This window comes from Myotis yumanensis, unplaced genomic scaffold (assembly GCF_028538775.1).
Source record: "Myotis yumanensis isolate MYYU_CA2020_CCGP unplaced genomic scaffold, mMyoYum1.0.hap1 SCAF_6, whole genome shotgun sequence".
Lineage (NCBI taxonomy): Eukaryota > Metazoa > Chordata > Mammalia > Chiroptera > Vespertilionidae > Myotis > Myotis yumanensis.
Window position 1 is genome coordinate 4191259 of NW_027223757.1, and position 61571 is coordinate 4252829.

The 61571-nt window shown below is 48.8% G+C and overlaps 2 long non-coding RNA genes across 2 annotated transcripts in view; one reads left to right on the forward strand and one right to left on the reverse strand.

Moving 5' to 3' along the window:
- The window catches only part of LOC139012998 (uncharacterized), a 14867-nt gene extending 13624 nt beyond the window's left edge, over positions 1-1243 (reverse strand). Inside the window, exon 1 of the long non-coding RNA XR_011471914.1 lies at positions 1155-1243. This is a non-coding gene — a long non-coding RNA (uncharacterized lncRNA). The remainder of the gene's footprint in view (positions 1-1154) is intronic.
- A 22411-nt stretch (positions 1244-23654) lies between these two features.
- Positions 23655-49757, forward strand: LOC139012999 (uncharacterized). Its single transcript, XR_011471915.1, has 3 exons — positions 23655-23716; positions 25447-25555; positions 48621-49757. It is a non-coding gene; the product is annotated as an uncharacterized lncRNA (long non-coding RNA).
- The last annotated feature ends 11814 nt before the right edge of the window (positions 49758-61571 follow it).

Genomic DNA, 61571 nt, shown 5'->3' on the forward strand with positions numbered 1-61571 from the left:
TCTTCGGGCTGAAGGGAAATGACACCAGCTAGAAAGTTGGATCCCCCAAAAGTAATAAAGAGAATGAGGAAGGTAAATATCTGCAGACATGCAAAAGATGGCTTTTTAAAAATATATATATATTTTATTAATTTTTTACAGAGAGGAAGGGAGAGGGATAGTTAGAAACATCGATGAGAGAGAAACATCGATCAGCTGCCTCCTGCACACTCCCTACTGGGGATGTGCCCACAACCAAGGTACATGCCCTTGGCCGGAATCGAACCTGGGACTCTTTAGTCCACAGGCCGACACCCTATCCACTGAGCCAAACCGGTTAGGGCTGGCTTTCTTCTCTCTACTTTTTCTCCTTTTAAATTCTTCCCAAGTCATAAAGCTGTTTAAAGCCAAAAATTATAAAACTTGTTCTTGATAATCAAAAGTTAAATGTTTTATTTACCCAGCAAATGTTTGAGGACAAAGTTGCATACCTACACGAGCCAGGCACCATATCAGCCTTTTGTATGTACCCATGTAAACGTTCCGCTGGTCCTGTAAGGTGAGACTCTCCGTCTACATTAGAGGAAATTGAGACTGCGGACTCAGGGGACTTGCCCTGTCTGCTTGGTCATTCATAGCAGAGCCGGTGCCTGGTTCCAGTCCTGTCTGCTCCTCAAGCCCAGGCTCACAGCCACTCATACTACACTGCCTCAGGAAGAGCCAGTCTGTTTGGACTGTAAGAGTTGAGGCACAGCTGGGAAACCTTAAAAAGTGCCAGGAAAGAGAGATGGACAGTAGGAGCCTCACTGTTAGCTGGAGGAGAGGCATGTGGCCCGCAGGGAAACCCCGACTGCAGAAAGAGCAGCTTCAGCAGGGTGGTTGGGGTTCGTCTGGGCATTAAGTGGGAATAAGCAAGAGGTTTTGGAGAAGAAGTATGGAGCTCATAAATATATTAGACGCATACTAGTACTTCATGATGGAAACTGGTGTGAAATTGGTTTAGAAAAGTAAATTGTCCGATTGGAAAACCTTAGAGACAAGGGTGAGATATAGCTGTGTGTGCGCGCGTGATTCTAGAACCACTTTCCAAAACCCTAGACCCCTCGCTAATTACAACCCTCTCTCCTTTCCACCCACTTCTTGAAACATGGATTGCACTGTCCTCCCAGTCTCACCTCCTCCGGGGTTTTTAGTCCATGGCACTCTGAACTTTGTCTTCATTCCCTGGAAGCTAGTCACACTAAGGTCTCCAGTGATTCTCAAGTTTCAAATCCAGCCTGCTTATCTCGTTGAAGTCCAAGTAATTAACATTCCTAACCACTCCTGTTTGAAGCTCAAATTCTTATTTCTCAGATCTCTGTCTTGGTCGGCTCCATATGCTCTTCTCTCTTTTCCCCTTTTCTCTCTCTCTCTCTCTCTCTCTCTCTCTCTCTCTCTCTCTCTCTCTCACACACACACACACACACACACACACACACACACACACATACACACACACACACCAGTGTTCTTCAAGGTTCTCTACTTCCTCATCTCTCACCTAGCATGGCTACTTTACCAACCCTATGGCTTCAACCCACCTGTACTCTGATGGGACCTCAGTCCTGGGCCCCAAATCTGTGTCTCTAACCATCTCTGGACAGCTCTGTCCAGACTGTAAAGAATATGAGGTTTTCTCTGCGTCCAAGTTATCAAGTCAGCCTGCCAGAGCTTCAAGGATGCTGGTAAAAGACAAGCCTTCTAAGTCGGAGATAAAAGGCAGTGGATTACTCAGCAATAACAGCTCCCAGAGTATCAGTAGTTTCACGCTGGTTCCCTGAACCCTAGTTCCCACAAGGTCAAATGAAGGTCAGGTGAAACATGCCCGTGCAGTGGGGTGCCCCATGGAAGAGGGACCCTGAGCTTAGCAAACTGAAATCTCACGGCGGGCAGAAGCCTGCTCTTCTCTCCAGAGGGAGACACGGTCTTTTTTTTCAAACGTTGTGTGGATTTCCTTCAAAGGTTGTTGGCTAAACAAACATCCCTGAAAAAACCGTCTCAAATGAAGGGCAGTCAGTGCCTTGCTCTCAAGATGTGCAGAAACTCAAGAGAATTGCTTCTCAACAAGTTGCGTTTTGCTATCGCATTGGCCTCTTAAGTTCGGTATATAGCTGAACCAAATGCGTCATCACCTGCTGAATCGATTCCTTTCTGTCCTTGATATATTGGACAAATAGTACCACCATTGACTCCTTTACACCTATTCCACAGCATAGGCTAAAAGCTGGGGAAAATACAAGACAAATCAAAAGATCTCAGTGGTTTAAATACAGTAGAACTCTATTCCTCTTATGCAAAACGCAGTTCTGATGCCCCTGAGAGGGTGACTCCTGAGCAGCTCCCTCCCAAATGCTAAGTTGAGGACCCAGGCTCTTCTGCCTGTGGCTCCCCGTCCTGCGGCTTCGGGGTCTCTGACATAATCCCACGTGCAGTCATCAGCTCAACAGGGTCCCCTCATCCTTCTGCTCTCGGTCACTGCCGCTGTCTGCCTTGCTTCTGCCTTAGCAGCCCATCAAAACTTACATCTGGCCGCGTCACACCCCGAGAGCCCCCTGGAAAACGCTGTCCTACCATTACGTACGAAGTAGAAAGTCCAAACTCCTTAATAGAACAGAGGGGCCCTCCCTGACCGGGTCCCTTCCTGTCTGTCCAGGCTCATGCCCGGGACTCTCACACACACACCCTTTGATCTTACCAAATCAATTGCCAACAGTGTCCTGGCCTTTACTTCCTCCTCTGATTCCCTGCTTTTGCACCTGTTGTCCTGCTGCCCTGTCACCACCCCCACCACATACACACCATTTGCCTACTTAACACACTTCTCAGTTTCTCCTTAAATACTCGGCTTAAGTGTCTGCACTTGGGGGGCGGGGGGGGGGGGGGGGGCCACTTACCATCATGCTGCCTGACTGTGTCGCTGAGAACAAAGAAATTAACCAAGTAGCAGTTCCTAAATTTACCTGTAGAGCACTGAGTCACTTAGCTCTACCCAACAAGGTAATTCACAAAAGCAAGGTACTGGTTAACTTCACTGATAAAAATGCTTTTGAAAGGAATATTTTTTAGTAACATCTGAAATGTGCATCTTAACGAAAACAAATGACAGTAGCAGAAAATGAGGAAAAACCAAAGTCGTGGGAAGGCGTGAAAACGAGGTCGCTATGGGAAAAGCGAACAAGGAGCTGGTCATTGGGCAACCATGGTTCATAACGTGTAAAATGTGCCTGCGTATCAAGGGGTCAGAAGAATGTAGAAAACAATGATGTGAGTGGGCTTGATACAATAGATCTGTTAAAGCTTAAGCCAAACTGCGGTGGGCATTCTCTGGCCAGTCCTGCGGGTGTCCTCACGCAGTGGGCACTGGCTGATGCCCGCCATGTGGATACTGGGAATTCAGGTCCAAAGCACATCTCGGTCCTCCAGGAGCTCACGGGATAGAGACTGGCCGGTGACCCCTGTGGCAGGGGCTCAAATTAAGGTGAGACTGGCGCCAGCAATGACCCGAGGCCTGGAGCCAAGCAGGCCACGCTCGGCCTGCTGGATGCCATCAGAGGATGCCCGAGAGCAATGCTGCCGACGCGGTGGCCTCGCAGCAGCACTGCCCCCCACGCCCCACTCTGGAGAGCGGCCAGTGACCAGTGATCCCTGTGGTTGTACATGGCCCTGTCCAGACAGCCCTCTCTGCCCCCAGTGTCTGTGAGCAACCTCCCTGTGATGGTGGAATGTTCTGGTGGAACATCAGAGACACTATAATTTTGACAACAAATTTTTTTAAATATGTTTTTATTGATTTCAGAGAGGAAGCAGGAGAGAGAGAGAAACATCAATGATGAGAGAGAATCATTGACTGGCTGCCTCCTGCACACACCTACTGGGGATTGAGCCCACAACCGGGCATGTGCCCTTGACCAGACTCGAACCCGGGACTTTTCAGTCCACAGGCCGACGCTCTATCCACTGAGCCAAACCAGCTAGGCATACAGGAAAAATGTTTATAATGGCACACCTATAATAAAATCATAAAATAATTTATCTCTAGAGATTTCAGTGTTTTAATGGCTTCAGTGTCGTTCATGTATAAAGTATTAGTCATTATCTGAGTAATGTTCCTATGAACTCTTAAAGAAAGGCGTGCATTCCTGTCGGGGGTGTCAGCCCGCAGACTTCCAGGGACTCCCTTGCTGGTCACCCTTCCTGTTCCTGAAAAGTGGGTCCATAGAAGAGCCACTGTGTGGTCTGTATTCTAGACTTTTTCACTGAGAGAACGGCCTGATAGTAAATGTGATTTTTATATGGTGCATATATGTATCTTCACAGGGCACCTCCTTTATTTATCTAAGACCATGCTTGACCTTTTACATCAATAAGATTTTGACCACAACGTTTTGAATCATCTGTGCTTTGCTTGGAGGGGGAAAGAAGGGATAAATGAAAATGTGAAGATTTCTATTTTGAGGTTGATTTACCTATTCCATTTATAGATGACTCATAAAACCCATTTTTTAACACTGTCGTTTTCATTTGAGTCAGAAAAATCATAAACCACTATCTACTCCAAAGAGAAAGCAACATAACAAGATGGCATTTAGAAGAAAAGGCTTACGATACCGCCGGTCAGACATGACCGTTAGTTGATAGGATGGTCAGGGAAGGGTCTGTGCACATGGGAGAGCACGTCTGTGCCTTCGGGAGAGAACATGGCCTGTTCCTTACCGTCTGTCGCTGATTGATTCAGCCAGCATTTACGCAGCGCCTGCCGTGTGTCCGCTGTGCTTGTGACGAGGACGCGATGGTGAACGAACAAATGGAGTGACTGCCCTGCTCTCTGGAAATGACCACGTACAGCCCTGCCCACCCTCACTTAGCGGCTCCGCCCGCCCGTGTGGTCGTTGTGAGATACACCTAAAGGGACTTTTTGAAACGTTCTTTTCATACCTGGTGAGCCGGCTGCGGGGCGGGCCTGGGATCAGGGTTTAAAGCTGCCCTCGTCAGTGGGCTGGGCAGCTGCACACCCGCAGTTGGAAGTTGGGAACCTCAGCATTGCTGCCTCTCGGGTTGTCTCCTAGATGGCGGTTTCTTGGTCGTCATCTGACCCAGAATACGCTTCCCAGTGTTGACATCGGACCCAGAGAATTCACAGCTGCTTACCAGACCCTAGGAATTCCCGCCAGTCTCTCAGCCCCCAAAGAACAGAGGCTGCAGGGATGATGGGCCAGGTACACGGTCCTCGAGGGACAGGGGCTATGGCCCACCACCCGCCTACCCCAGCCAAGTGCCACCTCGTGTCCGGTCAGAAGCGTGGGTGACAGTCCATGCCCGTTGGGGGAAAATGTCCCAAATGTGTCTCATTTTATTATTATAAATGTGTCTTACTTATCATTTTATCATTGTGACTGTAACCAAGTCATATCTTATTTACACTGGTGAATGGTAAGCACAAATTCATAAATTAATATGAACACAACATTCCCTGTTTGTTCAGAAATTTGGAAGAAATGTAGATTCTAATGTAGGGTTGGATTTACTTTAGATAATATTGGCCAAAGCAATATTAAACATTGCAATATTAAAATGGTATTATAAAAATTAATGAAGTAGTAAAACATCAAGTGAAAGAAAGTTATGTTTTGCCTGGCTGGTGCGGCTCAGTGGTTGAGCATCGACCCATGCACCAAGAGGCCACCTGTTGATTCCTGGTCAGGAGGCAGCCGATCGAGGTTGATGTTTCTCTCTCATTGATGTTTTTCTCTCTCTCTTCCTTTTCCTTCTTCTCTCTCTAAAAAAAATCAAAAACATTTTTAAAAGTTATGTTTTAATTGAGCAGCTTGGTCAGCTGCTCCTGGAACCCATGCCTCCCAGCCCGCACTGACTTGTTTAATCATTTACAGTTGTCATGAGGGTGGCCCAGCTCTAAAGGCCATTCTGTTAAACTATATCATAATCACGTGCTGAACACAGTGTCACATGTGCGTACGGAGTGCTCTAGAGGTACCCGGAGAGCAGGACAGCTCACTGAGTTTGTCCACAACAAGACTATCTTCAAGCAATAAGCCCGGCCCATTCCCACCATCCAGGCCACTAGCTATGGGAGGAGGCCAGCACCCAGGGGGAGGGAAAGTGTCTGGAGGCGAGAGCATCTTCAGAAACATCCCTAGAGCAGATGATACTCCTTTTTTAATCTTGTATCCCTACTAGTGGGTTTCCTAAAGTGATATTTTATTTTTATTTGTTAATGGTACCAAAGATGTCTGTCTTCATTAAGAATTATAAATTAGAATTAATATTATATATTATTATATAATCGGCCCACTCACCTCACACCCGGCCCACTCAGCTCGAAGGCCCACTAGCGTGGTACGCTTAAATACTCGTGGGGTGATTGATTACTCGTGGGGTGTGATTAAGTAATTAAGGTGAGGAGGCTCTGAGAGCTGCCAGTTGCCTGCCCTAGGGTTGTTTGCAGAACCAGCTGGGCCAGAGCCTCCACACCTGCCCAGGGATGAAGCTGCCAGCCTGTGCTCCTTGCAGCCCCCCTCCTGCCGCCAGGCTGCTGTGGCTGCCATGACACGGGCACGGCGCCCGCCCCGCCTCGCCTGAGCTCAATCCCCGATGGCCGAGACCCCATTGCCCCATTTTGCTTTCATTAAAAATGTTTGTGTATTTCCAACCCTCAAGCCACCGGCTTCTGCCAGCGGAGGCAGCCTGCACCCTGGGCAAGGTCACCTCTGAGGAGACCAGGGGCCTGTGGCTGCGACAAAGGTGGTTGTGAGCACAGGGGCTGAGGTTGGGGCCACTGGAAGGCTCCTGATGCTACATGACCTCTCAGTGGGCCCCACACGGTGAGCCCGGGATCCGTTCATGGTTCACCTGGGTCATCGGCTACAGCTGTTTAATGGTCTACCACCATAAACGAGTCATCCTAACAGCTCGAAAGCTATTTCTGGCCCTGATCCTTACCCAGCAGTCCCAGCAGATCCGAACCCTCCGCACCCTCAGCACACGCCCACATGCTTCCGAAGGGAAAAGCAGAATTAGAAGAGAGACTCCCCTTGTTTTAACCTTTCCCAGCTAAGATGAACAGCACATTGGGAGGCAGGAAAAGAAGACTGCTAGGACCTAATGAAAACGCAGGCCTGGCTGGCATGGCTCAGTGATTGAGTGTCGACCTAGGAGGCAGGAGGTCATGGTTCGATTCCCAGTCAGGCCTTATGCCTGGGTTGTGGGCTTGATCCCCGGTGTGGGGCATGTAGGAGGCAGCTAATCAATGATTCTCATCATTGATGTGTCTGTCTATCCTTCTCCCTTCCTCTCTGAAATCAATAAAAAATACGTATTTTTTTAGTCAAAGAGAGTTTGGCAGAGGGACTGAGGTGCAACTTCTCCTGGCGGAGGTCTGCCCTGGGTAGGCCCCCCTGAAGCTCTCGGTTTCTGACGGTGGCCTTGTACCTGTTACTGTAAGTGGTCTCCTCTGTGCCGCCTCTTTCAGCGCCAGGGGAATGGCCTGCAGGAGGAACTCTCCAGCAGGGCAGGCGTCTTTGTATTGAGTAGCTACTCTCTCTTGTCTGTATTTCTATTGTAAAAGTCAATGCAGTTCAAGTGCCTTGAACAGTGTCTGGCATGTAATTGACACCAGTGGATATTTCTTGAATAAGTAAATAAATTCAGGATGAGAAAGTTCACTCTGCATCTGAGCTGAGAGCATTCCTTTCTGACCCACCCAGTACTTTTTCTAGGCAGGGTGATTGCACATTTTGAAAAGACGAGGCTCTAGTGCGGTGGTTCTCAACCTCTGGCCCTTTAAATATAGTTCCTCATGTTGTGACCCAACCATAAAATTATTTTTGTTGCTACTTCATAACTGTGATGTTGCTACTGTTATGAATCGTCATGTAAATATCTGATATGCAGGATGGTCTTAGGCGACCCCTGTGAAAGGGTCGTTCGACCGCCAAAGGGGTCGCGACCCACAAGTTGAGAACCGCTGCTCTAGTGTGACACATGAATCAATGACTGCAAACAGCTCTACAAAGACACACAGCTGAGCGCCAAGACCGGCTGCCCGGGCACCGGCCAGCTCTGCCCCTGGGGGCCTGGCTCGCGGGCCTCTGGGTGCCTCTGCGCCCCCAGCACGCGGCCTTAATGACAGACCTTCCTATCAGGCCTGGCGCATGCTCCTAAGTGCTGGATGCCGCGTGCTGTGTCAGCATCGGCACTTTTCTGAATCCCTTGAATTTGCTGAAATCGGGTGTGATGATTCGGTAAAAGAAGAGCGTTGACTTCTCCCAGCAGGGCCCGGCAGGCCCCCCGACACCCTAAGCCTCCGAAAGTCTTCTCCCGCGGGCCCAGGGTGGCCGGGCAGCTCTAACCACTTGCACAAACGCCTGCAGTTGCTGCTCCACAGAGCCCAGCGCCGGGGAGATGAGTCACACGTCCAAGTGTATCCCGATGCCCAAGGCTAACATGTGGCCGAAGAGGCGAGCGTGGGTGCTCTCCAGCAGGTAAGCTGTTTCTCCTGCTCCTTCCAGGCCCTCCCGGCCCCAGGCGGCGGCTCCCATCGGTCTGGGCTGGGTCCCTGTTGGAGGAACCCAGGTTTTGTGTATCTGGTTAAATTCCATGTTTATTCTATGGCCACTTCTCAAGCAATGGTCCCAGGAGGGAGGACTGTGTCCTCCAGAACCATCTGTCCTCCGCTGCCCTGTGCAGTCACTGCAGGGCTCCTGTCCCACCCAGGCCGCATTCCTACACACGGACAGCCTCGAACCCAGAGCTGCGGTCAAAAGGAAAGGGAGAGACAGACGCAAAAACCCAACAGGTGCAGCCACTTGGGGGTGGAGGGTGGGGCACAGGTACAGTGGGGCCTTGACTTACGAGTGTCCCGACTAACGAGTTTTTCGAGATACGAGCCCTCTCTCGCCGATTTTTTGCATTGAGTTGCGAGCTAAAATTCGGGTTATGAGCCAGCTTCAGATACCCCACCGCTAGTTGGCGCAGTGAACGTCACAGTGAATGCCACAACATCAGCCCAGCATCACGTGTCTCACTCGTTCACTTTAAGATTTGACATACGAGTAATTTGAGTTATGAGCTCCATTACGGAACGAATTGAACTCGTAAGACAAGGCCCCACTGTACTAATCCCATGGAGGGGAGCAGGGGCTGGTTTTAGCCCCAGTAGCCATCGGTGCTCACCAGACCTCCGAGTCCATGGTTTGGTGTCCACCTCTCCCAGAATGCTCAGCATCTTCAACAGCAAAAATGAAGGTGGTAGGAGAAGATTCTTATGTCTACACCTTATGACACTGACAAGGCCATATGAAAAGATGTTCCCCAAACACAAAGCTGGAAACTCTCTAAGCAACTTCTTTATTTTTTTAAATAGGTTTTTATTGATTTCAGAGCAGAAGGGAGAGGGGGGGAGAGAGAAACATCAATGATGAGAGAGAATCATTGATTGGCTGCCTCCGGCACGTCCCCTACTAGGGATCAAGCCCACAACCCAGGCATGTGCCCTGACCTGGAATCAAACTGTGACCTCCTGGTTCATAGGTCAACACTCAACCACTGAGCCACATTGAGCAACTTCTTTATTTAAATGCATTTTGACAGACTGTGTAATGATGACATAAATTAATATTTGTTGAAAAGGAAAAGTGATCAGTACATGATACATTTTTAAGAGTAGTAGACGTGTGTGTATTGTATGATACCATTATTAAAAAATGAATAAAAGAATAAATGGCATTGGTATATGTATACAGTTGGTATATGTAAAAGTAGGTATACAGTTGTAATGCAAATAAATAATACAATAATTAATAAAATAATAATAATACTATAACAAACTCTGCTTCACATACTCACAACTGTAAACCTATTTTGTCCACCCCTGTATATGTAGAGAGACCTCAGGTATAAATATGTAGATATTAAGTCTATGTATGTAGTACTTTATTATTTTAGTGGTTTGTCGCCTCTATGAATTTTTCTTTATTTTTTTGCAATGAACATATAACACTATTAAAGAAAAATATATATTAGACACACACACACACACACATACACTACACACAACTGCCAAAGGCAGAAAGTTCAACCAAAGGCATCTGCTTCCAATAGAGAAGTTTCAAAACAGAACCTCTTTATTTAGAGTCCCTGTGTCTCCTCAGACTCCCTCCCATTCCCACTCACATGGTCAGTCAGGCCCCCGGGGGCATCTTGGTGAGACATGTGGCTGCCATGTCCCAGCCTGGAGCCCTCGGGCCGTCCCTGTGGTCCGTGCCAGAGGCTGCGACATTAGCCCATCGGTCACCTCTGCGTGCAGCAGCCAGCCTGATGCCTGGACTGGGAAGAGGTGACACCCTATCTATAATAATAAAAGTGTAACATGCTAATTAAACCAGACAGCCGAACGACCTTCCAGGTGACCTTCCAGACGAAGCTGGGGCTGCGAGGGCTAAACCCCTTGCACAAATTTTATGCATCGGGCTCTAGGAAAAGATAAACACGGAGGAGAAAGAAGTGATTCACTTAGACCACACTCCGTGGAGAGGTGAGAAGAGGCCAGGCTGCTCCCAAGGCAGGTGGGGATGCCCGGAAGAGCCGCCCCCGCGTGGGGATGCCCGACAGCCGCCTCCGCTGGGTGGGGAGCTGGCCTGGATTGCAAGCCTCATTGCAAATAGGACTCCGAGCCACGCGCCAGCTTTAATTACAGCTAACCTTCCGCATCGAGGCGGGTTGGCCTCCTCGAGTGGAATTTTCCATTCGACTCGCTGACAATGTTTTATGTCAAATAAGCTATAAAATGAGCTGAAAAGTCAAGGCTGCAACCAGGTGGCCCAAAAGGAAGACCAAGTGGAAGGTGGAGGGCACCGTTTAATAGAACCTCACATCCCTGGCATCACCCGTCACGAAGACGCAGCAGCAAACACAAGGACACGGGGAATCTATGAAACGCAGGACTCGAGGCCAGTTGGCCATCCTGGCCCTTGTCTAACCGCGACACCTGCGAGGAAACCCGCCCACGAATTCCCTTTCAGTGACCCGCTCCCTGCTTTAAATTCAAACAGCTGGAAGGAGCTTTCCAGAACTACCCGCGAGCCTTCGGAAATGAGAGGTGGCCTCCAGGTGGGGAAGGTAAGCATCTGTCCCCGACGGGACATGGTGTGCTGGGCCCTGTGCGCTCCATGCAAACAGCCGTTTGGTGAGCCGGGTGTTAGCATGTACTAGTGACGCCGCTTCCAGCAAATCCGTTTCCAAGTGTGCCAGGTGCCTAAGAAGGAAATCCTTAGAGCAGTGATTCTCAACCTGTGGGTCGAGACCCCTTTGGCGGTCGAACAACCCTTTCACAGGGGTCGCCTAAGACCATCCTGCGTATCAGATATTTACATGACAATTCATAACAGTAGCAACATTACAGTTATGAAGTAGCAATGAAAATAATTTTATGGTTGGGTCACAACATGAGGAACTGTATTTAAAGGGCCAGAAGGTTGAGAACCACTGCCTTAGAGCAAGACAGCCTCAGCACCCACAGTTCCCAGCTGCAAGCCACGCAGGAGGCGTGTGAATACACCGTGACATTCCACGGTCAGCACCCGGGGCCCATAGGAGGGACTCGGGCAAGGGGAGAGGAAGCGTTAAAATCAATGACGGAGCCATCAAACCGAGGGAGAGTCAGGCGGCCAGTGTGTGTGCTGGGAATGAGCCTCGGCCGGGTTCCCCAGGTTCTGCTCACGTGGAGAGGGTGACACGGAATTCAGATCCTAGAACTTACAACTACAGGTGGTTCAGGGGCAGGACCCCCAGTCACCACTGTTGCCTGTGTCCATGAGTTAGCTTTTCTTTCTTTTTTGCTCAATCCCTCCCCCCCTCGCCCACACTGTCAGACTCCATCTGGGAGTCTGTCTCTTTGCTTGCTAGTCCGGATGGCCCTCGCGGGTTGGCCTGAGCCCTGCCGTGGGATTTCCCTCTCGGGCGCCCGGCCTAAGCAGGGAACTGAGGCAGGGCCTGTGGGTCGGCCCACGTGGTCCTTGTGAAGTGGGGGCAGCTGCCTCCTGGCTGAGCCTCAGGGTGAAGATTCAGCCAAGGGTCCCCACCTGGTGGCTCTTCCGAGAGGGCGCACACCCCAGGGCCATCCACGCACTGCAGGTGCCCAGGGCACAGCTCTGGCCCAGCTGCCACCACTCAGCAGTGGGAGCCCCCAAGTCCCGTCTCAGCCGCAGCCTCCATCCTCCCCTCAGGTGGTGGACAGCCGTGGGGGCTGTTTCAGCCTCAGAACCGCCCTCCCCCAGCAGGCAGGGGGACAAGACTGTGGCTCAGATATCACAAACCGGGAGCCTGAAAGCTAAATTCTAAGTTGTTTCGGACCCCACTCAGTTTGTTTGCTTTCACTACCTGCCGACACTTTAAAACATCTCGAATTTTCACACGAAAACCTCACTTTCTATTTTCTAGTTTAAAAGCAGGTGCTCCGCCCGGCAGGTGTGGCTCAGTGGTGGAGCATCAACCTATGACCCAGGAGGTCATGGCACGATTTGAAGTCAGGGCACAGGCCTGGGTTTCGGCCGGGGTTCCCGGTGGGGAGCCTGCAGGAGACGGCTGCTGGAAGTTTCTCTCTCTCCCTCTCCCTTCCTTTCTGAACAGAGTGCCCTCTCTGGAACATTCCTGGTGCTGAGGCCGGGGTGGGAGTCAGGAGGAGGCTCAGGCACCTGTTGTGGACGGAGGAGCAGATACGGTGAGAAAAACCTCACAATGGCATTAGCGAGCACTCGTGCAAAACTTCGTAAGAGAGACTCTGTGAGGCACTTAGAAGTATTTCACCTTCTCCCATAGGAGGGAGGTGCGAGATTAGCCCATTTCACAGGGAGGCACCCGCGGGGGAGCCAGCTCTGCGACTCTCCCGGGTTCCTCGAAGGGGGCGCTGAGATCTGAGCCCAGGTCATGTGACTTCGAAGCCAGGAGTCAGGGAATGCCAACCGACGAGAAAAGGACAGAGACGGAGGAACTGGAAGCCAGAGAGATGCAAGGGAAAGAGCGGAGTTTAACGAAGGGAGCGAGCCCAGCAGAGCAGCGGAGCCGGAGCCATCGGGAGCCCTGGCTGGAGAGGCCCTGGGATCAGCCAGGAGGGCGAGCACCAGGCAGAAGGAGGCGAACAGGTGGTGAGGGGTAGCAGGCAGCAAACACCTTCTCCAAGGAGCTGAGCCGGACAGTGAAGATCAGCATTCACAACTCCTACCACGTGCAGTGGCTGTTCGGCCACCGTCAGAAGAGAGCGGAAGGCCTGGGAGCCTCGTGCAAAGGCCACCTGCCGCCGTGAGCAGCGGCTTCCTGAGGCCGCACCATGCCCCCACCTTGCCCCAGTCTCCTGGGCAGCACCTGTGGCTACGCCAACACCTGCCTGATCCACCGTCGAAGTCCCTTTCCTGCCGGCCAGTTGCTGGAAGTCGCTCCCCGAGTGTGATCTGGTCGCAGGCGGCAGCTCTCCACCGTGTCCTGCCATCCATCGCTCAGCTGCGCCAAGGTGCAGGCACCGACCTGAATGGCGAAGGGTAGAGACAGGCTGAGGTTTTCCCGAGGGGTTAAAGATGCAAGAAACTCAACCATCAGAAGCCACGATGAGGATGAGTTACTGTCTTCCATCCTTACGGTCTCTTCTCAGGGAACCCACAGAGCCGGAGAGATAGAGGAGACAAGGGAGTGAAGAAAAATCTAGGGCAACAAGGAGTGGGGAACCTCACGAGCTCCTGCATGCAAACGAGGCCCCTTCCTTCCTCCAACACTTTGAACGGGATCCTAAAGCCAATCTTTTCTTTTTCATTCAAAGCAAATGTCCACAGTCTCTCGTTTTGTAGAACAATTATGAATAGAATTGAAAATGCACCTCCGAAAATATTTTACCAACCGAAGTCATCAAAAATCTAGAGACGTAACAGTGACTCAAATGGGCTTCCCTCCTTCTTTTTCTAAACATTTGTCGATGTCTGCTTCGAACTGAGCCAGAGAAGGGATTAAACACAAGGAGGAGGGAGGGGTTGCTCAGAACAGTCAGTGAGAACTGGGAAGTGGGTGGTGGAGAGGGGACAGCCCCTTCTCCCCTCCCTCTCCCCCTCCCCTGCCTGGGGACCCCCACATCTCAGCAGCTACCCTTTTCCCGCCTGCAAAGGCCCCTGCCAAGTCCAAGGTTGCTCTGGAAGGTCAGCTACCATGCGGGTGGGTCAAACTCCCCCAAGGTCCCTGGGTTCAATGGCTGCTAAGTCTTTTTAGATGTTAATTTTATGATTCACCCACAGGCTTTCAAAAGAAAGAGGCTTTCAAGAAATGAAAGAATTAAATGGTTTTAAAGCCTGGCCGGCCGATTCGGATCAGTCTCTGGAAAGGTACAGAAGCACGCTGCCGAACTGGTTTGGCCTGGAACTGAAACCCGCGGAGAAAGTGTTTGCAATTCAGGGAGGCGTCCCTTCCGGAGGGGACTCAGCCGGGGCCTGGCCCGGGGCCCAGGGAGGGTCATGCGTCTCCCGAGATTGCGTCCCTGCCCTCGGGCCAGCGTCGCAGGCGACTGGAAGGAATCACCACACGAAAACCCCTGCTTTCAAACATTGGAGATTCACATCAAAGCAGTAAAAGTTTCCTACGAAGGGATTTACAGGATTGAGTTTCAACGCAGAACTATTTTTAACCAGTCTTGTCCCAGCCTCGGAGTTTTGGACGACACTCACACTTAACTTTACTGTGGAATTTTCTTTCCATTCCCAAGATTTCCGTGTTTGCTTGGTGAAGGGACTAACAGAAGCACAGAGGAGTCCCACAGGAATCTCTAAACTGCTGAGATGGAGGGAAAGTGCAGAGGAGGGAGGTCTCAGGGGACAAGGGAAAGGTTAGGGTGTCAACTCCATCTCGGCAACAATGTGTGCCCCCCCCCCCCCCCCCCTGAAGCTGGCCAATCCACAAAGGCTGAAAGGAACTCAAGTAGCTTCTCTTTTTTCTTTCTTTTAATTTTATTTATTTATTTATCCTACTGGGGATCCAGCCCGCAACCCAGGCATGTGGCCCTAACCAGAATCAAACCTGGGACAGAAACTATCCACTGAGCCAAACCAGCTAGGGCTCTCTTTTTTTAATTATTTTTTTTTATTTTAAACACATACAAAGGCATAAAAAGTAATACGATCCACAGTTTAAGAACTCCCAGTTTAAGAACTAAAACATTACAAAAATAGTTCCCCGTGTAACCCTAACCCTAATCTCCCTCTTTCTTCAAGAAGCCACTCCTATCTGGGATTTCCATAGACTTCTTGTACGAACTGTGTATATATTTCTAAACACTAGGTATTATTTTCTACATTTCGAAGCTTTATATGAATGTTGTTAGAAAACAAAATTCAACTGAGAACATTTGACGATCTCATCGGCTTTATTAAGAGGTTCGCGGAAAGGGTAGCATCCTACCCAGCAACTAGAAGGGCCCTGGAGGGGTTGTACAAACTGGGAGGGTTTACGAGAAGGGGGGGGGCGGGGGGCGGGGCACGGGCGCTGTTAGCAAAAGAAAGGAAAGGATCATTTCTGGGCCGATTGGGGGAAGCCAAGGGGACAGGCTTTTATGATGCAGATTGCCTCTTGTTTACAGCGGGGAGGGAGAAGGCCTCTGTGACAGGTTACCTTACTGGTGCTGGACCAGAAAATCCCAGACGGGTTGATTGTGTTTCTGGGGGAGGTTGAAACTGCCATCAGACCAGGTATTCAATCTAGGTTTGTTATCGTGGGCTTTTAGCAGGAATGACGGCCATTTTGGGCCTGTGGTTATGTGTGTGTGTTTTTCCCCATAATTCCTGCCTCTTGATCAGATGCTCCCAGTTTAGCTGAGAGATGTGATAAAAACCCAAGGCATTAGTGTCACTCTCAGCCGCTCTGCAGTTTGTGGGTCCTCGGTGTGGCATGGCAGTTTTACTCAATCTGTTGTTAACGAAAAAAAAAAAAACACATTGAAACCTGTAAAGAATTTTTGTGAGTTTATTTGAGCCGAATTGTGGACATATGCCGGGAAGCAGAAGCTCAAGGAATTGAGATAGTGCTCAGGAGAATGGCGGGTTACATTTGTATTTATACATTTGCTGTCAAAGGAGGGACGTAGGTGGGTTACATTAAATTCATTGGTGATAGATTAAGGAGGAGGGATAAGCAAAGCAGGGAAACCCCTGGGATTGGATAAAAAGTAAAATGATGGACACATGCTTAGGTGGGGGCAGGGACAATTAACATGATGATGAAGGAATTTGTGGTCTCTGTCCTGGTGCCCAGCACTTTTGGTTGTGCCCCAGGGGCTCCAGAGAAAGGGAAGTTACACGTTACCCAGACATTTCAAGGGTCTGTTATCATAGATGCAAAAAGACAGCTAGGCTCAGTTCAGGTAAAGGTTGACCTTGTCAATGAAGATACTGGCCTAGGACGTAATTGCCCACCATAACTGCTTTTAAAGTTTAATTTCAGACCATCCTTTGTGGTGACTTTAGGTCTCTGAGTTTGCAAGACCACCGTGCATGCCTCCCCTGAGCCTGTCAGGTCAGCATGTGGCCCCTTTCGTCCACACTGTGATATTTATTGGTCACAGTTCTCTTATCAGTGGGGAGCTGACCATGTCCCCACCAGTTGCCGGTTGCAGGGGGAAGTGGGCTTCTTGCAGTGTCACGAGGAAAGGAATTTTCTGAGACTTGCACGGGAGAAGGAATGGCATTTATTTGCGTGAAATCAAACCCCTAAGTTTCCAAGCCTCCGTGTCCCTCCATCCCGCCAAAGAAAAGGTCCAGCTGTGCCTTCAGCAGAGCGGGGTGTAAAGCCACTGCCCAGAGTTCTGCTCTGCGTTTGCACAGCCCCGTCCAACAGCAGGCCGCTTGGCTCGTGTTCCCAGGAGCAGTCCACTGTGTGCGGCTTCTAGGGCCACATGGCTGTGCAGGAAGCATGGGCGAGTGCAAGGAAGCAGAGCCCACGGAACGAAGAGAACGGCCAATTCAGGGTTATGAACCTGGAACGGTTACTGTTGTTAACTAGCTAGTTAATATTAATACTAGGAAGGGAGCAGAAGGGAGGACAAACATTATAGGCATGATCATCTGGGCAGCTTCACCAGGAAGCTGTAACTGTACACTCCCCAGGGAGCCACCGGCCCATTCCCCGCAAATCACTGGGGGAAGAGGGCCAACGAAGGGGGAAATGGGCACATGCGCAGGAAGTCAGGGTGATGTAGGGAAGGTGCTTGTCAGTCTGACCTGGGGACAAAGATCATTGGCTAGAGGGGTGGAGCCAGCTCAAGCCTCCAAAAAAAATCAATCTCTCTCTCTCTCTCTCTCTCTCTCTCTCTCTCTCGTTCCTTTTGCTTCACTCCTGCTTCCTTGCACTTCCCTGTGCTCCCCCTATAGCCATGCGGCCCTAGCAGCCACATGGCCCATGGCCATGCAGGCCCCACACGCAAAGGACTGCAGCTGGGAACACAGCCCAGCTAGCCAGGTGCTGGACTGGTCTGAGTTTCAATATGGGAGAGAGGCTCTGAACAGCAGCTTAAACCCTAGCTCTGCTGACAGCAAAATGGGACTTTCTCCTGGCAGAACGGAGGGAGATGGTTAATTCCACAGACATAAAGCTTTCCATGATGCCTCCTTCTCCATGGGAGCCTCAGGAAATCCTTTTCCTCCTGGCACCCCAAGGAGCCCACTTCTACCAGCAACAGGTGGGGACCCAAGAGTTCCCTACCATTAACAGAAGAGACCACAAGGGATGAACAAATGGTTATAGACCAATAGACACTGGTCTACCAGTGACAATCCTGTGATCTCGTGTGGAGTGAAAACACATTTTCTAAGTTTTTTTGCCTTGGTGAGGGGATCAGCCTGATGGTAGGGGAGGCTTTAATCTATCTGGAGCACAAGCATACTGCTGCAGGAACATACTGATAACTCACACTAAGGGCCAGTTGAATGAGTCCAGCTTAAATGCACGCTGGTGGATGAAGGCATACAAAAAGGAAAACGTGGAATTTGCCAGAGAACCTTAAAGAACAAACCGGCCATCTTGGGTTTCCTACACCCCAACTGTTCGTTCAAATGACAGCCATTGTTCACCCATCTTAGAGTCTCTGATTAAGAGCGGACTGCTGCCGTGTTATAAGCACAAACCAAAGGATGGCAATGAGGGGCCATTTTTTGCAGAATGGACTTTGTCCACATGCCACAACCTGATACTCAGCATCAGTCCTGATAGTGTGTGCCTCAATTTTGATGACAGACATCTTATGCCAGGACATCTCAGACTTCCAGGAATTTCACATAAAAAAATGTATGGAACATTTATAACACACAAATATAACATAAAGAAGGCGCGGTGTTACTTCTCAACTGACTATGCTTCCCATGTCATTTAACGTATCCAACAACCTACTTCGTTCAACATCTCCCTTTTTACAAGAAGAGACAGCAATTCTTGGATATTTTCCAGGTGTCCTCTCGGAATTCTAAGAAGGACGCAGGGGCAATGGCTCTTGACTGGAAAGAAACTGTAGGGAAGCTTCTATGGTGCTGGGAGTGTTTTTTATCTTGAGCTGTGATGTACTCATATAAGTTCCCACAAACGTGAAACTTTATTGAGTTGTGCATGTAAGACAAATTTTCTTTATGCACTTTATTATATGTATGTTAAACCTCAAAAAGTAAAATCTTCCCCCCAATGTGTTCCATTTCCTGTCCCCAAATGCCACTGCCCATGCAAACCAGGTTCCTCATTCCAAACCTTGAGATGTAATCAATACCTTTGTGATTTTTTGCCTATATAACCCTGGAGCTGTGACCATCTTGTTACTATGAGATTTGGGGAATGGCCCCTCATAGTCCCAGATTGCAATAAATGTGACTCTTTAATTCGACTTCTTGAGGCGTCCTTCTGTGATTCGCGGGATACATTACAACAAAGGCAGAGAGAAGAAGGATGTGCCCTAGGAGAGGAGTGGGAAGGGAGAGAGGTCTGGAGCACAGACACTGGAAAGATCTAGTTCAAGGTAGAAAGGAGGGGAGTGAAGGAGGGTGGGGCCGAGGGGGGAGGAAGGGTAAATCATAAATGCTGTATGCTAAAATATGATAGGGTTATGGGTGATTTTTATTTTTTGCTTGTCTGTATTTTCTACATTTTTCAACAAATGTGTATTATTTTTGCAATAAGAAAAAGGATGTTTTTTGTGCTTTACGTCAACGACATGCCATAGGAGGACGTGCCCAGTGTGAACAGTCCCAACAGATCCTGTTCAATTGTCATCATAAGTCAATGCGCCATGTCAAGGTGATCTTGGTTCAACCCACCCTGGTCTATGCTCATCTCGGGTAATTTGTCACCTTTAGGATTGAGCAAGAAACATGATTTTGTTGGGAGTTTCTTTTCTTGATAACAAATTACTAAAGCCCTGGCACACAGAGCTTCAAGATACCTGCAGCAAAATTCAATAAAACCGAGAGGAGACATGGATAAATCCATAGTTACAGGCACAAAGTTCAGCACTCCTCTCTCAGCAATCAACAGAACAAAAAGCAAATCAGCCAGGAGACAGAACTGAAAACACCACCGACCAACCAACTCAACTGATTTTCTACTACATTCTTCCCGAGGAACATTCACCAAAGTGGAACGTATCCAGGATCCTAAAACAAACCTTGATACATTTTTTAAAAATTGAAATGATTCAAAATACGTTCTATGACCACAATGGAGATCAGGAATCAATAAGAAAAAGGTAACTGGAAAATCTTCACACTTAAAAATTAATCAACAGACCTTCTGGTTTCAGCTCTTCTGGGGGCCCCGCACTTCTATGGGTTTATCTCCAGGAGCCCCACCGTGGTTTCAGGCCGGGAAGGGAAAATTAACCATTTCTACAACACCCAGTGTGGTTGCCGTAACAAAGGCTCACTCTCTTTACAGAGTCTTATCTGATTTGGAGGAACGGCATTTAGTCAACTCCAGCCCCATGAACCTTCATGTCTCTTGTAAGGAGATTAAAAAAAGAAAAGAAAAGAAAAGGCTAAGAACTGCTTCTGAAGGTCACAGCACAAGGACTCAGGTCTACTAAAAAAAAAAAAAAAAAGTGATTTCATTATATGATCAGAGAACACCTCCCTTTCCCTACACCTTACCCCCACATCAACAGGGCTCCAGTATATAACAACAGGGATTCTGACTGAGAGAGCTAGCTGCAAAGCAGACTCTATGTAAAGAGTCTTTAGGAAAACCCAAAGACAACAGGGATGCATCAAAAAACAAGGAAACTAGAAGAAGCCTCCAGCTATAGCAAACAATAATCACAGGCCAACTCCTGGTCCAATTACCATAAAACTTCACCCTAAAAGCCTAATCACCCCAGTTCCTATTGCCTGACCCATCATGTCTGGCGTTCAACAAAAAATTATGATGTATGTTTAAAGGCAAGAAGAAAATACAGTCTGAAGAGACAAAGCAAGCATCAGAACCTGACAGGTATGATACAGAGTTTGGAATAATCAGGGAATTCACAATAACTATGATATATTAATGAAAAAGTAGACATGCAAGATGCACAGTAAAACTATGATGAAATACCGCCACCAGCTATTAGAACCCTAAAATAGAAACAGTGATAATAACGTGTCGGTGAGGGTACAGAGCACCCGGAACTCCCACACATTGCTGATGGGAACACAAACAGACTGGCATATTTGTATAAAGTTAAACATACATACACAAATGATCTAGTAACCCTCTCCTGGGTACTTAATCCGGAGAAATGAAAACATATGTTTACACAAAAACCTGTACACAGATGTTTATAGCAGCGCAAGTGATGGTTGTCAAAAAGTGTCAACAACCCAAATTTCCTTCAACAAGTGAATAAACAGTGGTGCATCCATATGATAGACGAGCACAGAGTGATAAAAAGGAATGGCTATTGATACATGCAACAACATGGATGAATCTCACACTCAGAAGACTACCCACACTATATGATTCCATTTATATGACATGTTGGTAAAGGCAACACTGTAGCAACAAAGAACAGATTCGTGATTCTCCAGACGTGACAGATGGGGAAAGGCTATGACTACAAAGGTCAGCACAAGGCAATTTGGGGAAGGGACAGAACTGTTCTGGATCCTGATTACGGTGGTGGTTACATTATTTATACATGCGTCAAATCTCATAGACTGTACTTTTAAAAAACTCACTGTTCTTGTATGTTTATTTTTAAAACAAAATGAAATGAAGACATCATAAGAAACTGAAGAGGCAAGGCACAGACTAGGTTACCGTGGTCAGCAAACTGCGGCTCGCGAGCCACATGCGGCTCTTTGGCCCCTTGAGTGTGGCTCTTCCTAAGCCTTAGGAGTACCCTAATTAAGTTAATAGCAATGTACCTACCTATATAGTTTAAGTTTAAAAAACATGGCTCTCAAAAGAAATTTCAATCGTTGTACTGTTGATATTTGGCTCTGTTGACTAATGAGTTTGCCGACCACTGGACTAAGAGGATATATTCATGATGCCCAACAAAGATTCATATCCAGAAAATATAAAGCATTCCTAGAAATCATAGAAAATAGATAGATGAGCCCATTAAAAAACCAGATTACTTGAATAATCATTTCACAAAAAGTTAACCAAATGGCTAATTAGTTATTAAAGGAGTCAACATTATTATTCATTAGGGGAATACAAACGAAAAGCACTTGGAAATATTGCTACACTTACCAAGAATTGAAGACTGCTAATGCCAACTATTGGCAAGGAAGGATGTGAAGAAACTTACTTTCATAAATTGATTCAACCTTTTGGGGGAGCTGATATACAGTGTCTATTAAAATAAAACATGCATCTATTCTTTGGCACAGCAATTCTGCTCGTAGGTATATATCCAACAGAATTGAGTACATTTATTCACCAAAAGACTATATTAATGTTCATAGCCAAAAACTAAAAAACAACCAAAATGCTCATCAATGGTAGAACGGACAAATGAACTGTAGTATATTCATACAACAGAATACTACCCATCAATAAACAAACTACTGACATAAGCAATGCCATGGATGAACCTTACAGACATGTTGGGTGAAAGAATCCACAGAAAATAGCAACCACTTGATAGCGAACAGGCAACCTTGCTATACAGTAGGAGTCAGACAGTGGTTACCTCTGGGGGCCAAGTTTGAAGGGGGAAGGAGCAGGTGGAACCCTGGGGTTAGAGAAATGTCTTATATCTTGATCTGGGAGCTGATTACCAGTACATGTGTATATATACATAAAAGTTCACCCAGCTACCCTCTTTTAAAAAAAAAATATATTTTTTATTGATTTCAGAGAGGAAGGGAGAGGGAGAGAAACATCAATGATGAGAGAATCATGGATCAGCTGCCTCCTGCACGCCCCCTACTGGGGATCCAGCTCACAACCCGGGCATGTGCCCTTGACCAGAATAGAACCCGGGACCCTTCAGTCCACAGGCCTAAGCTCTATTCACTGAGCCACACCGGCGAGGGCCCACAGCTACCCTCTTAAAACCTGTGCAGTTTAATTATGTGTAAGTTATACCTCAATTAGAAAAAAGGCAAGGGAGATGAAGGAATGAAGAAAAGAAAGAAAATGGAGAAGAGAGGAAGTAAGGAAAGAAGAGAGGGAGGGACATAAAAGAAATGAACATGAACAGGGGGTGGGGGCGCCTCAGGAAGGTATTGGGCCTGAGCTGCTCTCTGCATCTTAAAGATGGGAACACTCCAAGGCTGGCCTCTGTGCTCAGGGTCACAGAGCAGAGTGTGGCCCGAGCAGAGGCTGGAACCCACGTGTGTTCGATGCCACAGCCTTAGCTTTTCCACCGATTCGCTCAAAAGTCACCTCTTCCTGGAAAGGTGACCCGAGAACCGCCTCCCGCCCCGAACTGGTTCTTCCTCCGGGGAAGGATGCCCATCTCATCACCAGCCCTCCGCTGGGCCGGACCCCGCCTCCCACCCACAGCTGGGAGCCTCCGAAGAGGGTAGAGATGCGTCCGTTCGTTACCAGTGGTTCTCAACCTTCTGGCCCTTTAAATACACTTCCTCATGTTGTGACCCAACCATAAAATGATTTTCGTTGCCACTTCATAACTGTAATGTTGCTACTGTTATGAATCGTCATGTAAATATCTGATATGCAGGATGGTCTTAGGCGACCTCTGTGAAAGGGTCGTTCCACCGCCAAAGGGGTCGCGACCCACAGGTTGAGAACCGCTGACAGACTTTCCTCCGGGGCTTAGCGGAGGCGGCACTACCATTTGCCCCGTAGGACCAGGAGCCACCACCGGAAGCTTGGTTCAAGTCGGTCCTTGAACTTGCCCTACGATCACGCAGGCCGCGGGGGGCGCTGCTCCCGAGGGGGGAATGTTAGGAGGGGAGCGATGACGCCGCCAACAACCTGCCCCGCCTACGTCGGGCGAAAACAGGTGCGCAGGGCCCGCCTCTTCCGACCCCACCCGGCCCCGCCCGCCACCTGCGCGCGCAGCCCCACCCCAGCGTGCAGCAAGGCGCTGGCAGCCAGGGCCCGCAAGGATTTATAAGGGGCTATTTTGGTCGCGCGCCCTGATTGGCCGACCGCAAGTGACGACACGCTCGCGCGCCGCGGGGCGGGGCGACATCCGGGGCGAGGAACGCTTCCGGCGGCCGCGCGGGTGAGTGGGACTGCGGCCTTTGGAGGCCGTAGACCCGAGGCCCCCACCGGTCCTAGGGGTGCCGTGCGCCCTCCATGCCCATCCTTCTGTCGGTTGGGTTATGTGTTACTGAAAGAGCCTGTGTGGGTCGGAAAGGGTTCTAAGAACCCAACACTCGTGATTCTGGGAGGCGGTTGCTGGGTGGTGTGACGCCTCACAAGCCTCGGGGCGGAAACGCGGCCTCACAGATGCCAGCCCGGAGCTGCGTTTCCTGTCTGGGAGCTGTCAGCTCCGTCTGCGGACCTGTCTTCCTGCCACCCTTACCTCGCCCGTAGCTCAGCGAGAATCTGTAGCCTCCTTATTTCTTGTGCAGACAGTTACCAGGCCTCCCTCTCTTCCTGCAGCGCTGCTGTCCACCCTTCTCGGAAGCCAGAGGAACAAAACACTCTTAAGACATCACAAAAGGATCCCATTTCCACCGCAGTCCCGTGCGGCGCGGTGCCAGGCCTGGCCTTCCCTGGATTCCGGCTGCCCATCACGGGCATTACTTCCGGGTCTCAGGGTTCTTCAATTTCTTTTGGTGGCAAACTGGTTTTGAGCTTCTTTGGGGGAAGTTACTGAATAAATACCAAGTGTGATTTTGAAATATCGAAAATCTTGGTCAGACTTAAACAGATAAGCAAAAAGGACCCTTACAGCCATCACTCCCTATTAAATGGGAATTTAGCTCTAAAGGAATTCTGTTAATGAGTTCTGTTTCCTCCTTAGAATCACAAATCTTGCCTTTGGTTGCAGAGCCCTTCATGATGGCCGCCTAGGTTTTCTGAGCTCACAGCCTTGAAGATCATTTGCAGTTGCATGTAGAAAGGACATAACTTAGTCACTATTCAACATGAACATCAATAAGAATTGCCACGTATTAAGTTTTTTATTTTTATTTTATTGATTTTTACAGAGAGGAAGGGGGAGGGGGGGATAGAGAGTTAGAAACATTGATGAGAGAGAAACATTGATCAGCTGCCTCCTGCACACTCCCTACTGGGGATGTGCCCACAACCAAGGTACATGCCCTTGACCGGAATCGAACCTGGGACCCTTGGGTCTGCAGGCCAATGCTCTATCCACTGAGCCAAACCAGTTAGGGCTTATTAAGTATTTTTAATGTGCCAAGCATTGTAAATGCTTAAGAGGTGCTTCATTTAATCCTTACAAAATCTCTGTGATTGAGATACTATTATTATACCCAGTTTTACAGAAAAGGAAATGAAGGCCCAGAGAGATGGAATAACTTTATGTTTGTATGAGGCAGTGCCAGGATTCATAATCCAAGGTTGTCTGACTCTGACACTTGTGCCCTTAACTACTAAGCTTTGTAGAGTTTCTTTTCTCCTGACTTATGTAATCGGAAATTCGGCCTTAGGCTGGAACAAAAGGAGGTGAGATCAGTCAATAAGTGTTACATATCTTCAGGAAGATGTTTGACCAGCAGCTGGCTTGAAAAGAAGGATTGCTACTCAGGGAAAATAATGGTGCCAGGGTCCTAACAGTCTCCACTTCCCCTGAGCAGCAGGCCATAGTAAGCCTGCAGGACAAAGTCTTTGGAAAGATTTTTGATTCTGCTGTGCACGTTGATATGGAGACTGGACTGTGTACAAAGGGGCCTCACATAATCCCCTTGGTTGGTTAGGAACCAGGAAGCAAACTGGCCATAAGAATGACTTTCGAACATTTTTCTACCCTTTCCCGCCCAGAGCTACCAGAACTATTTGATGATGCTTCCAAATCCATGTACAGGAGACACTGCAGCGGGGACTGCCGTGGAACCAGGCAGGCCCGGGTGCAATCCGCATTGAACGCTGTGTGAGTTTCCAAACTTCTTTGAACCTCATTTTCTTTATATGTAACCTACTTTGCTGTAAGGATTAAGTGAGATTAGTGAAGTTCCTGGATTAGTTTGTGGTGTATATTTATATACAAAAATGTTAGTTCTCTTTTTTGCCCCTTCTCCTGAACGTTTAAGGAAAGCATGTAGCTGTGATGACTATACCTTTATTGTTCCCTTTATAAAGCTACATACTGTACTGAATTTCAGTAAGATAGTAATTTATATTAAGGTTGTTTATCACCATTTATAACTTTAAATGTCCTTATTGACACTTCAACAACATCATTTCCAAATAACAGCTTCAGCTTTAGTTGTGTCTGTCATGCATTTAACAAATAGTTACTGAAAATATATTAGGTATAATACATAGGCTACTCTTTAATAGAACTTTCTGAAGACATTTCAGCAAAATAGCGTGGTTCACAAGCAGGCATTAGAGAAATAGACTGTACTTTTAAGGTATAATAACCTGTTGTTTCTCACTGGTCCCAAGCTCTAACTCTGGCCATAATTCTTTTTTTTAAAAATATGTTTTATTGATTTTTTACAGAGAGGAAGGGAGAGGGAGAAGGATAGAGAATTAGAAACATTGATGAGAGAGAAACATTGATTCAGCTGCCTCTTGCACGCCCCCCACTGGGGATGTGCCTGCAAACCAGGTACATGCCTTTGACCGGAATCGAACCTGGGACCCTTCAGTCTGCTGGTTGACACTGTATCCATTGAGTCAAACCGGTTAGGGCTGGCCATAATTCTTTTTTAAAAATATATGTTTTTATTGATTTCAGAGAGAGGAAGGGAGAGGGTGAGAGAGATAGAAACATCAATGATGAGAATCATTGATCGGCTGCCTCCTGTACACCCCTCACTGGGGATCGAGCCTGAAATCCGGGCATGTGCCCTGACAGAGAATCGAATCGTGACCTCCTGGTTCATAGGTCAATGCTCAGCAATTGAGCCACACCGGCTGGGCTGGCCATAATTCTTAATGAAAATAATTTAGTCTAGCAAGACACACATTCACAAATAAGGAAAACAAACACAAAATACCAAGTATGGAAGTAACAGTAGCAAAAATTAAACACATTTCTTTTAAAATATAATTTAGGGGATATTTTACCCTTTAAAAGTCTCTAATTTTATTAATTAATCTTGTATAATCAGTTAAACAGTTTGTTTTCATCACTGCTAATCAATCAAAGGGAGACTTTTAAGTCCTCTTTTCCAGTATAAAGTTATAAAATGTGCCGTGTGTGTATTGCACAGTGTAGCAGCTATTCAGTGAATATTATTACAAAAATGAAAACTTTGGGGGAGAAATGAATCTTTCTTTCCACTGGCCTCGGAATTGGGAAGGTATCAGCCTGGGCTGCCTCCATTTGGAAATGGTCTGTTTCAGAGTGAGGCCACCACAGGGAGACGCAGAGAGATGGGAGACCAAGTGGCATCATTGAGCTCCTAGATCCAGCTTTACCTGAAGCCGATAAACTGAATTTTTCAGTTTTTTGAGTCAGTAGATTTTCTGTCCATTTAAGCCTCTTGGGATTGTGTCTTTTGTCTCTTGCAACCCAAGAGATCTGACCAAAACAGAGGCCCTGCTACTCTGGCCTTGAACCACCTCTGCAGCCCTGTCTGCCTTGCTCTGGACACAGAGAACTGCCATTCCCCCAAAGACCCCCTGTGCCCTGCGACTCCTGCTGGGCTTTCTGCCGGGGAGGGACTCACTTTTTCCCTTTTGCACTTGCTCTCGACTCTTGAAGGTTCAGTTCGAACGCCAGTTCTTCCATAAAACCTTCCCCAGCTCCTCCCAGGGAGAAAAAAGAAAAAATGAAAACTTTGCAAGTCACCTCACATCCAGATATATTTTAAGTAAAATGAGTTTCCAGAAACTTGCAAAATAATAAGTTTACCTAAATGGTTACAATTTAAGTGGAGCTATATTTTCCTAATCCAAAAGTGAAATAGTAAATAGATGAGGCTCTGTGCTGGCAACTGCTTGGGAGTTTATAATGGCTGGTTCAAGACCCTAGCCAGTGAGTCTGCCATTCAGAATGCCACAGTCACTAAAGAGGTGCATCTATATATATAAAAGGCTAATATGCTAAATGTCCCTCCACCTGCCCAAACGGTTGCTATGATGCACACTGACCACCAGGGGGCAGATGTTCAATGCAGGAGCTGCTGCACTGCAGTGACTTGGCAGTGGCGGTTCTCGGGTGATGCACCCCAAAACCAAAGAGGAGGGAGCAGTGTGATTCCACCTTTGGCCGTGGGTTATGTTTTTACTGGGGCACTGTCAACCCTGAATCTGGTTTACTGCGCACTTGTGTTTGTTTTCCACACCCTGTATGACAGCAACTTTGCAGAGTGCCCTCTCACACTCTGGGACCCCTCGGGGGATGTCAGAGAGCCGGTTTCAGCCCGATCCCCACAGGCCAGGTTGAGGGACCACCACCTGCCAGAGGGACCCCACTCACTCAGCAAATGCCTTTTGAGCCACGTGTGGCCAGCCAGGGAGGGACCACAGGAGGTTGGCTCCAGAGCATGTCCAGCCCGTCCCGCCCAGTCCCACCGCACTGGCCACCTTCTAATTAATTTCCTTTTAATGTGCACGAATCCGTGCACTGGGCCACTAGTTCTATCATAACCTCCCTTGGCAAGATGAAAGCTGGGTGTTCCTGCAAAAGAAATGCACATTGTGGAATGAACACCTGACAGTCATTTCAGAGGTGCGTCTGAGCTGGGGAAGGCACTGGATACGGATTCCTCAAGAATGGCTGCATCCAAAGACTGTGCAACTCCAAATCCTTCGGAATGGAATACAAACATGTTCTCTGCCATTAGCTGTGCCTTGCAATATGGAATCTTAGTTATTTCCTTGACGGTAAAACTAAGGAATTATATCACATTGGGTGGATCTGGGCAGTATGGTTCATGATAGTAGAATCTTTAGCTGGAATCCTAAAAATGCCGGAAATGTAAGATAACCTCTTCTGGCTAAAGTCAGCAATTGTTATGGACATACATATAGTTTTTGGTTCCAAGCCCCTCTCCAAGGCTCACTTCAAATGACAGAGATCAGTGGCTGACATATTGTGGTGATTGTTGTGGGACTCTTGGCTAACAGGAGATAGCTAGATATACAGTATACATACAAAAATGCATGAATATATGACAGGGCAGCTTCACCGGGTGTATGAAAAGCCTGTTAGGCCCTGGCCGGTGTGGCTCAGTTGGTTGGGTGCCGTTCTGTGCACTGAAAGGTTGCCGGTTCGATTCCCAGTCAGGGCACATGCCCAGGTTGCTGGCTCCATCTCAGGTAGGGGGCATCAGGAGGCAACCAATGATCTTTCATTCTTTCCCATCAGTGTGTCCCTCTTTTCTTCCTCTGTCTCTTAAAAAAGAAGAAAAGCCTGTCAGGAAGGAACTGGTTCACACAACTAGGAATAGGTGGTCAAGATGGGCTGTTGTCAAGAGGTTTCCCAGGCATTGTCCAACAACTAGAAGTTTCCCGGGGGAGCCAGTGGCATTCATCCTAGACCTGGCCACGTTACAACTCACTGGCCAGTAGAAGTGTTCCTATCAGAGTAATTATTCAATTAAGGTATTTCAAACTAGGTATTCAGAACTGAAATTTCTGGTGATAAGGTGAACAATCTAAATTGAAAATAATCTCACTACAAAACACCTAAAAATGCTGGATAAAATATATCAAACTTAACTTTAAAAGCATATAGAAACTCAGTAACCTCGCATGGGGGAATATAGATTATTGGCATTTGTGATTTTAGGAAGTCCTACTTTATTTCTGTAAATAAGGTTTGTCAGTGAAAAGTGAAAGACATAAATCAGATTTTTTCTAAAAACATACATATATATATATTTAAATATATTTTATTAATTTTTTTTTTTTTTTTTTTACAGAGAGGAAGGGAGAGGGACAGAGAGTTAGAAACATCTATGAGAGAGAAAAATCGATCAGCTGCCTCCTGCACACCCCCCACTGGGGATGTATCTGCAACCAAGGCACATGCCCTTGACTGGAATCGAACCTGGGACTCTTCAGTCCACAGGCCAACACTCTATCTACTGAACCAACCCGGTTAGGACCATACATATATTTTTATTACAATGAATATTCCAGAAGTGTCAGTCTGCTCTAGGAAAGTACATGCAAAGATCAAAGCCAACTTCGAACAGGAAATTCTCGGGAGTAACAGTTATCTTGTCAGTGAAACCGGACGAGCCTAGAGTAATAGTTCCCTATGGGAGGCATCTGGCAGCAGTTCTCCAGAGGTTTGTAATCCCCTCTTCTCTCTCTGGCAAACTTCTACTCAGCCCTGGAGAAACAGCCCGTCAAACTGCTCTAACAAAATACCACAGCCTGGGGACTGTAAACAACAGAAATTTACTTCTCTTGGTTCTGGAGGCTGGAATCCAAGGTCAAGGCCAGGTCTGGTTCCAAGCTGGAGCCTTCCCACTGTGTCCTCACATGGTAGATGGGGCGAATTGTATGTCCCCCTCCTTCCTGGCACACCTGGAGAGCTGCACACCTATGGCCTGCTCATCATCTGGGGGGGTGGGGGGGGGGGTGTTATTTCAACATAAGAATCTTGGTGAGGGGGCTGAGGGGGGACACATTCAGACCATAGCACAGCCCGGATGTCACCTTCATGAGGTCTTCACTCTCGGAGGTAGTCAGCCATTCCTCACATGCTTCTGGGGCACGGAGCGCACTGTTCCTGCTCTGCCTCCATCACCTTCAGTTTAACAGCACGTTCCTTGTCAGTCGCCTTCAATGGCCCGGAAACAGCCAGAGGCAGGGACACATCTTGCTCATCTCCCAACACCCTTGAACTGTACCTGGCATATGGTTGACACTCAGTTGTTAATAACAACAGGATTCTATTTACTGACTGCTTATCCTCTGCCAGGTCATTTGCTAAATAAGCCAATGAATGCAGCTGCTAGAATGTATGTATACATGACCCCAGGAGAGGGTGGGGACCTGGGAGGCCTCCTCCCTCCAGTGAAAGACTGAGATGACTTAATTGTCATCTTGGACTGAGATTTGGGATGAGGAAGTCCAGGCTGGTGAACCTGGCCATCCAGAGGTCACAGTGGAGCTTCCCTGGGTGCGGGTGGGGCAGAGAGAGCAGGCCGTAGGTGTGGGGCTCTCCAGGTGTGCCGGGAAGGCGGTGGACACAGCGAGGACGGGTGGCCTGTGTCTCCTCACCGCTAAAACTGGGAAGCATCTTTGCACGTTGGCCACATCCTTGAGAGAGCAGTGGAGGACCTGGGCTGAAAGTGGCCACGTCAAAGCTTTATCGTTTCACATACAAATCTATGTGAGGAAAACAGAGAGTGCGGCCAGCTGGCCTTAAGACTGTTTGCCCTGCCCTGTTAAGAGAAGGGGAGGAGAAGAAAAATAGGATTAGAAATGCCAGAGACTTTGGAAAATAAATCACTGCTGTTTAGCTTCTGCCCATTTCATCAACATTCACGGTTGCTCTTCCAGAGGGCTGGCCTCGCTGGGGCTTGGCATCGCCTGACACCTCCCGTTTATCTCGGTTTATCTCTCCAGGGGAAATATTTGGGCTCCCGGACTGCGAACTGCACACCCTCCGCTGAGAGGACCTAGTACTAAGCACAGCTCCTGGCTGCCGTGGGTGGAGGCAGTCAGGGCGTCGGTTGTAGCAGGCCCTTGAGACACCCAGTATCAGCAAGGCTGACGCCAGTGATCCCCATTCTGAGTCCGGCTGCCCCTGGGTGGGAGCATACCCTGGGGTACTGAGGCTAAAGTAGGGAGGGTCTGCCATGCGGTAACATTTCAATGTCTGCACAGCCTTCTACCCATGAATTAGTCCCGAGTACCCTGAATACTTGCCCCTGTTTATGCCAGGAGCAGGGACAGTCTCATCTATCCGAGGCCCTGGGACTGAGACCTTCTGCCCTCTGGTCAAGGTCATCCAGTTCTCCTGTCCAGCATCACAAGGACCACAGATGGGAGAGGGGAGTTCCTGCCTCCCCGGAGACATCTGTTTTGACCTGTGTTGGTGCAGGACTCGGAAGTAAACAGGAGACATTCCACTGCTCTGCTTCAGCTATTTATAATCCTATATAATAAAAGGCTAATATGCAAATCAACTGAACGTGGAATGACCAGTCGCTATGATGCGCACTGACCACCAGGGGGCAGACGCTCAACACAGGAGCTGTCCCCTGGTGGTCAGTGCGCTTCCACAGGGGGAGCCAGAAGCCGGACTCATGGCTGGCGAGTGCAGCTGTGGTGGCAGGAGCCTCTCCCGCCTCCGTGGCAGTGCTAAGGATGTCTGACTGGGGAGCAAGCCTAAGCCAGCAGTCAAACATCCCACAAGGGCTCCCGGACTGCGAGAGGGCCCAGGCTGGGGTGAGGGACTCCCTCCTCCCCCCCCCAAGTGCACAAATTTTGTGCATCGGGCCTCTAGTTATAATAATAATACCGACAAGTATTCTATTCACTGACTGCTTAGTCTGTGCCAGGCCCTATACTAAGGCCTTCATATATCTTCTCATTTTATCCTCCCCGAAGCCTATGGAATTGGCATTACTATCCCCACTTTTCAGACCTGCCTCGTCGCCAGTTTCAGTTTCCTAGAGTCCATTTTCCTCCCCTGGTTCTATCAGGGTGCACTGACACACCCCTCCCAAACGCTCTATAGCACCCCCAATACCAGTAGTCCAGTGTGGTCCATGGGCACTGGCTGGGAGAAGTGTGGAATCTCAGACTCCCGCAGACCCACGCTTTCACAGACCCCAGGTGGCTCAAGTGCACCGAGCCCCTCTCCTCCCTCTCCATGGCGTATCCAGTTTCATGGGGTTCTAGAGCTGTTTGCTTTGTGGCTCTTTTGTCTTTTTGGAGGGATTATAAGTGGAATGTTGGTTTGCCCCAATCACTGAAGACAGTCCAAAGTGCATGCTGGGAATAGGTCTGACCATTTGGGGTCCTTGCCCCAGAGTGGGCACATGGCAAGCCCTGTTGAGTGGCAGCCTGACCGTCAGTGCTACCCAAGGGCGCAGTGGCCTCAGAGGCACCAGCTCCCTTGGCCTTTGTTTGGGTCCTGGAGGACCTCAGAGCCCTGAGGGGAGGTTCCTGAAAGAAACGACACTTTAATTTTTAAAAAATATTTATTTGTATCGATTTTAGAGAGGAAGGGAGAGGGAGAGATGGAAACATCAATGGTGAGAGAGAATCATCGATTGCCTCCTGCACACCCCCTACTGGGGATGGAGCCCACACCCTGGGCATGTGTCTTGACTGGGAATAGAACCTCGACCTCCTGGTTCATAGGTCAATGCTCAACCACTGAGCCACACCCACAAGACAACATTTTGATTTTTCTTTTTACTTTTTTTTTTTTTTTGACACTTTGATTTTTTAAATGCAAAGAGAATCCAGCCCCCTCGGACATTCCCCCTCGGGCTGCCCCCTCTGGCCCCGCCTCTCTGTGGCCCAAGCCCCTGCATTCTTGGTGGTGCTGCAGCCCGTGGCTCCTCAGGCCGGCTCTGCCGTTTCAGAGCCGGTTCATGAAAGATGGGATCAGTGCCCTCCGAGGCTCTGCCGCCTCCCTGCCCTGGTCCTTCCCAGAGCTGTCACTGCACTCAGACAGCTCTTGCTCGTTTTAACCACCTTTTGAACATGTGCACCAGCCCTGGGAGAAAAGTTATATATTGACTCTTGTCACTTCCTGTGGGCAGGGTGGGGCCCACCAGGGACTGCTGTGCAGCAGGAGCTGTGACTCACCAGAGCGGAGTGAGGGCCTCGGCAGGGAGGGGCTGATGTGTGTGGTCTGGGAATGCAGGTGTGGGCTGCACCTTCAGGAGTGTTTGCTGATCAAGGAGAGTTGGTGGAAGGCAAACCTGTTACATAAAGCACAGTGTGTGTGTGGGTGTGTGTGTGGTGTGTATACTAGTATGTGTGTGTGTGGTGGTGTATACGAATATGAATGGTATGTATATGTGTGTATGGTGGTATATATGTATGGGGTGTGTATGTGTGGTGTGTGTATGTGTGGTATGTATATATGTGTGGTGGTGTATATGTATGGGGTGTGTATGTGTGGTGTGTATATGGTGTGTGTGGTGTGTGTATGTGTGGTGTGTTTATGGGGTGTGTGTGTGTGGTGTGTGTATGTGTGGTTTGTATATATGTGTGGTGGTGTATATGTATGGGGTGTGTATGTGTGGTGTGTATATGGTGTGTGTGTGTGTGTGGTGTGTGTATGTGTGGTGTGTTTATGGGGTGTGTGTGTGTGGTGTGTGTATGTGTGGTTTGTATATATGTGTGGTGGTGTATATGTATGGGGTGTGTGTGTATGTGTATGCTGTGGGTGAGTGTGTGGTGTGTGCGTGTGCGTGGTGTGTTTATATGTGTGTACATGTATGGGGTGCGTGTGTATGTGTGGTATGTATATGTGTGTGATGGTGTATGTGTATGGGTGTGTGTGTGTGGCATGTGTGTGGGATTGTATATGTATGGAGTGTGTATGTGTGTTGTGTGTATGCATATGTGTGTGTGGTGGTGTATATATATGGAGTGTGTATGTATAGTATGTATGTGTGTGTGGCAGTGTATATGTATGGGGTGTATATGTTTGGTATGTATATGTGTGTGGCGGTGTATATGTGTGTGGCGGTGTATATGTATGGAGTGTGTATGTGGGGGGGTGTATGTGTATGGTGTGTGTGGGGGGGGGGCTGTGTATGTATATGGTGTGTGGGTGTGTGGGTGTGGTGTGTATATGTGCGTGGGTGTGTATGTATTGTGTGTGGTGTGTGTGTATGTATTGTGTGTGTGGTGTGTATATATGTGTGTGGCAGTGTATATGTATGGGGTGTGTATATGTATGGTGTGTGTGTATGTGTGTGGGTGTTTGTATGTGTATGGTGTGGGGGGGTGGGATGGGTGCGTATGTATTGTGTGTGTGTATGTGGTGTGTATATGTGTGTTTGGTGTGTGTATGTATTGTGTGTGTGATGTGTATATGTGTGTGTGGCGTGTGTATATGTATGGGGTGTGTATGTGTGTGGGTGTGTATGTATTGTGTGTGTGGTATGTATATGTGTGTGTGGTGGTATATATGTATGGGGTGTTTATGTGTGGTGTGTGTATGTGTATGTGTGTGTATGTGTATTGTGTGTGGGTGTGTATGTATGGTGTGTGTATGTGTGTGGGTGTGTATGTATTATGTGTGTGTGGTGTGTATATGTGTGTGGGGTGTGTGTGTGGGTATATGACCGCCCCCACCCTCTCCCCTTGGAGGAGAGGGCAGCGTTCTGGCAGCCTCTGGCAGGGCCGCAGGGCCAGAATGTTCTGTCTTTGGTGAGAGTCAGTGTGTCTCCTTGGGTGCAGCCCGAGGCTTGCCCTTGATGGGAATGCACCTCCTCTGGGCAGTGCAGTTGGCGTCAGAGTGCCCTGCCTGGCCCCCCACGAAGGCCAGTCCCAGGCTTTCAGGGTGCAGGTCTGAAGGGGTGACCCTCAAGTCGAGCCCAGGGAGGCCACTCCGCACAGCCCAGCCCAGCCCAAGGACAGGCTGAGCCAGCACTTGCATTCACTCACCTTTGCAAGACCCTTGAGCCTTCATGCGAGTGAGTCACGAACCCGAGGCCAGCCCAGAACCAGGCAGGAGAGTGCAGATGGGGAAGGTGGCAGCTGGGCGTGCCAGGACTCCCTTCTCTATCTCGGAGGTGGTGTCTGCAGGATCCAGAGAGTGGAGCTGGGACTAGCCTGTCTGGGTCCGGCATAGTTCTGCCACGCAGGAGAGGCAGCGCCTGAGGCAAGTTACTCAACCTCCTGGTGCCTCCATTTCTTCCTCTTTAAAATGGACAAGATAACATCCACCTCCTGGGATTGTTGTGAGGGTTAAAGGGATTAATTCCTGTGAAGAGCTTAGAGTAGTAGCATGTAGTACGCACTCAGTAATAATCGTTATTCTCCGGGAGTAAGAACCAGTGTCCAAAAGGGTGTCAGAGCCGTAACCGGTTTGGCTCAGTGGATAGAGCGTCAGCTTGCGGACTGAAAGGTCCTGGGTTCGATTCCGGTCAAGGGCATGTATCTTGGTTGCGGGCACATCTCCAGTAGGGAGTGTGCAGGAGGCAGTTGATCGATGTTTCTCTCTCATCATCGATGTTTCTAATTCTCTATCCCTCTCCCTTCCTCTCTGTAAAAAAATCAATAAAATATATAAAAAACAAAACAAAAGGGTGTCAGAAGCACCTTACTTTTCTTTTGCACCTTCCTTCTGAAACCCGAGAAGTTGCCCAAAGATTCTTCTACGCTGTCAAGGAGAAAAGACAGCCACATGCACCAGCTCCTGTGGTCCGAGGTGCACCTGTAGACTGCGCTGTGGTAGCAAAGCCCTAGCTCTGCTTTAGGAGAAGAACTCATCTGAGGAGAAGATGTTCAACCTGTGGGCTGGCTCTCGAGCCTCTGCGCTTTCCCATTTTTAGAGTTAACTTTATGATCTCTCAAAATTCAAAGAATATCAGCATTCTGCAACTATTCCCAAGAGTTTTCGATTGACATTTCTACATAAAACGTATGATTTTATGCAGGAAGGACAGGTCTCCAAGTGCATTTAGGTGTCTCTCTTTTTTAAAAAAAATATATTTTATTTAATTTATTTATTAATTTTCACAGAGAGGAAGGGAGAGGGATAGAGAGTTAGAAACATCAATGAGAGAGAGAAAAACATTGATCAGCTGCCTCCTGCACACCCCCTACTGGGGATGTTGTCTGCAACCCAGGTACATGCCCTTGACTGGAATCGAACCTGGGACCTTTCAGTCCGCAGGCCGACGCTCTATCCGCTGAGCCAAACCGGTTAGGGCTGTCTTGTCTCTTTTTACAGTAGCTGTGCTACCAATCACCACCTCACTATTTTCAGAGCCTGACTTGGATGTACGTAAAATTCATGTAACTGGAAGATGCATGTCAATCTTTGTGCATCCATTCAGTCGTCTACTCAACGAGCATTTATTAAGCATCTACTACATGCCACGTTCTGTGTTAGATGCTACTGCGGCTGTAAGGAGGCAGGAGATCAGGGCCCTGTCCTGGGGAGCCTGTAACCAGTACACAACACGCACACACATGCTGGGATAGAATCCATAAAAGAAAAACACAGAAGATATCATGGCATGTTCACGTCAGGATTAGTTAATTAGCTTGAAATTATAGAATCAAATCTTACAACATTTCTGAATGTAGACATGTTATTCTCTGTTGAGAAGCTCAGAGGCCCATTCACGAGTCATCTGGGGGAGTTTAGAGGCTTGGAGAAATCCGCAGGCATACTAACCACATCCGACAAGCCAAACAGTGGTAATCAGCTGAGAAAAGGAAAGAACTTGTCTCCTCAGACAAATGCTTTCTCAGGTTACGATGGAAAGCAAACACAAGAATTCAAAAATAGAACCACATTCCCTTTCATAACCGCCGTTTACGATTACAGCCCGAATTAGTGTAAACTCCTCGTGTACTTATTTAGTGTAAACTCCTCGTGTACTTCTTGTACCATGAAAATGCACTGCTCTCAGGAAACAAAAGGGCACTCTAATCCTTTAGAGAAAAGTGATTGTTGTCACAAGCAACCTGTTGCCTGGCAACAAAACAGCAATGCCTCACACCTTTCTCCCAGTCATGGAAGCACACAGCCTCACCCTCGCCTGCTCATTCCTCCTGACTTACAAACGCAGGGTTCTTTTAATAGGGTCTGTGGTTGGAAGAACTGCGTTCACAGTCCTAGTTTAAAACATGAGTCATTATGAAGTCCTGTCAATTGCTAAGAACATAATCAAGTGGTCAGAGCCTGTGAAAAAGCCACGACATAAGACAAGAGGACCACTGGGCTGGTTCCTTTTCTTTTTTTTTTTTAACTATACTGAAGGTTTCTCAGAAGTGTTGCTCTTTTGCCCCTTAGCCAGGGGCACCAGGGTGGTCCTCTCCTCTGGCTTTCACACTTAGTGTGAAAATGGATGACCTGGCCAGTTTGGCTCAGTGGATAGAGCGTCGGCCTGCAGACTGAAAGGTCCCAGGTTCAATTCCGGTCAAGGGCATGTACCTTGGTTGCGGGCACATCCCCAGTAGGAGGTGTGCAGGAGGCAGCTGGTTGATGTTTCTCTCTCATCGATGTTTCTAACTCTCTATCCCTCTCCCTTCCTCTCTGTAAAAAATCAATAAAATATATTTTTTTTTAAAAAAGAAAAGAAAATGGAATCACGCACCACAGCGTCCGATTCTAACTCCATTGGGGCAAACCCAGTCCGTTTCAATGCCTCATTCATGCCATTGCCCAGTCTTCCGTCAAAGTGAACAATTCCTGTCCCTGTCAAATGCTGTGTGCCACAGAGCCATGGGACACGATGTTGGGAAGTGCGTTGCTAACCAACAATGTATAGAACAGAGTGTATTGACTCAGTGATATGACTCACAGATAAATGACTTCACCCTCCGGACCTCACACTGGGTGTGCCACTGCTGTGGTTGACTCAGTGCTTAACCCTTCCAGGTATGGGAACTCCTCTCGCCTCCTTCGTCCTCGGTGGCCGGGGTCCCCGTGGAGGGCACTGCGGCTGGGGAGGATGGCCCGGCAGGTTACCTAGTCTCAGAGCAGGGCTCGTTGTTTCTCCATGTTCGCTCCGCTGGCAACAGGGGCACTGATTGTGGGAAAATGCAAATTGCAGCAGTTTGGCAATAGGATGTAAAAGCAGGCATCGCACACCCCCGGCAGCTCACGTTCAAGGGAAGGTTCAGCATTCCACACGGTTAAGCTGTCACTCCCTCCCGTGTGTTACCTTCCCCAAGCAGGCTTTACAGTGTGTTTTCTTGTCAGCGTTCTGAGGTCCTCACCCGCTCCCCTCGCTGAGGGCCGGGATGGTGGGGAGTTCTGTCCGCCCTGCTCTGCGGACGGTCCGGGAAAGGCTGTAAACACACAGGGACACCCCCCCCCACCCCCCCGCACCAACACAGACCCCTTCAGCTGCAGCCATGAAGGACATACTCCCCGGTTTCTTTGTGATCTGATGACTTGTCATTTTCTTCCAATCTTCTTTGCTTTCTGTCGACTTGCGGCAATAGCAAAGGCAAAAGTATTTAATTGGGCTCTGAAATGCGGGCCTAATTTCATTACTGCTAATGGAGGGCTGATGATTCCCGCAAGAATGAAGAAGAATTTGTAGTCTAGTCACAAGCTGGCCCAAGACGAAAGTAGGTTTGGGTTTTTTTTTTAAAGACATTATTTTTAGAGTATTTTTAGGTTCACAGAAAAATTGAAGTGAAAGTACAGAGATTTCCCATATACCTCTGTTCCTACATATGCACACCCTCCCCCACTCTCAACACCTCCCACCAAACGGTACATTTGTTACACATGATGACCACACACTGACACATTGTCATCACCCAAAGTCCATAGTTTACAGCAGGGTCACTCTGGGTGGTGACCGTCCTGTGGACAAGTGGATACTGACACGTGCCCATCATTGCAGTGCCATCCAGGGTCATTTTATTGCCCTAAAAATCCTGTGCTCCACCTACTCATCTCTGCCCTCCCAGCCCCTGGAACCCTGATCCTTTTACCGGCTCCGGTTTTGCCTTTTCCAGAATGTCATAGAGTTGGAATCACACAGTGCGCAGCCTCTTCAGATGGGCTTCTTTCACTAATCATAGGCACTTGCGTTTCCTCTGTGTCTTTTCATGGCTTGGTAGCTCATTTCTTTTTAGCGATGAATGATAGTCCATTGTCTATATACACCAGTTTATTCATTCGCCGATTGAAGGACATCTGGTTGCTTCCAAGTTTGAATAAAGCAGCTATAAATGTCCATGTGCAGGATTTTGTGTGGACATAAATCTTCAGCTCCTTTAGGTAAATACCAAGGATCACCGTGGCTGATTGTGTGGTGAGAATGATCAGTTTTGTAAGAAATCACCAACCCGTCTTCCAAAGTGACTGTACAATTTTGCATTTCCACCAGCGATGAGTGAGAATTCCTGTTCCACATCCTTGCCAGCATTCGGTGTTGTCAGTGTTTTGGATTTTGGCCATTCTCATAGGAATTCCTTTTAATTTGCATTTCCCTGATGACAGAGGATGTGGAGCATCTTTTCCTGTCTTACTTGCCACCTGTATATCTTCCTTGGTGAGGGGTCTGCTAAGGTTTGGCCCGTTTTTAACCAGGTGGTTTGTTTTCATGTTGAGGGGAATAGTTGTAAGGAGTAAGTTAATCTCTTCATCATCTAAACGCCCAGATGTGTCGGCTGTGCCCCTAGACCCCAGGACTCGCTTCTGTCCCCTCTCCCCTGGTGACCCCAGCAAGCACGTTACAGCTCTCATGCTCAGTTTTCTTCCCATAAAAATTAAGATCATAACAGTCCTTGTGTCGAAATCAAATTGTACAGATTAAATAAAATGACGTTGATAATGCCCTCAGCACAGTGCCTGTCATAAGGTAAGAGCTCAGGAAGCATTACTCTTTATTAATAAGAAGCGAACCGTAGAGTGGAACTATCAAATGAACCTGGACTATAGAATAGGAGTGTTGACCGGTTTGGTTTGTATATTGGTTTGCTAGGAATGCCGTAACAAAATACCACAGACTCGGCTTAAATAGCAGATTTTTTTTCTCACCATCGCGGAGAATATGACTCTGAGATCAAGCTTCCGCAGGTTCTGTTTCTTCTGAGGCCTCCCTCCTGGGCTCGCAGACACCGCCTTCGCTGTGTGTCTCCCTTCAAGATTCTATATACATATCTATACTATACATATCTATACTATACATATCTATATACATATCTATACTCTACATATCTATATACATATCTATACTATACATATCTATATACATATCTATACTCTACATATCTATATACATATCTATATCCTGCTCTTAATACAGACTCCAGTCCTATTAAATTAAGGCCCACCACAATGCCCTAATGTTAATTTAATTACCTCTTTAAAGGCCTTACCTCCAAATATAGTCACATTCTGGGAGGTTAGGATTTCAGCATATGAATTTGGGGGACATGGGGGGAGGAGGAGACACAATTTAAACTGTAGCCACCTGGACAATCCATCTACTTTTGTTTGGCTTTTTCATGGCTATAAGCTGAGCTTTGAAGAGACCAGGAAAGGGAATCCTCTCTGCCTTGCTCTGCCCACTCTGTGCTCCACTCCCCAGGGCTTGGCGCCGGGAGCTGGCACTGAGAGCTGGCACAACAGAAGCTGCCTTATGAAATAGAATCCAGAGTGCACAGCCCATGTGCTGTGGGTTGAATGTGTCCCCCAAATTCAAATGTCAGTCCTAATGCTCAGGCCTCAGAAGGCCACCCTGTTGGAGATGAGGTCCCTTCGAGGTGATCGGCGTTCAGATGAGGTCGAGGGTGGGCTCAAACCCAGTATGACTGTTGTCATCACAGGGGGAAGTTTGGACCCAGAGGCGCACATACAGGAAGAGCGCAGACTCATCGAGAAGCCAAGAGGGAGCCCGGAGCGACCTCCCCCTCAGCCTTGGAAGGAGCTACCCCCCCCCCCCCCCCCCCCCCCCCCCCCGACAACTGGGCCTGGACGTTCCTAGGGACCGTGAGGAAACAGTACCTGTTGTGTAACCGCCCAGACTGCGGAGCTGGTCCCAGCCCTAGCAGGGCCGCCCATGTTTCCTCATCTCACGGTTGCTAGGGTGAGCTGGAGATGCGACGTATACGTTTCCTATCCTTTAGGCTTCGGGGTTGGGGGAGTGGGGGGGACAACACAATTACTTAAAAAAAAAACATTTGGGTGCAGTGTGGCTGGTGTTCCTTTGCCTTGTTTTTCTGGAAATACATTTTCAGCTTTTATTTTAAGTTGGTGGCAAAACGCTGACTTCTGCCAAGAAGGAAACATTCTCTGCAGAACGGGGCGAGGGGCTGTTGGGCCTCCCTCAGCCTCCTGCCCCCTGTCCCCTGGCCTACTCCCCGTCCCTCTGGCCCCCCGTCCTGCCCCCACAGAGGCCTGGGGAAGGAGAATCCGGGCCTGCGCAGCTCAGTCCGCCCCACCCGCCTGCCTCCAGCAGCCCAGTGACTTCCCAGTTTCTGAAGAGCAGTCCAGCTCCCGCAGTGGCAACACCCAGGCCCGGCTCCTGCGTCAGCCATGGCCACGGCCACACTGGCCTCCCGCCCGGCTGGGGCCTCGGCTTGCGGTTCCTCCTGCCGGAATCTCTTCCCTCCCTGCAGCCCCGTCAGTCTGCCTCCCTCCCTTCACATCTTGCTTATTCACCATTTCTGCTAGAGCGCTTTCCTCAAGGACCCAAGTCAGGGCGAGTCTCCCTAAATTCACAGCACTAACACCACGGACGTCTGTCTTCTTATGAGAGGCGTCATTGCTCACTTATTTGCGCCATTGATACTTCTAAGCTCTCTGAAGCATGTCTGTATCCGTTCACTAAAATACCCTCGGCGCTCGGCACGGTCGGGGCTCAGGGACCGCTGGTTGACAGAATCAGTGAATGAACGAGGGAGGTCAGCGCTGACCGTTAGACTTTCCAGCCTGGGAGGCAAGCTGGAATGTTTGAAAATAGTAAAGTATTGGTGACTGTGGGCAATGTCAGCACAAATCTGAGTATTAGTGTGAACACAAACTGCAAAGTTGTTTATTGTTCAGTGACTCTTCTTACCTGTGAGAGTTAATTTCTTCCTCCCACACTTTGAATCTATTTCCTGGATATTTACTTAACAGTCTATTCACTACAAAAATCTCTCATACACAGTTAGAGAATTTGTAAGTAAGTCTGAATTTCACTTTATAAAATAATCAGACAAGTTACCATGACAAGTTACTAGATTTCACTGTTAGGCTAGGGATTTTCTAGGCCTTTCTAACTTAGTTTAAATTAATTGAATGAGTGTGAAGGACTGTAGGGCAAAGGTGTGCCTGCTCCATGATTTATCTACCAAGTGTTTATTGGCTTGTGCTGGGGTAGAGGGTTATGAGTCTAGAGGCCTGGCCCTGGTGGGGCTGCTGACCTACCACCGGGCACATAACTGTACACAAATGTTACCGCGGCCAGATAAGGGCTTGCAGAGGAATGTGCAAATGCTGTCACCTTCACGGCAGATGGAAAGCCCGAGACTTGCACAGTGACCCCAGCTCGCCCCATTTCAATAGGTATCACGATCGGAGAAGGAAATACACTGAATAGGACCAGACTGTCTGCCCATTTAGCAAAACAAATAACTAGATATTCATCCATCCTGACCTTTTGGGAAGAGCACGCTGATGCGGTCAGCTCCCATGAGGAAATCACTGCTGCTCCTTGTCGTCTCTTTGTGCCCCTATCCCTTCCTCCGTGGGCCCGGCCTTTCCCCGGGGTTTAATGATCGCTTCGCTCTATGCTTGGTCTTTTGGCACCGAGCTCCCTAAGGGAGGGGGATTAATATTCCTGAAATCGCTTGACTTGTCGGCGATCCTCCTTGATTTCTGTTGAAAATACAACATAACTAATTTCCTGTTTAGATATGTAAGAATTTGGAGTGAATGGGGAAGCCAGAATCTTAAGATACACATTCAGTCTTTCAATTAGGTTTGGGCGGTATATCCCGCACCTCTCTAAGCAGCAGGGAAATTGGGAGGAAGTAAAAACGTTAACCCATTCATCGCAAGTGCTCTCCTGGCTACAAGCACACGCTTTACCAGCCGCGTCTACTCTGACCCCATTGGGTAAAATCGCTCTGGTGAGTCAGAATGTCTTCTCAGTGGCATTCAATCAGAGGCCGGGAGGAAGTGAGAGTCAGACAGCAGGAAGAGGGTCCTGTGCAGGGGCCAGGAGTGTGCCCAAGAGCTGATGTGTAGAAACTTTTCTTTATTAAAAAACAGGAGCAACACCTTCTCAGTTCATTTCAAGTGACCTCAAACATTGCTTAGCCCGGAGTTGCTCAGTGATTACAGTTCTGAGAGGAGCTCCATATGGATTGGTCACCCTGGAAAGATTTAAAATTCTTCTTTTCTACTAATTTATGCATTCCAGCAGCTGATACGTATTTTGGCGGGAGGGTAAGGAATTGGGAGAAATGCAGGCTGATGAGAGGGAACAGAATTTTCTGGGTGGAACTTTTGGGAAAACTCTTTAAAAAGGGCCATATCACCTTTTGCCCTTCGCCCTTCCCTGACAGGATTCTAGAAGCTGAGCATTTACCTTGCAATCACCTGGCAACCAGCTTGGGGGACAAAAGCGACATGCAAAGGATCGCTAAACAGAAGGCTAGAAGGAGCCAGATGGGCCCTGGCTGCCTTCACCCCCCTGAGCCATCCATCCTCAGACTCCTCGTGTGGGGCACAGAAGCCAAAGCAGCCTTGGCGCCCTGAGCCAGTCTGTCCGGCGTGGCGTTACCCTCAGCCAAGTGAGATGCTCATGGTCCCATTGCGACACGGGATGCTTCTTCCAGATGTGAAGATGGACTTGGTGCTTAATAGGATGCAGGGGAGGGTGGCTGAGTCAAAACTCATGGTTGCCCTTTGCCAGGAAGGAAACTGGTTGGAAGAGAATCTAGTTCTTGCTCTTTCATTTCCACAAAGTCCAGGGACTGGTCACCCGTGTCGGGGCAGGGGACCTGGGGCCTGCAGCACTGACAGGGACTCTGTTTACTTACCGTGGAGAGGGACATGGCCCAGACCCAGCTCTCCCACTGCTGTCCAGGCGGCTAATGTGGTTCCTGTGGCTGTACCTCTGCAGCACCCATAGCACTTTTGTTAGGTTTAATTCTTTATTTTTATGTTTTATTGATTTCAGGGAGAGGAAGGGAGAGGAAGAGAGGCATAGAAACATCAATAAGAGAGAATCATTGATTGGCTGCCTCCTGCACGTCTTCTCCTGGGGATCCAGCCTGCAACCCGGGCATGTGCCCTGACCGGGAATCAAACCATGACCTCCTGTTTCATGTGTCAGTACTCAACCACTGAGCCACACCGGTCAGGCTGTTAGGTTTAATTCTTCAAGGTGCCTTTCCACAGCTTTCCACATGTGAAATGGTTAGGGATGAAAGCCTGTTCTCACAAGTGTGAGAGATGAAAGATTTGCTGTAAATGCCAGCACTTTGAGAAAATTCTGGATAATATTATAGAAAAGTCTTGGAAATTCTAGATAATATCTAATGTGAATTGTATTTTTTTTTTTAATTTTCCTTCTGCTCAGTCATTGTCTGCTCAGAAAATCCAAACTGATTGAAATCTGAGCCCAGACGTAAATTAGGAAGCTTGTTTGCTAAGAAAAAAATAATAACCAGAAACACCAATCAGAAAGGATATATGCACCCAGATGTTCATAGCAGCACAATTCACCATAGCTAAGATCTGGAAACAGCCTAAGTGCCCATCAGTAGATGAATGGATTAGAAAACTGCGGTACATCTACACGATGGAATACTATGCTGCTGTTAAAAAGAAGGAACTCCTACCATTTGCAACATCATGGATGGAACTGGAGAGCATTATGTTAAGTGAAACAAGCCAGTCAATGAAGGAAAAATACCACATGATCTCACTCATTCATGGATAATAAAGACCATTACAAACTTTTGAACAATAATAGATACAGAGGCAGAGCTGCCTCAAACTGACTGTCAAACTGCAGTGGGAAGGCCAGAGAGAGTTGGGGGGCAGGAGGGAGGGGAGTAAGAGATCAACCGAAGGACTTGTATGCATGCATATAAGCATAACTAATGGACATAAGACACTGGGGGGTAACGGAGGGTAGGGGTTTGTCAAGGGCGGGGGGGAAAAAAGGACACTTATGTAATACCCTTTGTAATACTTTAAGCGAAAAAAAAAAATATATCAGTATTTCTGTACGTGGACAATTATCCCTTTGCAACGACTTAAACTTGTAATAATTTTTAAAAACTCATCACTTTTAAAAGTGAAAGAGACTTGGAAATAGATAGAGGTGGTGGTCGCACAACATTTTGAATGTACTGAATGCCACTAATTGGTTCACCTTTAAAAGGGTTAATTTACATCATGTGAATTTACATCATCTTAATAAAACTTTTTAAATGTGCGTGCATATATAGAGAACAAGAGAAGTATTATAAAAAAAAAAAAAAGAAAAAAATAATAATCACGTGCCTCACAGGTGATCTTAGGTTTTGGACCAGACACACACGCAAATAGCACATGTGGAGAACATAAGCTGGTCCAAGGTGCCACGCACACTTACGTTCATCTTCGTCGTCGGTGTGACCAATTCCAGGCCAACAGTATTTCTTAGAGCAGGGGTCCTCAAACTATGGCCCGCGGGCCACATGCAAATACAAATATTGTATTTGTTCCCGTTTTTTTTTTTTTTTTTACTTCAAAATAAGATATGTGCAGTGTGCATAGGAATTTGTTCATAGTTTTTTTTTAAACTATAGTCCAGCCCTCCAACGGTCTGAGGGACAGTGAACTGGCCCCCTGTTTAAAAAGTTTGAGGACCCCTGTCTTAAAGGATTGGCTTATGTCATCTTTCAGATACCCTAGCAATGGAAGTATTGGCAAAACAGGGTTTTAAAAAATTACTAATGTATTTGTCTGAGCTTTCTTCTTTCAGTAAAAGCACCGATATGCATTCTAAATGTCCTTTCATAGAACCTATTGGAGATGATGCTTACACGTCGTGGTCCAGGATTTAAAAGGGAGGTTGCAACAATGCTCTGTGGTCCTGATGCTTCAGTGAGGGTGTGATCCGCAGACCCACACCCAGGCTCAGATCAGTCACAATAACCTGCAGCGGCTCAGTTTTAAAGGCCTTGTGTTACTGCGGAGTCTCAGTTCACTTTACCTGAGAGATCCAGGGCGGTGGCCAAGCTGGACGCAGTAGCTCCAGCAATGTCCTCTGGCCCCCCACCTCTCTCTCTTCACTTGGTTGTACTTTCTTCCATTTTTACTTAACTGTCACCTGGGTCACGCTGACATCCCAAGAGCTGGAAGTCCTTTTTTAAGCTCCCCAAGAGTTAAAAAAATAAAAGAAAATGATAGAGAATCAAGTCCCACTGGGGGAACTGAGAATGACTGTTGAAACCAGTCACTGTGGAGGAGAGATTTGCCTACTCATTGGCCATGTCCGGGTCAGACGCCTGAACTTAGAGCTGGGGTTCGAGTCAGCTCACCAACCGTGTGGGCCAATGATGGGAACAAGGATTGGCTGTGTTCCTGGAAGAAGGGGAAGAATGTTGGGTAAAGTTAAGATATCACTGTTCTAGGCTCAACTAGCACTCTGTGGCTACAACACCTTTCATTGTACTGTTTTGTTATTTTTCTCTATTCCTTGTTAAATTGTAAATGCCTCGAATTATGCTAAACCATGTCTTTAATTTTCTGAGGAACACGATTATTTGTTACGGCCACCTCTTCCCTCCTGACTCTCTGCTTTGGACAGTGACTAGTATTCCGCTGGCGCTCATCGAATGGTATTTGGATGGATGATAGTATGATAGTGGCAAGAACAGCTGCAAGTTATTACTGCAAGTGACAGGGAGATGAGCGTCGGCGAAAGGCTTGCTACTTTCAGTTCATACCACTTCCTGGTTCCCTTTAAGGCAGACGGAGTATCTTCCATGTGATCTGAAATTATCTAACATTTGTAAGTTACAGGGTTCCTTTATAGTTTGTGGGCAGCTAACATCCCCCCTGACATGGGTCAGAATTAAATACACCCATATTTGCACTTAATGACAAAACAAAAATAGACAAGAACAAGAAATACAACCATTAATATTAGGAAATAACATGACATATTATTTTATTTTTTGAGGTTTTTAAAATTGTGGTTAAAAATGAGGTAGAATTGACCATCATAACCATTTTAAGAGCACAGCACAGCCGTGTTAACTGTGCAGACACTACTGTGCAACAGGTCTCTAGAACTTCCTGTCTTGCAGAACTGAAACTATGCTCATTGCATAGCAGCCCTCCCCCCGCCACCCCGCCCCACCCCGGCTTCTCCCCCTCCAGCCCAACAACCACCCTTCTACTTTCTGTTTCTAAGAGTCTGACTAGTTAGCACCTCAGATAAGAGGAATCACTTCCACATACTTGCCTTTGTGTGGCTGGTTTGTTTCACGTAGGGGTCACTGATGTCCATGTCCTGCGGGTTCGTCCACGTTGTCGCATGTGGCAGGGTTGCTCTCTCTCTCTTCAAGGCTGAATAATACTCCACTGCGCGCACAGGCCACGTTCCCTTTATCTGTTGACGGGCATTTATTTGTTTCCACGTCTTGGCGATGGGGAATGATGCTGCGTTAACACCAGCGTGCCAGTCTCTTCAAATCCTGTCTCCAGTTCTCTCGGGGTGGGGTGGGGGCACGCTGCAGTGGGAGCTGAGGGAGGTGGCCTGTTTCTGAGGAAGCACTGTCTTGCTTTCAGAGCATTGCAGTGTTTACGTCCCCAGGTGGGGACGGGGCTTCAGTGTCTCCACATCCTCGCCAGCGCCTGTTCTTTCTGCTTTTTGTTTTGTTTTGTTTTGTTTTTTTGATGGAGGCCATTCCTAAGGGGTATGAGGCGATATCTCATTATGGCTTTGATTTGTTGAAAATGTATTGAAATGGTTTTCTGAAAGGAGTTGCCATGTTCACCTAGAATGCCACTGTGATGAACATAATAGGTGTGGGGACCTGCCGACAGTACTGACCTCATCCTGGCTGCCATCCAAGCTTCAGGTGAAGTTTTAGGGACTTTTTACTGTGAATTAAATGCTCTCCAATAGGCTCTATATTTACCGTGTGGTTTATCGGTGAGATGATTGGTCAGCTTCTGCTAATAATTATCTAGGCTTCTGAATGTGGAATTCAGCACTTTTACAAAATCCTGTTAAGACAATATAATCTCATGCCCTGTATTGCAGAGCTACACTTGCCTGAGTAAATGCAAATGCAGTAAATAAGCCAGAATGGAAACAATGCAGCAATCACGGTAGCACTCGGATCCAGGCCATGCCAGTCCGGGCTTGCTTTCCTGACTCACTGCAGTTTGCTGTCCCTTCTCTTTACAGGCCCCGATCTCTCCCCCACGAGAAAAAGGACGTCGGGCGCTCTTCTTGCCCCAAAGGATGTGAGCTCTTTATTCTTGGACCTCATCGCACTCTGCACCCCCGGCAGCCCCCCTGGGTGTCTGTGCACATCTGTTCTTGCCCTCCTGGCTCTACTGGAGACACACATTGAACAGCAAAGCTGCTCGCTTTGTGCAGTGTCGGTGTTGAGCCCCACACGCCCCCTGACGCAGTGATGTCTGACTCAGCCGTGTGGGTCTGGGCTGAAATTCCATCATGAACTTCTTTCCTGAAAATCCGCATAATTTTGTGTATCTCCTTGAAACTTAAAGGAGTTGCTGGTGAGCTTCTCCGTGGAAGGACTTGTTTTGTTTGAAGTCCAAGGAGGCCACACAGGCCAGTCAGAGTTTGTTCTTAAGCAGAGGAAACCCCTGGAAGGAAGCACATGACGTGGGTGTGGATGAAATACAGGGTAAGCGATGCAGGTCTGAGCCTGTGGCCGATGAACACCGGGCCGTAGACATACTCCCTCGTTTCTAATAGTAATTTTTCACTTCTTGTTGTAAAAATGAAAATCACAACAGAGCAAAGCTGTGGCCGTGCTCGACACGTTGTCACGTGCTGTGGAAACGCATCTTCAAGGATGCAACCGCGGGACATACATACTAACAGCTGGCACCTCAACCGTGTTCTTTCTTGATGCGGCCGATGGGATCAGCGCCACTGGGCAGAGGAGGAGACTTGGGTCACGAGGTCGCCCAGCTCCTCCAGGTGGAGTTCTGTCTTGGACGCGGGCGCTGGTGCCACCTCCTCGCTGTGCCCACACCGGCCTCTTCCTGGAGGAGAATCTGGGCTTCACCGAAACCAGGAGGGTCCCGAACTCCAGCCACGCTCTGGTTGCGCACGTTCATTCCCGCTGAATATATTCCACCAGAAAGATGCTTGTCTCCTCTGGCCCCTGTGTCCCCGGCCCTCTGCATGCTCGCGCGTGCACACATGCACACGCACACGCACACACACACACACACACATATTCACACTCTCACACACGCACAGCCTAGAGAACAAGAACAGGGTGTGGAGTCCCTGTCTGCTCCAACCTCACATTCCCACAGAGCCAGCCAGGATTCCATGCTTCGTGGGGGCCGTGTGTGTGTGTGTGTGTGTGTGTGTGTGCGCGCGCGCGCCAGAAATCTCCCTCCATCAGAGCAGGGAAGGGCAGCTGCCACAGGCCACCTCAGCCATTCCCACGATGCCCGGGAGCTGCAGGTTCTCAGGGCCGTGGCCACGGCTTCCCTGCCCTGGGAAAGCTCACTAGCTCTGGTTCCGGGCCTGCCAGCCGGTAAATATTTATTAGAGGAAGTGGTGACTGCGTTTATTCACTGAGTATCTGCTCTGTTCCACACACTGTTAATGATCATGGTTACAGTTTCCTGGACACTCACCTTTGTGGGAACTGACTCTCATTAATACCGCAATGACTCCAGGCGTGGTGACTGTACAGGTGAGACAGGCAGGTGGCCTAGGGTCTTGCTCAGGTTTATACAGAGGGTGAGTGACGAACCCCGGCCTGTTTCCCTGCAGAGCCACCGGCCTTAGGCAAGGACCTGGGGCCAGATACTCTCACACCAGGTGTGAGGGGTTGAATTGTGGGCGCCCCCCCCCCCCCACCACCCGGAAAAGATATGTTGCAGCCCTGGCCCCAGTACCTCCGAGTAAGACCTTATTTGGAAATGGGGTCATTGCACATGTAAGTAGTTAAAGTAAAATGAGGTCCGATGGAAGCAGCGTGACCCCTTAATCCAATATGGCTGGTGTTCTTACAAGAAGGAGAGAGAGAGAAACGGCCGTGTGATGACAAGGCAGAGGCTGCAGTGATGTGGCCACAAGCCAAGGACTGCCCGAGGCTACAGGAGCTGGGAGAGACCGGGAAGCACCCGCCCACAGGTTTCCCAGGAAGCACAGCCCTGCGACACCTGCCTGGGCTCAGCCTCTGGCTCCAGAACTGGGAGACAGTACATTTCTGTTGTTTCAAGCCACCAAGTTTACGACACGTAGTTACCGCAGCCCTGGGAACGCATGCGCCAGGCGGCGCAGTGTTTAATAGAGGCAGATAGGAAGCTCCGAGGAATCCCTCTGCTCTACAGGAAAACAGCCGGGGGAAACCCGGACAAGGAGGAAGGGAAGCTTGCAGCCTTTCACCTAGTCCTCCGGAGTGAGGAGGTGGGTGGGGGCGCTGGGAAGGTACAAGCCCAGGCCAGGGCAGGGGTGTCTGCGTGGCCTGGGAGAGCCCGACGCCCCTGGGTGAAGCCCTGGTGGGGAGAGAGACCGGTGGGGTGACTCTGGGGGTCGGTAGCCCGTGGGGACCATGGCCTGCCCGGTGGCGGCCTGGGAATACAAGCCAGGATTCTTGGACGACTCCCGAGTGAGTGGGTATGGAGAAGGCCAGGCTGCTCCCCCAGTTACCTCCAGGCCGAGCCAGCCTGCACAGTCCTGGCCTGTACCCGGGGCCCCTCGCGGACAGCACAGCGCGCTGCATTCACTTTTCAGAGTTTACGCTGAAAACGTTCACCAAATTATAACTGCATGGGAAGGAAGTACCACTCTGAATTCTAGAATAAAATTTTTAACTTTGTGAAGAACCCTTCAGGGTTATTGATCAAACAGTGAGTGCGATAGTAAGAAACAAGAGTTAAGCTCAGTCTGTCCTGGATGGAGCCCAGCAGAGATCTCTATGAGAGCCCGGGCTCATTACGGACTCCATGAAGAGCCGTGTTGAAGAGGAACACCGAGGGGAGGTGTGCCCTACGGGTTATGGAGATCCGCACAGAGCCATGTGCAGCAAGAGGCAGGAGGGCACGGACTGGGAGCGGGACAGAGACCTGGCAGACAGACGCGGGTCCACACGGGAACTTCTGCCCCATAAAGGTGACTACAAATCACTGGGAGGATGGGCCCTGAGGGAATTCGGAAACTGCCTCCCTCCCGCATTCCATGGGCGGGGCGGGGGGGGGGGGGCCTCTCCCGGGGAAAACTAAAAAGTCAATGGGAGCCTGGCCAGTGTGGCTCAGTGGATAGAGCGTCGGCCTGTGGACTGAAGGTTCCCAGGTTCAATTTCGGCCGGAGGCACATGCCCAGGTTGTGGGCTTGATCCCCAGTGTGGAGTGTGTGAGAGGCAGCCAATCAATGATTCTCTCATCATTGATGTATGTATCTCTCTCTCCCTCTCTGAAATCATTAAAAATATATTTAAAAAGAAATAAAATAAAATTTATATTTAAAAATAATTAAAAAATAAAAAGTCAATGGGAGAAAATGAAGGGGAATGTTTTTCTGAAATAGGGGAAGAAAATACTTCTAAAATTGAATGTTAAGAACACGAAACTCTAAGGGGAAAACCCCGAATAACTTTGAGTAGAAAGATCAAATTCAACAGCGTGGACAAAATGAGTTTAGCTAACAGAGAACATATTTGCAATGTCTAAAACTGACGGGATTAACAGCTAGGAAACTAGCAAACAGCAAGAAAACCCCAACAAAAATAGGCTAAGCAAAGGAATAATTTCCAAATAAGGAACTCTGACAGGCCAGCAGAGTGGAGACACTCAGCCATGCTAGAGATCCGAGGAATGCGGAGTAAACAGTAATGAAGCGCTATGGACTCCTGTCACCACTAAGTGCGGTGGGGGCGGCGATGGGCACCCCCTGCCCGCCTGGGGTGCGGTGCGGGAGCCATGCTGGTTCTTTCCCGTCGATATATACGTATTCGAACTCCTCAGCGAGGTGACCAGACCCTCGGTTTGCCTGGGACAGTCTTGGTTACGCCTCTTGTCCTCTCATGCCCTGAACTGTCCTCGCTTGGATGATAAGTTACACGGCAACCTTCCCAGGATCAACGAATTCACCCATGGTTGTTTGTCCCACGGAAGTTCTCAGGTCCACAGGACGTGTACGCAGTATTCGTGGCATCCGTGGAGGTAGCCTGAATGACCAGCGTCGGCGGGAGGACAGTGGAGACGTGTGGACACAGACAAGAAGGACTCAGGTGCCAGGGCAGGGATTAGTACCCCTCTGACCCCCGCAACACGGTGAATAAGGAATAAGAAAGCAGTGCCGAGAGGGGGAGAGGATCAGAGGGAGATGCCCGACCGTTTCTCCTTCACATACATTAAAAGGATGTGTACACACACAATACACATTTTGCAGAAAATACACATAAACAGAGGTACTCATTAAACAGGATCATGAGGAAACAGAAATGGAAAGAAAAAGGAGTAATTACAACAAAATTCCCCCATTGCTGCATCTGGGCCGGTACCGTTAAGAACTCGCCACGGTGGGAGCCGCAGAGGAAACCACACCGAAGGGGTAGCAACCTCGACTGAGCGCTGCCCTGGGCCAGATGCCCAAGCAGACCAGGGAGGGAGGGCAGGCGTCTTCAAGGAGCCGTCACCACGGTCCTGCCTTAAATGAAGACTTTTACTAATGAAAAAGTCCCTCTCGGCCCTGGCCGGTGTAGCTCAGTGGATAGAGCGTCGGCCTGCGGACTGAAGGCTTCCCGGGTTCGATTCCGGTCAAGGGCACATGACGGGGTTGTGGGCTCGATCCCCAGTTGGGGGCGTGCAGGAGGCAGCCAATAGATTCTTTCTCATCATTGATGTTTCTCTCTCTCTCCCTCTCCCTTCCTCTCTGAAATCAATAAAAACATATTTTTTTTAAAAAAGATGCTTTAACATAAAATTCCCTTTCAATACGTGGGCCGAGTAAGTCTAGTCTTGAATGTTCTGAGTAGCTACAGTATTTGAGAGAATGGAGCACAGTTTGTTATTAGGGGAAGCTTGTGTCCTGAGTAGTGTTTGAAAAGGGAACCGATGTCGCTGCTGAAGACGGCGTCCCCGATGGAGAAGGTGAGAGAAGCCGGGAGGGACGGTGAGGTGCTCCGAGGGGCAGGAGGTGGGAGGGAAGAGGCCGGCCTGGACGGCACAGACAGCAGGCTCCCCTCAGATTTTACAGGGACTGAGACATATAGATCAGAAGCCTTACTGGTTGAGGGGACCTTGAGGTCTCTAATGGGAAGAAATCTTCATTTGTTTCAGGAGACAGAATGAGCAGGACATTTATGGCGCTGGAAGGATACTTGGGGTGTGTGTGTGGGGGGGGTGGTCATTGTCAGCTGGCGTGGAACGGCCTGGGAGAGAGAGATTAGAGGCACCTGAGGCAGTTTGAAGGCATCTAATAAATAATGCCCCACCTCCCCCTCTGGGCTCTGAAATAACACAGGAAACCCTGCGGGCTGATTGTCGATCAGGCCGTGTGCAGCCTAGATCTGTGGGCCAGGGGGCATCCTGGAGCTGAACCGCAGAGCTAGAGAGACCTGCCACCTCGTGTGTGTGTGTGTGGGGGGGGGGGGGGCGGGGGGGAGGGATGTGGGGCGGGGGGGGGCGCGCCTGTGCTTCCTGGGCTCCCAGATGGCCAGGCCCTAGGACGTGTGTGGTTTGAAGGGCCAGAGCATCCTCTTGGCCGGTAGGCTGACTCCAAAGAGAAAGCGAGGTAGGGCCGGGCTCTGGTGGCCAGGTTATCCCTCTGAACGCACCGGTCAGATCACATGAGACCTTCTCCACGGAGGGGACAGAAGGGCTGACGTGTGCCCCACGACCCTGAGAGGCAAGGACATGGCCTGTCTTCTGTGCAGAAGCAATGTCCCCCTCCGAGATGGGGTCTTCTCGGTGGTAAATTCCGGAAGGCGGGGGCCTGGCATTGGGATAAAGGGGAGAGAACAGATGACATCGGAATTTTGAGCTTCAGAAAATTCACAAACCCGGTTTGTCCGCGTTCCTATCTGTTTCATCCCCCCTAACCACCCAGCCCACGCCCTCATGTCGAGGAGAGAGAGGATGGCAAACCCCGCTCTGAGGCTTAAAATAGCTCCTGACTGTGGGTGGGCAGTTTTGCTTTTTTTGGGGGGGGAGGGGGTAAAAATAATTTCAAAGTGAAAGCAAGTCTTAGGAAACGCATGCCTAGTGTCCCGTGTCCTCAGCTGGTCAGGTGTCCTTACAAGAAGGCAGCCTGGAATGTCAGCTACTGGGTCCGACGCGCCTACGGTGTTCAAGGTCACCTCTGTGGACTTGCAGGGCTCGCAGGAGAGGCCAGTGACAGGCTGTGGGACGTTGTTGGTCCAGATGCAAAACCCAACTTGCTGGCGAGGAGCCGTGTGGAGACCTGCGAGCTACTCTGTCTTGTTGAGCGAGTGTAGAAAGGGCGAGTGAGGAGCCGGGCAGACAGTTGGAGAATTGTCACTCTTGATAAGTCAAGGACTTACACAAAAGGGGTCCCCTTGTCCCCTCGTTTGTGTTGGTCACCACCCTGAGCGATTGGCCAGGCTCCCCCGCTCCCCTCCGGCTGCCCAGAACATAAACTGACAGCCCAGAACAAGTCAGCTTTTGACAATCCAAAAAAAGAGGAAAGAAAGGAAAAGAAAGATGATGGCTTTTATTTTTTAAATATATTTTTATTGATTTCAGAGAGGAAGGGAGAGGGAGAGAGAAACATCAATGATGAGAATCATTGATCCGCTGCCTCCTGCAAACCCCACACTGGGGACTGAGCCCGCAACCCAGGCACATGCCTTTGACTGATGCTCTAACCACTGAGCAAAGCCATCTAGGGCAAAGATGATGGTTTTTAAATGTTTATTGTTTATATTTTGCAACTAAACAGCTAGTTAATAAATCTAATGTATTGGGAGATCGTTTGTTTCACATACGTGGATTTTTTCCATATGAAACATCAAGATTAAGCCCTGCTCAGAGGAGACACAGCGACTTTAGGAGGAGGGCTAGGCGGGCTGGATTGCTTTGTTTCTTTTTATTTTTTTAATTAAAAAACATAAAGAAAACGTGATAAAATATCACCCTTTGTTAAATCTGGACAGAGGGTACATAGTTGTCTATTGAATTATTTTCTGAAGATTTAACACATTTTATCATTTTAGAAAGATCACAAAAGAACATGCTCTCTGATGGTGTGGAGCAGACAGAAAGACCTCATTTTCTGAGGAAACTACCACGTGATCACGTGCCCATGCCCCGGGCTCCGGCTCCTGCGGGATCACACACGGCGGGCTCTGGCTACGTGACCCCCGTCAGCGGGGCTTGAGCCTTGATCTGCTCTGAGAGAGTATCTGCTCTTCGCTGTCCAGCATGGCGTCCCCCGCGGCCTGGTGTGCGCTGCACCTCACACCCTCCCTCCTATCGGCTGTGCCCGCAAAGGGCCAATCAGTCCTGTTAGAACCCAACCTAAGACTGAATTCAAAAGCTTTAAGAGAAACCTAGGAGATTCTACACAGATGAGTTCCCATTTTAAAAAACATATTTTTCCCGTCTCTGGTTTTCGATGGTGGTTTGCGTAGCTGGGATGTAGGTTAGTAACAAGTTCCCCAGGTTAGGGATCCAGCAGACGGCAGGGTGGTGGGCGGGGAAGAGAGCAAACCCGGGGACTGGCTGGCACTGCCTAGCAGTGCTCCTTCGTTTCTTTATCAACACCTATTCCTGGCGCATCCGCGAGGCCCCAGGCGCTGCTTCAGCTGCTGAGGACATAGCAGTGGGCTAGACAGACAGGAGCCGCATTGCCTGGGGGGGGGGGGGGGGGGGGCGTTCACAGAAAGTAAAGAGGCAAATGAGCAGGTGCCCTCCACGGTCCAGCAGGTAACGTGGCAGGAGCAGGGGGGGTGGCGGGGAGATGACCCAGGAGGAGCAGGAGGCACAGAGCACAGCTCAGGCAGGAGCAGAGGGGTGGAGGGGAGATGACCTGGGAGGCAGCAGGAGCCAAGGAAGGGGTTTAAATTCTACTCTAAAACCCATCGGCGGCCCTAGCAGGTTTGGCTCAATGGATAGAGCGTTGGCCTGCGGACTGAGCAGTCCTGGGTTCGATTCTGGTCAAGGGCACATGCCCGGATTGCAGACTCGATCCCCAGTAGGGGGCATGCGGGAGGCAGCCGATGCATGATTCTGTCATCATTGATGTTTCTATCTCCCTCTCCCTTCCTCTCTGAAATCAATAAAATTTTTTAAAAAAACACAAAACATTGGCGGGGGGTTGGGAGTGAGACACAATCTGAGACTCTGAAATGGCCGGTAGGCCTGTTGGACCGGTGCACAGGGAAAGAGGAATTCAGGCCGACTTCTAGGTTCGGGACTAAGTAACCGGCCAATGGTTACTCAGCCGTCTGGGGGGGCCTCCTGTGCCTTCCCTGGGCCTCCTTCCCTGCCCTCCAGTCACTGCGCTGTTTGTTAGCAGAGGCTTGGCGGGGCCACAGTTTTCGAAAAACCGAGAATCCTTGAGACACCGAGTCACAACTGGAACCTGGGATCAGATCAGGTGACTTAGGAAGAGAATGTGCATAGATAAGGGCCCTGGGGTGGGGGTGGGGTGGGGGGACCTCAAAAGAGGAAGCAGGAGGAGGGGGAAGAGGAGAAAACAGAAACCCTATGTGTCCAAGGTGGCTTAGGCGAGCGGGAGCGGTAAGATGAGGCGGAGAAGTTTGGCCTCTGGATTTGGCAAGATGGCGGTCACCGGCAATCTTGAGAAATTGGGGCGTCGGAGGGTGGACAATTAATTTATTCTCTGTGGGGCTGTTTCCTCTCTAAATTGAGGATATCAAAATAGATGGTGTGTAGGGTCCCCCCCATGACCTCCTCCCACCATATGGAAAACTTTCTTTAAGCTAGAAATTTTTTTCAAAAAAAATACCCCCATAAAATGATCAAGAATAAAAGAAGCTGTGCTATTTGGGAATTTATTAGTCTAACAAGTTTTGCAGTCTTCAGTACCCTTTTACATAAAAATGATTATGGTTATTTATGCAAATTATTTAAAAACCAAGGAAGCAATTAAAATAGAATACCTAGTGGCCAGAATTTTTCTTAGCAGACCCAAATTATATAAGGTGTACCATCAAAATAGCAGGAGGCAGCTAATCGATGATTCTCTCTCATCACTGATGTTTCTATCTCTCCCTCTCCCTTTATCTCTGAAATCAATAAAAATATATTTTTTAAAAAATAGCACCTAGAGCAGTGGTTCTCAACCTTGGCTGCACATTGGAATCACCTGGGAATCTTTTTAAAATCCTGATTTCTATGCCTCATCCTCCGGAAATTTTGTTTTTTTGTTACAAATGTTGTGGCCTCACCCCATAACAAAGAAACAGAATTTCCGGAGAATGAGGCCCAGAAATCAGGATTTTTAAAAGATTCCCAGGTGATTCTAATGTGCAGCCAAGGTTGAGAACCACTAATCTAGAGGCTCCTTCTCATTCACTGTCCTGTGACGACTCCAGGCAGAGCGGCCACCTGTCAGGCCACCTGAGTCCTTCCCACCCCCTGCTCCCACTCCCACACTGCAAGGCTGCTCACCCCCAAGGTCAGAGGGAACTGTTCTATCGTGCCAGGGATTTGCACATTGAGCTCACGGAGCTTTATAAGATCACGTGAAATGCGTAGCTCCCTTTAATGGTCATCTCTGCCCATGTCAAGCTTACCCGATGTTACATTTTAATAGGTTATAAAATATTTCAGGCCACAGAGAGGCACAAAGGGTGCTCTGAAGGGCACGGCGGGCCACCACTCTGTTTAAAACACCGTTACTGCAGCCGGGGCCTCCTCTACCCCCCGCGGCCTCATGCTCCCTGCCTCGTCACTGCCCGGAATTCTCACCAAAGGTTATCGAGTCCTGAAAAATACCCCAAATCCTTACTGTGCCAAGGGAACTCTATAGGGCTCCCTATTGTCTACTTAAGTTCTTTTGAAGTGACTGAGTCTAGAGCTTGTCACGCTATTTGTGAGCTTTTCTTTAGGGTGAGATTAACCTGGCGCGGGGAGGAGATAGGCAGAGGCGACCTGATAGGAAGCCTGCAGCAGGGGAAGGGGCTGTCCTGTGACCGTGCTGTCCTTGCCCCCGGGTCTGAAGGTGCCTTGAGGGCTCCCTGCCTCGCTTCAGTGTCACCTGCCTGAAGAACTCCCAGCACTTCCCTCGGGGCTTGTGTGTAGACACGATTTCCCTCCTCGGGCTGAAGAGTCCTTCAAGGTCAGAAGTCGGAAGGAGAGCAAGAAGGGTGACCGAGACTCCTGGCTCCAGGCTTCCGCACGTCCTTCCTTGGCACCGATGATAAAAAATGAACAGGGCCATGACTGACAAGCGCAGGGGGATAATGTCGCCAACGAAAGGTGGAGAGAGAGGCCTCGCCCTAAATCAGGGGTTCTCAAATGCTGGTGCATGTCAAACTCACCTGAGACTTGTTAAAGAGGTAGGTCCCAGGGTTTGGCTGAGACCTAATGACCCCCAGTTCCTAAGGGGGAGCGACTCTAATGCACCAAAGTTTCAGCACCGCCGCCGCCCACCGCAGCAGTTCTCAGAGTCCTTGGAGTTGTCTTCTGTGTGTGTTGGGGGATGGGGGTGGGAGACGGGTGGCTGTGGGGGTTGGAGTGGGAGGGCATAGGTTCTAAAGTCATGTGAAAATAAATTACCAGTGGAAAACCACCTGACATCACTCAGAAGATCTATATATGTAAAAGGCTACTATGCTAAGTGCCCGACCGTCCGACCGGTTGCTCTGATGCACACTGACCACCAGGGGACAGACGCTCAACGCAGGAGCTGCCGAGCTGCAGTGACTTGGCAGCAGTGGTTCTCGGATGATGCATCCTGAAAGCAGAGAGGAGGGAGCCCGATTTCTTGCGGGGCCATGCGATTCCGCCTTATGTTGTTGCTGGGCACTGTTGCCCTGAATCTGGTTTATTGTATACTTGCATTTGTGCCCCACGCCCTGTACAGCAACTTTGCAGAGTGCCCTCTTGCACTCCAGGACCCCCTTGGGGGATGTTGGAAAGCTGGTTTTGGCCTGATCCCTGCAGGCCAGGCCAGGGGACCCCACCTGCCAGAGGGACCCCGTTTACTCAGCAGATGCCGGGGAGGAACCATAGGAGATGGGCTCCAGGGCGTGTCCAGCCCATCTTGCCCAGTCCCACCCCACCAGCCATTTTCTAATTAGTTTCCTTTCAATGTGCACGAATCCGTGCACCGGCTCACTAGTACAGTATAAATGTCTTTTTTTCTTGGGAGGGGGCTGTGTAGGAATGTCAATATAATGTGTAATGCTTACGTGGTGTATACTATATGGGGAATGCATATGCAAAACAGGATTCTACACCAAGCATGTCAAACTCAAAGGCTAACACGGGCCAAATAAACAGGGTTTACATTGATGTGGGCCTCAAGAAAACAAAAGCTTCAATTTTCATAGAAACGTAGATTTATTTTGACAGAGACATGCTGAATACAAAGGGCTGAAATAAATGAGTGATTGTTAACATAAAATAATAGAACATTTTAATAAAAGTAATATTTTTTCTTGAACATTCACTTACCAGACACTGAATAACTGCACAAATTAGTAAGCGTAATGCCAATAAACCTATTTTTCTTGTTCTCCGAAAGTGAAATATTTCCTGGTGCGCACACCAGTCAGTCCGAGACTAATGACGTGGCCATCGGCTGCGAAAATTTTCCCTGCTAGTGCTATTGGAGAGAAATGGTGCGCCTGCGGGTATGGCGTATAAGGGAAATGAATGCAACATGATTATAGCCATCAGTCATTAGCGAACATTATAGTTCGTTATTAATAACTATGTATAACAGGATATTGTAAAAATTAAGATACAGAATTTTTATTAAAACGTTTCTTACATACTGTTATGTTGCCTGGGCCGCAAAAACATTTGTTGTGGGCCACATGCTGCCCGAGGGCCGAGAGTTTGACATGCTTGCTCTACACTATTTTAACTTATGCGGGAAGAGTATCCCTCGAAGTCGAATTTGAGTAAGTTAAAGGCTCCCGCTCTCTGACCCAGGGACAGGAGAACAAGATCATCTCCATTTTACACTAAGAGGGGGAGCTTGGTCAGTTAAGAGACTTGGGTTGAGTGCTGGGACTGTGATCTTTGCGTTTTCCAGCATTTCCCTGAAGGGTCAAGTTCAGGGCCTGGGATCCCAAACATCTAGTTTGGAAGACGATATCCTGAGATAAAAGTGGTGGTGTGCTATCAGCAGAGTGAGACCCAAAATGACTAACAAGACTGGAGGCCATGATATAGTGTCCCATCTGAACTGTAATTAATGACCAAGGTCACTTCAATAGCTTTGTTTCCTTCCCACAGCAGTTACCTTTACATCTTCATTTTAATAATTTTTAATAAAAAAGAAAGTCAGTCTTTCAGAGAGAACAGACTTGCCCAAATTGGGGGGGGGGGGGGGGGGGGCGAAATCTCAGGAAAAGCCTCCTTCTGCACCTGGAAATCCGAAACACCCTGGACCTGCAGTGGGAGGGGGTCCCAGGCGCCCATTCACAAGAGTGCCCGGGAAGCGGTCTGCCCCTGCGACAGGCTAGGCATCACCCAGAAGGGCTGTGCTAGGCTCGCTGCTGGCCTGATCGCGCCCAGTCCCCCACACCTGTGTCGGAGGCTGCAGCTAATGTCTCCGTTCTGTGAATTGGGAGTTTGGTGCTTTGCCCAAAGTCACTAGTTACTCTGTACAGGGATAGATTTGAGTGCCTTCTATCTGTGCTAGGCACTTTTCTAGGCATCCTACATGAATTAACTCCTTTAATCCTCATACCCACCCCATGAAATAGGTGCCATCATTGTGCCATTTTAGTAACTGGCTGGGTTCACACTGGGTGGGTTCACACAGGTGAGCCCACGAAAGGAATTCAGAAGCGCTGGCCTCAACCCTTAGTCTGCATCACAATCACCTGAAAGGCCTGAAGAGTGCTGGGCTAGGTTTGGGGGAATGCCCGCGAATTTCCATTTCTGCAAGTTCCCCCGGGATGCGGGATGCGATGCTCCTAGCCTGGGCAGCTGGCTTTGAGAAGCACTTAATCACTGCGCTACAAACCCTACT